The 72089-nt window shown below is 35.4% G+C and overlaps 4 protein-coding genes across 4 annotated transcripts in view; 3 read left to right on the top strand and 1 right to left on the bottom strand.

The window, feature by feature from the left end:
• The window catches only part of OR2B7D (olfactory receptor family 2 subfamily B member 7D), a 1002-nt gene extending 7 nt beyond the window's left edge, over positions 1 to 995 (bottom strand). The window contains exon 1 of the mRNA XM_014734562.1: positions 1 to 995. This exon is cut by the window's left edge and continues 7 nt beyond it. Coding sequence (XP_014590048.1) covers positions 1 to 995 — 995 coding nt within the window.
• A 28853-nt stretch (positions 996 to 29848) lies between these two features.
• Positions 29849 to 30799, top strand: OR2B8D (olfactory receptor family 2 subfamily B member 8D). Its single transcript, XM_001494013.4, has one exon. The coding sequence runs from the start codon at positions 29849 to 29851 to the stop codon at positions 30797 to 30799; it is 951 nt and encodes a 316-aa protein (XP_001494063.4).
• A 15014-nt stretch (positions 30800 to 45813) lies between these two features.
• OR2B8G (olfactory receptor family 2 subfamily B member 8G) lies at positions 45814 to 46752 on the top strand. The gene is given in 1 exon segment (NM_001391161.1): positions 45814 to 46752. A coding segment is annotated over 1 exon segment (939 nt).
• Positions 46753 to 65710: 18958 nt separating this feature from the next.
• Positions 65711 to 66664, top strand: LOC100062587 (putative olfactory receptor 2B8). Its single transcript, XM_067053845.2, is given in 1 exon segment — positions 65711 to 66664. A coding segment is annotated over 1 exon segment (954 nt).
• Positions 66665 to 72089: the final 5425 nt, after the last annotated feature.

Below are 72089 nucleotides of genomic sequence, written 5' to 3'. Positions count from 1 at the left end.
CTAGTCACTGAGAAGTTTGGTGCACAAGCGCTTTGGCCTGCAAGCCCTGCATTAGCTCTTTCTCGATCTATGGTTGTCCTCACTAGTCTCCTTAGCGCCCCTTTGACATCCTTGTTCCTGAGAGAGTAAATCAGGGGATTCAGCAGGGGAGTCACCAGAGTATAGAAGAGGGCAATGCTTTTGTTCATATCCTTCAAATAACTGGAGGGAGGCTGGAGGTACATGGAGATGAGTGTGCCAAAGAAAATGATCACTACCATTAGGTGAGAGCCACAGGTTCCAAAAGCCTTCCGCCTCCCCTGGACTGACTTCATCTTCAGGACTGCACTGGTGATGTGACCATAGGATATTAAGATGAATGACAGGGGCACCACCAAGAAGAAGACACTGACGGTAAACATTTCAGTCTCGTGGATGGAGGTGTCGGTGCAGGCCAGTTTCAGCATCACTGGAACTTCACAGAAGAAATGATCTACTTGGTTTTTACCACAGAGGGGGAGAGTCATGGTCAATGCCGTCTGTACTACAGAACTACCAAATCCTGTAAACCAAGCAGTTACAGTAAGCTGCAAGCAAAGTTGGGGATGCATGATCACCATGTAGTGGAGTGGGCGGCATACAGCTGCATAGCGGTCATAGGCCATGACAGACAGGAGGACACATTCTGTTCCCCCGAGTCCCAAGGAAATGAAAAGTTGGGTCACACAGCCACCATAGGTGATGATCTTGTCTTTCCCCTTAAAGTTGGCCAGTGTCTGAGGGACAGTGCAAGTAGTCAAACAAAGATCCATGAAAGAGAGGTTGGAGAGGAAGAAATACATAGGGGTATGGAGGCGAGGATCCAAAACTGACAAAAGGATAACTGTGCCATTACCTAGAAAGCTCAAAAAGTAGATGATCAAGATGACCACAAAGAGAGTAGTTTCTAGCTGAGGCCTGCCGGAGAAGCCCAGGAGAATGAATCCAGAGAAGGTGCTGTCATTAGTTTTTTCCATTTTACTCTGTCAATTGGAATTAAGAGGACTCGATACTGTTATCTTGCTTGTTCAATCCACCTCTTTTTTCCTAGAGTGGGTAAATAGAGTTCGGTTGGTAGCTTGAAGCGTTTTCACAGTCACTTCCTTGTTGGTGAGAAAGGGAGCAATAAATAGGTACTATATATGAGTATCTTCTATGTTTCAGGCACTGGTCTAAAATTTCTATGCATTTTCTCACAACTCTATGAGCTGGTGTTATCGTGATCTCTGCTGACCTGTAACTGAGGGTTACAGATGTTCAGTAATTTTCCCGGGTGACTCACCAAATAAATGGCAGAAGCAGGATTCAAAACTGACTCCCTGACATGAGTTCTCTACTGCTAGGGGACACTGTCATTTTATGATTGCATGACCTCTAAAGATAATCCAAGTTTCTCCAAAAATTAAACCTAATCTAATTGTCTTGAATTAGTTGCAAATGTGTACTCCCCTAATCCCTCTCTCTTTGTTTTCCGTGAAGAACTGAAATATTTCAGACTGGCTTTCTTATTTCTGTTTTGTGGAGAAAAAGTATATTTCCTGAAGAAGCATAAATAATAGCATTTACCATTACCAATTTTATTCAAAGGGAACAATACATTTTAATACATACACCAATGGAACATTTGAGTATGGAGCCTGAAATCATGTTTAAAGACTGGAAATAATTTAAGAATTCATTGTATCCAAACCTCATATTTCAGAGGATGGATCTTCAGTCATCATCAATGATACCACTTTCAGGAAAAACTCAGGAAACCACCAAGACAATGTTTACTCTTTTCTTTTCTTTCACTTCATACTTCTCTTTTTAAATTCTTCAATGTAATAGAGTAATTAATTTCTACTTGTCACTCAGCTCTTCCTATAAATACCAACCTCATCTGAAACATTTTCCATTAAAATCATAGAGGTTATTCTCGGAAATAAACTACTCTGTCTCTGTCACACCCACGAACACACATACACACCCTCCACGAGGCAAGTTTAACAATAAAAAATACCTAAACAACAGTAATATTTCGTAATATCACCACAGCCTAGAAAAGAGTCTGGCTTGTGGTAGATTCACAAAAAATATCTGTTGAATAATTGAAAATATGGAAGAAGTTTAAAATCTGTAATAAGTTACATAAAGTGAATTTGGGGGTTATGGACATTTATGTGTACAGGGGCAAAACAAAAGAAATCTTGAACAACAGTTAATAAACGGTCTTGACCATTCAAATTTTAGATTTTTTTTAAATGCTGTGTTGCCCCTTGCAGGACTCTGTTAATCTTTTGTAAACGTCACTTTTCTATTAGCAAAATCCATGACCAGGCAAGAGGATATCCTGCCACCTCTCTATTATGCCTTTCCTGTTGGATTCTTGGTACCCCTAATTCTTTTATTCCTAAATCCTTTCAGTGATTGTTTTGGTAGCTGCTGTTACTGTGTTTCCAAAGGGTGAAATTAATTTGGAATAATAAGTTCTAAAATGCAATAAAATGGGAATCAAGATACATGGATTCTAAGTACAAATCTACCACTAATTAGCTAAAGGCTGCTCCCCCTCCCCTACTTCCTGACCTTCTCTCCTTCCAAATGAAAGAGATAATATATGTAGCTTTTAACAAATAAAAGACATAATGTTTGCAGTTCTTTACTGAATCCTGGTAGGTTTATGTTCCAATAGATCTACTGTCGTATTTTGAATATACTCTCCTCACTCCCTGCACATCCTTTAGTGACAGCATGGTTCTTAATTTCTATAGTTTCCAGATTATCAGGCCTTGCTTCAAAATATTCAGAATCATAAAACTGTCATTAGTGGCCAGAATTTGCTTTATCACATGTTGGTGCTTACCTCTGCTTCTTCTCTCTATCCTTGTGCTTTAAGAGTCAGAGAAAAGGAGCTTCTCCAGTCCACCACGGTGCCAGTTGAAGGCTCTTAAAATGCTCTCAAATAGGCTGTCATTTCTCAGAGATCACTGAAATATCTCATGACTCAGTCTGGAATATGATGTCAAAGTGATCTGAATCAAGAAAGCATATATTCTGATAAGAAAACATGTAAAATTCATTGTAACTACAAAAGTCAAATTAAATTGACATGGATATTTTAATATAAATTTCATTACGTTGTATTATTTCCTAGTGTCCCATAAGACAGTACTAGAAACTAGGTGGTTTAAGACACCAGAAATTTATTGTCTCTCAGTTGTTGAGGTTAGAAGTCCCACACAAAGGTGTTTGCAGGCCCTCTGAAACGTGTAGGGGAAAGACAATCCTTGCAACCTGGCTTCTGGTGGTTTAATGGCAATTTTGGGGCTTCCTGGGGTTGCAGTTGCAGCACTTCAATTACTGTCTCAGTTGTCCACAGCATTCTCCCTTGCCTGTCTGTCTTTCTCTTTTTCTTTTGAGAATACCAGTCATATTGGGTTAGGACCCATCATAACTGAGAATAACCTCATCTTAACTTGGTTACATCTTTGAAGACCCTGTTTTCAAATAAGGTCGCATTAATAGGAACCAGGGGTTAGGATTTCAACATATTTTTGGGGGGCAACACAATTCTACCAATTTCAGTAGTATAATGTAACCTTGCCTGTCAAATTCTAACAGTTCTTTATTAGAAATGCCTGCTATGCAACAGTAAGCCTAAGATGCAGGTATTAGTTCTATTTTATTCCAAGTTCATAAATAAGGTACATTGTGAGCATGATAATTGCTAAGATTTTTATTGATAATGTTGCTATTTCTCATGCTCCGATTGGTATGTAGATAGCAGAAGTCCACAGTAAGAGGAAAAACTGATTTCCCTTACTTGGTATGAATATCCAATGAAGGCTTCTCTCCTATACAAGTATACCTTTGTTACCCCTTACATCTAAAACATAAATACAGATGGTGTGCATCTAAGACCTAGCACCGAAGACTTGGTTTGAATTGGAGGAGATAATACTTACGTCCTTCTGCTTCTCCACTGAATTGATATTTAGCTAATCTGGAGTTCAGATTCCTCTTCGAGTCTAGAACTTACTCTAAGTGAAGAGCTCACCAATGCATAGATGCCAATTCTGCAGGTAGCACCACCACCTTTTTGGGTCTAAAGAATCAGGAGAAAGGAACAACCTTAGCTGGACTTAGAAACATTTGAATGGGTGTTGGGCTAAGAATATGGCATCATCTTCCATCGAAGAATAAGAAAGATTACAGATATACAGCCTATACAGATATACAGCAACCTTCTAAAAGAAGCAAGATGGTCTTTGAAGGACCGCTATAGTTTTATGAAACTAGAAGATTGACATATTGATGGGAAAGTTAATATGTGGCAGATGGAACCACCTGACTGCTGGTCTCCCATGAATGCTTGTATGTTCAGCGATTACTAAGTCGTACGTGGTTGTGGAACTAGAGAAACATGTTAGAGGATGAAATAGATAGAACAGAATCCTTAGAATAAATACAGATCCATGTATTTAAAAAGTGCTTTAAATTATGCCAATCTTGGGCAGGATAATCTGTAAGATTGGTTAATCATCAAAGGCAAGGAAAGTGCAAATTGCTATGCCATCAGGCTGTTAAAGGCATTACCAATTCTTTTTATAATTAGTGTTAGCATAACTGTGTCATCGCCAGGGTTTTCCCAGGAAGATTGTTCACTCATTTTATAAAGTGTTGCACTGCATAAGAGGGAGTATAAATTAGAGTGGACAACTGAATCTATAGCTAAACAGAAGTTTGAATCTATGAATTCTATGGAATCTGTCCATGAATAAAAGGGCTAATACTACATCTGAGGGTTATATTAATAAGTCCCCAAAGTCAAAGTATATGCTTTAGGGACTGAGACATTTGAAGATGTGTTTTTTCTAGTGGCTCTAAGAGTGCCCTGTCCCATGTAACTCATTAGCCTCAGTTCAGGTATCCAGAGTTTGGCTGCCTCTGGGGAGCAGCCAAACAGGAGGGCTCTGGAGAGGTGACATCAACAGATGGTCAATCCTATCCTGCCAAGTTGACTAGGAGTGAACCTATTGTCTCTGCTTAACTTCCATCTCCCAAATTTAATAGTATTGATTGCATTTTCAGCTAGTCTTTAAATTATTCTTTTAATTGAGATATTATTGACATATAACATTACATTAGTTTCAGGTGTACTACATATGATTCAATATTTGTATATATTGTGAAGTGATCACCACGATAAGTCTAGTTAACATCCCTCACCACACATAGTCACAAACTTTTTTCTTGTGATGAGAACTTTAAGACCTACTCTCTAGCAACTTTTAAATATACAATATGGAATTATTAACTATAGTCTCCCCAATGTACATTACATCCTCATGACTAGTCTTTAAATTCTTCATCCTTGTCTTCAGAAATATTTTTTCTTACTTAAAAGGGAAAAAAGTATCCACTAAGCATACGTTTCTGAGCCTGTTTTTTCCCATATTTGTTATATCCCACCGCTATTACTGATGCGATAAAAAAAAAATGCTTCCCAATGGTACTACTAACTCTATTACCTTCCACTTTTTGGAGACTTGGTTACTCAGTTATAATCTATCCCATCTTCAGCTTCTTGTATCCCATTATCTATTTATCCATAGCCTAAAGGTATGTTCGTGTATCCTATCTGAAAAATAAAATTAGAATTTAGCCCCTCCGCCCACACCAGACACTCTTCTAGCTCTCTCCTTCATTCACTTAGAATCTTTTTGATGGTACACAAAATAGCCACGTGTGTTCTCCTCGCATCAACACTTCGAAGTGCTCTTATTTGTATTCTTCCCCTACTACTCTTATGAAGCTACTTTCTGTGAAATCTTCAATACACAAAATCTTTCCCATCATACAAGGTAGATGAGCCGTTATCTTACTTGACGTAACTTGGTATCGATCATGTTCCTCTCCTTCAAGAAATTATGCTGTTTACTGACTTCTATTTGTTTTTCTACTATTTCTTGGCTCCCTGATTCTCACTTTTCTTTCTCATTGGCATCAACTTCAATGTGTAGATTTCCCAAATTCTATCCTTGACTCTCTTTTGTCTCTTCACACTGTTCCTGAGAGACTTTGCCATTTCCGTGGCTCGAACTACCACCTATCTGTATGATAAATCTTTATTCCATATCTACAATTTAGACCCCCTCTTGAGTTGCATATTAAAACAAATGAAATCTTGGCTACATACACATGGATTATTTGTGAACTTTAAAGTTTCAATTACTTTACAATGTAATCTATCCTCTTCTGAAAATAGCTCGTGCCTTTGCATATCAAATTTCCATAATCTCACTTCCAAACCCTCAGTAATCCCAGTGAGAACTCCCTGAATTATCCTTGGTTCTTCTCTTTGTTTTGGTCCCAATACTGAATCAAAGCTTTGATGATTCTCTTTCTGACATGTTTTTTGAATGCATTCACTTTCCAGCATACATTTTCCATTTATTATCAACGTATTAATCTTTTTAATCTTGTGTGAACCATTTAATTCCTCTAGGAGATCTTCCAACGAAATCAACTCCCAGTTTCTCTAGTGTTATCTGAATTATTTTTCCTAAACTACATAACCACATCACTTCTTTGCTTAAAAATAGTTTTGGTTACTATGTCTACAATAGTATATAAAAAGCACACCTCTAACATATGAAACTGCATTTATTCTATGGACCCCATAGTTGTGGGAAGATGTCCACAATTTGCTATTCACTGTGTACACATTCCAGTTTGGGGCCATTCTATTATGTATTCTAATATGCTGTTTCATCTGAAAGGTAAATCTTGTCCTATTTTTCCGTATAGTACGGCCCATTCTAATTAAATACTTTTCTCAAGGATCATATTCTTTATGAAGGCCATAAAATCCCCACTTGCTCTCTTCTTTGAGGTCTTGTAACACTTCCTACCTAATTATTAATATTACTAATCAGTGGCCGTGGTAATTAATTCTTGGCTGCGTATGTTCCATACTAGAATGTGAACTCCTTCAGGATGGACCTATTTCTTCTTCATCTTTTAATTCCCATGGTAATTCTATGTCTTATGCATTCTATGTTGTCAAAACTTTATGCTTAACAAATATTAAACAAATGAGCTGGAATTCTGAAAATCTGAAAGTAGTTTCAGTGTAAACTCTAACTGTTGTTGATTGAAAGAAATATGTGAATTATCTTATTCTCTCTCTATATGTTGAATGCGTGTGTACATCCTCCACAACTGGATGTTGATTTAAGTGGTGAGACTATGAAAGTGGATTTGAGGAATCTTCTTAATATGTAAAAATGATAATTTACTTTTCTGCTTAAACTTCTTTGACAGTGCACCATTGTCTTCAGAATAAAGTGTAAACTCTTAAACATGGTTGTCAAGGTCCTTCTTGATTTAGTGTTTCCCTGTTTTTCTAGTTTCACAGATCAGATTTTCCCTGTGACGCTCCTTTCACTTTGAATGTTTTTATGTAGTGGATGTCTTTTCAGTAGTCATAGTTAAGTTTCTTACTCTATGAAGCATGCTTTCTTCTTCCATCAGGGAAGACAATGCTCTGTTTTGTGCCCCCAGAAGTCAAACCATTTTTATTAAACAAAGAATTAAAATAAGTCATATAAGCACCCATTTTAAGATAGCATTAAAAGGAACTGAGAAATAATAATGCAACCTGAAATTACACAATGTTGTAAACCATTATAATCTCAACAAAATAATTGAAAAAAAAAGAGAAAGGAACCCGAAGAAATAAAAGAGAAAGTGTTAATAAAGAAAAATATCAGTATCAATTAGTTAAAAGGAATTGGGATTGATTCTTGTTCAGGAAATGGGTCTGGTATGGTTTTTAACGCCAAGATACTAATAAGCAATGAGTATTCTCTAGAGTTACAGTTATTTGTTATATAAATGAGGCTTTTAAGTCCATTCCTTTAACTTAGATTTTTACTTCTTTAAATCTAGAACATCTCTCTAAATAATTTTATAATTTCACTTTCTTGGTCAATATTATATACCTACTAGCTTGTCATTTTTATATATACTGTGATCTGTTAGAATTATGGAAAACTTACTGCTGCTTTATCAATGCTTCATTTTAATTAACAGAGACACATAGAGAGTTCCCCTCTCAAGAAATGAGAAATCAAATCTAAGCAATTAACGTTCTTCTTTAGAACAATTTGTTTAATTTAGCACCATGGAACTGTTACAACTCAATTCTATTGAGTCACTTGATGTGCCTGTTTGGGTTAGTCAGCTGTTAAACCTCTTCTCTGTTTTTTCCCCATTGGAGATTATCAATCAGCACTTCCTGTTTTTGATATAGTTACTACTTATTCTCGGGTTAGTTGTCTAATTAAAATGATTGCCTGCTTCCTTAAATAGAAAAAAATGGGCATATGTTATAAATAAGCACATACATATTGTTTCCTTATATAGGAACATTCTCTTGCTTATAAAATCAATTTAAAAAGTAAACACATTAGTCTTACCAGAACCAAACCCATAAATGTTAGGAACAGGAAATGTTGCTACTCTCTGTGTTAATTAACCTTGTTCTGGTAGTGTTGGCCAATAAAATTAGAGAGGAATAAAAAAAGCTATAAATATTGAAAAAGAAGGAACAAAATACTAAATATTGCACCAAATATGATTGTACAATCAAAACACCAGAGCTATAAAAATTTTCCGCAGCAATTTGGTTAACAAGCTTATGGAATACCAAATTATGGTTCAAAATCAATAATTTTAACACATCCAAAGGATAATCTGTTGGAGAATATAGTGTGATAGAAGATCTTAGATATAACAGCAGCAAACAATATAGCACCTGACATACATAGGAATTGTATAAGATGGCAATCTGCAGCCTTTTGCTGTCTATGAAATTTATTATTTTATTTAGTACAAACGTCAGCATTCTTTTCTCAGTGATAAAGTGTAGCTGTAATGCATGTAAGAGAATAGAGTTTTTTCCTTCTGGAGCTTCAGCTCACCAAAGAACAGGAAATTCCATCACTCTTGTAATTCCTGATGGCGTCAAATGGTAACATGTGGACAAGTGTTTAGGGCAGAAATTGTAGCTCAGAAGGGCTTTAAAAGAAAGTAGCAGCTCTGTGATATTAGAAAAAGAAATATTGGAAATGTCAGCAACTTAATAAATCTGAAATGATTCAACGTTTTGGAAAAATGTGTCTTCATTTTGTACTTAACGTTTCTGTAGGTTGCATGTGTAAAGTGACTAGGGGAGAGAAAATAGCATATGGTATTCATAACAAAAAATTGGATTGGTGATACATACAAATATACACACATACATTCATACATATGTACACAGTATTCGGTAAGTATTGGCAATATAATTGCAAAATATATTCTTTGACTGGAGAATGATATAAATTGTTCTTGTTATGGTGGATTAGGGGACAAGGTGAGTAAAACACAAAAGAACAAACATTGAAAGGAAATGGGAGGAAACAAAGAAGGGAGATAGAGAAATTGAAGAAGGGAAAGAAGTTTGAGGAGGAATCTTGAACTCAAACACCTACACAGGATAGGTTATTGACAAAATAAATCGGGCCAGGTATAAGAAATACCAACTACCAAAACTTAAATATAATGTAATTAAAGCATTTTACAATTCAAATTGGTGAACAGAAATTTTTATTTATAGTTTTTTGTTGTCCATTCCTGCTTTTAAAAAAATTTGGAACCAGAAAGGATGTGTTTTCTTCTCCAAAATTATTTCAATGTGAGGTACAATATTTGTTTTTAACTTTTTCCTCTAGATTTATTGAAATATAATTGACACATAACATTGCGTAAGTTTAAGGTGTACCATGTGATGATTTGATACCCTGGGCCTCTGAAATGATTACCAATAGTCTTAGTTAACACCCTATCACCTCACATAATTATTTTTTTAAAATTTTGTGGTGAGAACATTTAAGATCTACTTTCTTAACAACTTTCAAGGATATTGTACTGTCGTTAACTATACTCACCATGCTGCACAGCAGATCCCCAGAAATTATTCAACTTATAACTGGTACTTTGTACCCTTTTACCAACATCTCCCCATTTCCCCTACCTCCCAGGCACTGGCAACTGCCATTCTATTCTCTGTTTCTGTGAGTCTGGCTTTTTTAGATTACACATATAAGTGATATCATAGAGTATCAGTCTTTCTCTGTCTGACTTATCTCACTCAGCCTAATGCCCACAATGTCCATCCATGCTGTCTCAAATGGCAGGATTTCCTTCTTTCTTGTGGCTGAATAATATTCCATACCACATAGATACATGGAATATACCACATCTTCTTTATTCACATATCTGTAGATGGACATTCAAGTTGTTTTCATATCTTGGCTATTGTGAACAATGCTGCAATGAACATGGGAGTGTGGACATTTAAGATCCTGATTTTATTTCCTTTGAATATATAAATGGAAGTGGGTTTGCTGGATCATATGGCAGTTCTATTCTTAATTATTTGAGGAACCTCCATACTATTTTCCATAGTGGCTGTACCAATTCACATTCACACCAGCAATGTACAAAACTTCCCTTTCCTCCACATCCTCCCTAACACTTATTATCTCTTGTCTTTTTGATAATAACCCTTCTAACCGGTGTGAGGTAATATCTCAGTTGCCAATCTTCCTCTTTTTGCTTGAGGGAGGTTGTCCCTGAGCTAACATCTCTGCCAATCTTCCTCTACTTTGTATGTGGGATGCCTCTGCAGGATGGCTTATGAGCGGTACAGAGGTTGGCACCTGGGATCTGAACCCATGAACCCTGGGCCACCGAATCAGTGTGCACAAACTTAACCACTATGCCACTGGGCCAGCCCCTCATCCATTTTTTCATCAGATTTTTTTTTTGCCATTGACTATCATGAATTCCTTATATATTTTGAATATTAATCTCTTATTAGATAGGTAGTTTGCAAATATTTTCTTCCAATCCATAAGTTCGTTTTCGTTTTGTTCATTATTTGTTTTGCTGTGCAGAAGACTTTTAGTTTGATGAAGTTGCACTTATTAACTTTTGCATTTGTTTTGTTGTGCTGTTGATGTCATATCCAAAAACCATTGCCAAGAGCAATATCAAGAAGCTTTTCCCCCATGTTGTCTTCTAGGAATTTCACAGTTTCAGGTCTTATGTTGAAGCCTTAATTGATTTCGAGTTAATTTTTGTGATTGGTGTAGGGATCCAATTTCATCCTTCTGCATGTGTTTATGCAGTTTTCCCAACACTATTTATTGAAGAGACTATCTTTCCCTATTGTGTATTCTTGGCTCTCTTGTCAAATATTAGTTGACTGTATATACAGGGGTTTTTTCCTGGGCTGTCAATTTTGTTCCATTCGTCTATGTGTCTATTTTTATGCCAGTACCCTACTGTTGTGATGAATATAGTTTTGTAATAAAGTTGAAATCAGGAAGTGTGATGTCTGCAGCTTTGATTTTCTTTCTCAGGATTGCTTTAGCTATTCGAGGTCTTTTGTGGCTATATACAAATTTTAGAATTACTTTTCTATTTCTGTGAAAAATGTCATTGGAATTTTGATAGAGATTGCACTAGATCTCTAAATGACTTTGGGTAGTATGGACATTTTAACGATATTAATTCTTCCAATCTATGAATGTGGAATATCTTTACTTATATTTGTTTCTTCAATTTCTTTCATCAATGTCTAGCAGTTTTCAGTGTAGAGATCTTTTGCCTTCTTGGTTAAATTAGAAATCTTTTATTGTTTTTGATGCTATTGTGAAGGATACTGTTTTCTTTATTTTTCAGTTATCTCACTATTAGAGAATAGAAAAGCAACTGATTTCTGTATGTTGATTTTATATTCTGTGACTTTACTTAATTTTCTTATTAGTTCTAGCAGCTTTAATTTTACAAACAGCACCTCAGATTTCAGCCTGAGAGTAACAGTTTTGTGCCGATTCAAGGTATTAAATAGAAATACATTCCTCAAGTTGAAGAACTGAGTTTCCAGATGAAATAATTTACTTTTTGTGAGACACACTTAATGAAAAAAGTAATAAACCATTTTATATGTAGATAAGAAAAGGACATTTATGGAAAAGTAAAAGGAAATGCAGGAAATGTTCCGTGTAAGAGAATAATTTTGGAGGAAAACGCTAAATTACAGGGATTTAGATACCCATAAATCTTTGTAGTGATTGCACACATAGTTATAATGATTTATCTGAATATAGCATTTATGAGTAGGAGTTATTTAAGTTGAATATTAGATATTAGAAAGGCACTTTAATTTGTCGAAATAGATAGATATGCATTCCTAGATGGGGGAAATGATAGATAAATGGATGCATAAATAGATTTAGGTAAATAGTCATGAGGTTCATGTCAGAAAAAGATGAGAGAGAATTATTTATCAGTGTTCTGAAGTTACTCCTTAAATTGGAACAGTGTTTGAAGGACAGAAGCAGTCCTCTTATCTTTCCTGATCAAAAACAACAATTGGTCCAGTCTTCCTCAGCAAAAGGAGGAAGATTGGTGGCAAATGTTAGCTCAGGGTTAATCTTCCTCAAAGAAAAAAACAAAGAAAAAAGAAAAAAAGAGAAAAAGGACACATTACTAATGTCATGAACGAAGGAGAGCGTTATAAGAAAACAAAGTTCAGAATCAAATCTTCCATGAATATAGATGCCAAAATCTTGACAGAATATTAGCAGAAAAATTGAACAAGATATAAAAAGCATAATACATCATGACGTAGTGATTTTTATCCCAGAATGTAAGGTTGTTTATTTAACATTCAAAAATCAATTAATGGAATTCACCACATTGATAGAACAAAAGATAAATACATAATCATCTCAATAGGCTCAGAAAAATAACTTGGTAAAATTAAAAACTATTCATGATAAAAACCAGAAACAGAAGGAAACTTCTTTAATCTGTTAAAGGGCATCTATGAAAAACCTAGAATTAAAATCATACTTAACAGTGAAGTGATAAATGAATTCCAAGTTTGAGAATAAAGCAAATAAGTCTATTTTCATCCTTTTATCAACATTATATATTCTAATCAACGAAATCAGTTGGAAAAAGAAAACAAAACAAATTTGAAAGCGAGTATTTGGAAACAAAGTGCTTTTGTGTAGAAAAACCTAAAGAATTCCCAAAACATTAAAATTTAAAGTGAATTTATCAAGATTGTAGGATACAAGGTCAATTTATTAAAATAGATTCTCTTTCTACAGATTCACAACAAACAACTGGGAAATGAAATACAATCTAGTCTACAGTAGTGTCAAAAACAAAATGATTAAAATAAATTTATTGCAATATATTCAAGACTTCTATCCTGAAAATACTAAAACATTGCTAAGTGAAATTAAAGACCTAAATAAAGAGATATACTGTGCTCATGGGTTGGAAGGCTAAATGCTGTTATGATGGGAATCTTCCCAAATTGATCTGTAGATCCAACGTGGTTACAATCAACATCTCAGCTAGCTTTGTTTTTATTATTTAGAAATTGGCAAACAGATTGTAAAGTTTATGTAAAAATGCAAAGGATACAGACAGAGGTGGATGACTTGAACTAGCTACTTCAAGACATACTGTACAGCTATATAATCAAACAGTATGGAATTGTCCTAAGGACAGACAAATAAATGTACTATCAAAATAGAGAGTCCAGAAAGAGTCCCACAGCTGTGTCAATTGAATTTGATAAAATCATGAAGAAAATTCAATGAAGAAAATAACTTTTTACCAGATGGCACTAGAACATCATATTTATACATATCTGAATACACATATTTAAAAAATGAACCGGGACATATCTCATACCAGACCCCGAAATTAATTAGAGATGGATCAAAATCTTAGACAGAAGAGGTACAGCTATGGAGCATACGGGAAAAAATATAAGAGAATATCCCTCCTTTCTGGCAAAGAGATATTTCTTAGGACATTAGAGGCATTAACCATAAAAAAATTACAAATTGGACTTTATCAAAATTAAAAATTTATGCTCCTCAAAAGACAACACTTAGAAAATTGATGGACCAGCTACAATTTGGAAGAAGATATATGCAATACATATGTCTGAAAAAACACAAATTTCTAAACAGAAGATCGTTTTATGTATACCTTGATGTTAATTTCTAATGTGTTTTGGCAAGAGATCATGGACTGGATGACAACTCTCTTTAAAATATGTTTGAGGCTTTCTTTGTGTAATATTCCTTCCATGCCTGGGAAAAAAGGGTCTTTTCTATTTTGGATACAGAAACTATAGTTTCCTTTAGATGAATTTTGTTATAAGATCTTTTATATCTTTGTTTATTTTTATTTTGTCTTTTTATGAAATGTCTAAAGTAGTGTGTTGAAATCTTATACTCTGATGGTGGATTTAACTCTTTCTTCTTGAATTTCTATCTATATATTTCAGGGCTATTTTAATAGGGGCATTTATGTTTTAAATTCATAATGAATTGAACTTATTTTCTTTTTTTAAAAACTTGGCGCCTGAGCTAACATCTACTGCCAATCTTCTTCTTCTTTTTTTCTTTTTTCTCCCCAAAGCCCTCCAGTACATAGCTGTACATTCTAGTTGTAGGTCCTTCTGACTCAGCTCTGTGGGACACCACGTCAGCATGGCTTGATGAGTGATTCCATGACCACACTCAGGATCCAAACCAGCGAAACTCTGGGCCACAGGAGCAGTGTGCGTGATCTGAACCACTCAGCCACAGGGCCGGCCCCTTGAACTTTTACACTTTTATCTTTGGTTAGTAAAATCTCCATATCTAATATTGCTCTTTGTCTTAAAATGTATTAAAGTCTGTTTATTAGATATTAAAATCATAACACCAGCCTGGAATATTTTCTTATTTTTATCTTTTTTATAACCCTATGTTTTGGTGTTTCTCTTTAAACAGTATAAACTTGAAGATTTTTCCCCCATTAGTCTTTGTTTTTTAAATGTGGGGTTGGGAGAGGGACTGCTTAGTTCATTTAGAGCTCTTTTAACTATTGAGATGTGATTCAATCATAACATTATTTTAGTTTGTTCCTTTTTAACGTAGGCATTTGCTTGTCTGATTTCTGAGGCTTTATATATTTGAGACGTTTTTATCATGCTTCTCTATTTAAATGGCCATTTTACTGGATAAAACATCTGGGTTGAAGTTTTTCCCCTTAATTTAAAAGAAATAATCCTCCATTGTCCTTTCTCATTCAGTGTTGCTTTGAAAGTATTTGATAGTGCATCTAAGTAGATCAACAAATAAATGCAAATCATATGTGTAGAACCACAGCTATATGTCACCTTCCCACAGGTAAAGTTTCAATGGAATGAGCAATTCACAGTCAAAAATCATATCAACACACAAGGAAATAAGATATCATGAGTAAGCACAAGGGATAAACAAAGGAGCAGAATCAGATTCATAAAGACTTTGGATTTTTGAATTTTTAGACATGGAATATGCAATAAATATGACTAATATCTTTCAATACTTAGAATTCTCAAAATATAAGCAAGAGATAAAGGACAAAAGGAACAAAAAAACAGAGTCTGGTCCTAAACAAGAAGCTGAATTATGATGAACACTGACTCTCTCCTCCAAGATAAATCCCAGAAAAATTAGAGAAGATAAATAGAGAAACTGTAAGAAATCCTGAGGTATTGGTGTATACATGTATGATGGTAGTATGGGCTGAAGAAGAGGACTTCCCAGCACAATTATAGTCGTTAAAACTGGAAAGAAAGTGTGAGGATTCTGATCTAGCTTCTCCACTGCTTTGTCTTGAGGGACACAGTGTTTACCCTACAACTTCAGCAAGACGTAATTTTCCTCCAAGTGTCCTCAGCAATAAAATCAGAGCATCATAGAACCCCTGTGTTTGTAAGGGGCTGAGAAAAAAGGTAAAGGGTTATGACTAACAACCTCAGGCAGTTATTTCCCCAACTCTCCCATTCCACTGCAGGATTCATACCATCCTCACCTCAAGAGCTTGCTCTGGGTGACACAAAATGGGGTCTGGTCTTCTGCAATACACAACGTCTCAGAGAGGATTTAATACTCAGAGGGGAAAATGAGCACACAGGCCCCAAATCACAAGGCACTTAAAGAAAGTAGCCATTTCAATAAAAAGAAAAAAATGCTAGATTAAAAAATTTAACAAAAATGGAGAAATATAAAATGAGCCTAGTAAACGGCTTCAAAGAAATAAGAGAAAGTATTACCAGCATGAATCAAATAAAACAATAAATAAAAATAGAACCAAGGTGAAATGACATAAAATATATATTTGTTTTAATAAATACCACAGTAGGTAACAAGTACAATGGTACATCTGTACAGGAATTAGTGAACTGGAAGAACAGAATGAGGAAATCTCATATACGAAAGAAGGAAAAGAAAACAAAAGAGACCAGCAAAATTGGAGAGAGATGATGGACAGAAGTAAAATTATTAAAATTCAGATAATAGGACTTAAAGAATGAGAAAAATAAATATGGAGATGATGAAATGCCTGAAGAGATATTGGAGATAAATTTTTTGAAATTCAAACCATAAATAGAAATTTCTGTTTAAAAGGGCAAATAGAATTCCAAAGAGGAGAGATAAGGAAAAACCCACATTGAAACACACTAAATTTAGGAATCTCAAAGACAGATGAGGTTGTGGTTCAAGATCATGAAGTAGAAGTCCCACAAGGCGAGAGTGAACTAAGAGACTGTTCATAAAGCCATTATGCAACCTTACCGAGTTTTACCCCCAGGACCCGGTACAGAAGCAACAGAATGAAAAGCGCCCATTGTTTCTGTGAAAGAAGTCTATTTGCTTGTCTTAATAGCTATGGAGTGAGGGGTAAACTTCTAATTGAACACACATGTAGGGATTGAGTTCAATTTTCTCCAGAGATGAGGGATGCCAGTGTGCATCACCTTTATACTCAACCTCTGCTTCACCCAAGGTTGCCAGTGTCTCTGTGAAAGGAGCTTGTGAACACATCTGGTGCCCGGGCTTTTGTGGCTGTCATGGAGAATACTCATCCCTTGATAACCTGGCCCTGGTAGACATCAGACCTTGTATTCTTAGGTTCAATGGGATGGTAGCAAGCACAGAAATAGTTCTTAGCTGGCTATACTCCTAATGGTCAGTGCAGACAAAAACACCAATCTCCTAGTCTTCTCTTGAAAGACGCATGTTTATGTGCTCTAAAAGCTGCTGCCTGAAGGTATGGCTTCCAATGAGCCTTGATCTAGGTGCTGACTGAGATCCTTTCCTTTGGGAAACTGACAGATTTTGTTATACCCTCAACTACTGGGAGTCACTAAGTACAAAGAAAGCTGCTTGGACAATCACAAAGTATAGAAAGACATCTAAGAGCTAGGGCAGAGTTGAATGATAACAATCATCTGCTACATGAGACTATTAATTCAAAACTAGGACGGCGAGGTGTCTTTTATTTACTGTGCAGAATACAACAAAGAGGGTGAAGGAAAATGAAGAAACAAAAGAACACATACCAAAGGAAAGAATAAGATAAAGACTCAGAAAGACTTTAAGGAGATGGAGGTAAGTGACTTATCTGATAAAGAGTTCAATAAAAGTGTCATAAAGATGCTCACCAAAGCCATGGGAACAAAGCATGAACAAAGTGACAATTTCAGTAAAGAGATAAAAATATAAGAAAGAATCCAAAAAATTTTCAGACATGAAGAATACAATAACTGAATTGAAAAATTTAATAGAAGGGTTCAACATCAGACCAGATAGTGTGCCAGAAAGCATTAGTGAACTCAAGACAGGGTAGTGGAATCCATCCAATCAAAAGGACGGAAAGGAAAAAGAATGAAAAAGAGTGAAGATAGCTTAAAGGACTTATGAGACAACATCAGGCAGACTAATATGTATGCTACAGGAGTGCCAGAAAGAGAAGAGTGAGAGAATGAGGCAGAAAAAATAACTAATGAAATAACTGCTGAAAACTTCTGTAACCTGGGGAAGTAAACAAACATCCAGATCCAGGGTGTCCAGGCAGATCCAAAAAAGATGAATACAAAGAGATCCACGCCAAGATACGTTATAATTAAATTGTTGAAAGTTAAAGAAAAGCAGAGAATCCTAAAACCAGCAAGAGGAAAACAACTTGCTAGTTACAAGGGAACTCCATAAAACCATCAGCAGATTTTTCAGCAGGAACTTTTCAGCCCAGAGGTGAGTGCCACAATATATTCAAAGTACTGAAAGAAAAAACCTACAAACTGAGAAGACTCTATGCAGCAAAACTGTCCTTCAGAATTGAAGGAGAGATGAGGAGTTTTCTGGAGAAGCCAAAGCTAATAAAGGAGTTCATCACCACTAGACTAGTCTTGCAAGAAATGTTAAAAGGACTTCTTTAAGCTGAAACAAAAGGGTGCTAATTGTAGCAGGAAAACATATAAAAGTATAAATATCATAGGTAAAGGTAAATATGTAGCTAAATTCAGAATAACCTAATGTTGTAATGGTGATGAGTTAATCACTTATAAATGCAGTTAGAAGCTTAAAAGATAAAAGAAGTAAATATAACTATAAATACAGTAATTTGTTAATAGTTACAAAAAATAAAAAGATGTATAATGTAACATCAACACATAAAATGTGCGAGAGGGAACAAAAATGTTGAACTTTAGAATGCATTTGAACTTAAATTCTTATCAATTGAAAATTCACTGTTATAAAAAATATATTTTATGCGAGCCTCCTGGTAACTGCAAAACAAACACCTATATTAGATATTCTAAAATAAAGAGAAAGGAATCAAAGCATATCAATTCAGAAAAATCAACAAATCACAAAAGAGGAAATCAGACAAGAAGGTAGAAAAAAATTACAAAATAGCCAGAAATTAATGAACAAAATGTTAATAAGTCCATACCAGTCATAAATTACTTTAAATGTAAACAGATTAAATGCTCTAATCAAAAGACATAGAGTGGCTGAATGGATAAAACAAAAAGACCCAACTATATGTTGCTGGAAGAGACTTACTTCACCCTTATGAATGTACAGAACTGAAAACACAGGAACTAAAAACATAGTCCACGCAATGGATAAGAAAGCTGGGGTAGCTATTCTTAAGTCAGACAAAATAGACTTTAAGACAAAGATTGTAATAAGAGACTAAAAAGTCATTTTATGAAGATAAGGAGTCAATCCACCAACAGGATATTACTTTTAAGAATGTTGATACAATCAACATCAGAGCACTTAAATATGTGAAGAAAATTTTATCAGACAAAAAGGGAAAAATGGACAGCAATGCAATAATACTTCATTAGCAGGGGAATTCAATTCTCCACTTTCATCAAAGGATAGATGTTTAAACAGAAAATCAATAAAGAAACATTGCAGTTAAATGACTAGTTAGATCAAATGGTCTTAAGATATATTTACAGAACATTCCATCCAAAACAGCAGAATACACTTTGCTCCAAGTATGCACAGAACGTTCTCCAGGACAGCTCACATGTGAGGCCACAAAACAAGTCTTAATAAATGTAAGAAGATTGAAATCCTATCATGCGTCACTTCTGATCACAATGATATTAATGGTATGAAACTAGAAATCAATTACAGAAAGAAAACTGGAGAATTCACAAACATGTGGAGAGTGTGCTCTTGAACAACACAAGGGTCAAAGAAGAAATAAAGAGAGAATTCAAAGATACCTTGAGACAATTGAAAATGGAAGTACAATGTACCAAAATGTATAGGAGGTAGCAAAAACAGTTTCTAAGAGGAAAGTTCATAGCAATAAATGCCTATATTAATACACTAGAAAGATCTCAAATAAATAACCTAACTTTACACCTCAAAGACATAGAAAAAGAAAAAGAAATGAATCCAAAACTCAGGAGAAGGAAGGAAATAACCAAGATCAAAATGGAAATAAATGAAATAAAGACTTAAAAGACAATAGAAAAGATCAATGTAATTAGGTATTGGATTTTTGGGAAGATAAACAAAAAAGAGAAATATTTATCGTCTCACCAAGAAAAAGAGAGAACTCAAACAAATAAGATAATAAACAAAAGAGGTGACATTAAAACTGATACCACAAAAACACAAAGGATCATAAGAGACTACTTAAATAGTTATATAGCAACAAATTGGACAACCTAGAAGAAATGGATAAATTCCTAGAAACATACAACCTACCAAGATAGAATCAGGAAGAAATGGGAAACTGAATAGACTGATTACTAGTAAGAAGATTGAATCAGTAATCAAAAACCTCCCAACAAACAAAAGTCCAGGAGCAGATGGCTTCACTGGTGAATTCTACCGAACATTTGAAGAGTGAAGCTTTCCAAACTTTTTCAAAAAACAGAAGAGGAAGTAATACTTCCAACCTCATTTTATGAGGCCAGCATTATCCTGACACTAAACCCAGATGAGAATGTTATAAGAAAAGAAAATTATGTGCCAATACCCCTGATGAAAATAGATGCAAAAATTCTCAATAAAATATTAGCCAACCAAATTCAACAAATGCTAGAAAAACAATTTGTAACAGTGTGTGGTGATAGATGTTAACTCGATTTACTGCGGTGATCACTCTGCAGTATGTACATGTATTGAATCGGTATGCTGTACACCGGAAACCAATACAACTTTACATGTCATTTTATCTCAATTAAAATAAAAAAGGATTCCAGTCTTGAAGACTGAGAGATTGGTTGATTCTTTTGTTAAAAATGGAGAGGCTAAGATGACAACCTGCTGTTATGGTTTGAATTGTGTCTCCAAAAAATATATAAGTCATAACCCCTGGTACTTAAGAATATTATCTTATTTGAAAATAGATTCTTTGCATATGTAATCAAGTTAAGATAATGCCATACTTGATTACGTGGGCTCTAATCCGATATGGATGGTGTCCTTCTAGGAAGGGAAAACAGAGACAAGACACAGACAGGGAGAACACCATATGATGATGGAGGCGAAGATTGGAACAAAGATAAATGTACAAGCCAAGGAATGAGAAGGATTGTTGGCAACAACAGAGGCTAAAAGAAAGGCATTGAACACATTTTCCTTTAGAACCTTCAGAGAGCGTGTTCCTGATGACAGCTTGATTTTGGACTTCTGGTTTCCAGAAGCGTGAGAGAAAAAATTTCTGTTGTTTTAAGTACCCCAGTTGGTGGTACTTCATTATGGCAGCCACAGGAAACTAAAACAGCTACTTTTGGTTGGGGAGAGGGAAACAGTGGATTTATTGAACCAGAGTGCATGTAAATTTTCAAGTAGATGTGTCAGGAATGGCAATGGAAATGTAGAATTCTGCTTGGAGAGAGGGTTCAGAGCTTGATATACTTTTGGCAATTGTTTGGTGGTTCACCAAAGTACCGTCATTTTGAAGAGGAAATGGGTAAAAAGAGATTAAGGAAAAGGACTTTTGGTTTCAGAAAAAGCAGAAAAGTAATGGCCATTGACACGTGAGAACATCAGGGTTGAACAGTTTATAAAAGCTAATGAAGACCGCTTCAAAGAGGAATTGGCCAACAGCATGGCATGACTGAAGGTGATCTGAGGAAATGGACTGAAGAAAAAGCATGATTTTGGCTAGAAATGCTAATAATTCTTTGCATTTACACAATGATTTACAATTTGTAATGCATTTTCATATTTTTTATCTTATTTGTTTACTACAACACCTTAAGGGACAATATCATCCTTATTTTACAGCTGAGCTCACTCTGGAACAGGAGGTTAAATCCTTGCTTGAAGTGACACAGCTTCTAAATAACAAGATCAAGATGTGAACCTAGATTTTCAGAGTTCAAAGTTATGCTCTTTCCAAGGAATAATGGAATATCTTTTTTAATTCCTTTTAATAAGCCTTTACTCTCACTAGGTAGAGGCTAATGATTACTAAGAAATGACAATCAACCTTGCTTAATGTTTTCATTAGCATGCTGTACATTCAAAGATTTCCTCAGTGTGACTATAAGTTTTGTGTTTATAATTTTCAATTTTAAGATGTCAATAATTTTCATAATTTAATTACATAAGAATTATAAGGATAGTCCTATAATGACTAAAGTTAATAGAATTTTAATATGTTAAGATAGAAATGGGCTCAAATTGTTATAAGATTTCCTATGTATTCAGCATCCTGAACACAGATTCACTCATTGGTCAAATGATCAAAGAAGACATAGTAAACTAAATTTTGGAAGCTTTCTAATGCAAATGTCTTGTGTGTGTGAAAATGTAAGTGCTTGTTTTGGGAGTGGGAGGGAATGGATGGTGGAAATGTAGCATGTGATCCGGGGGTTTTTCCACATGTCTTGGGTTATAGTGCTCATAATCATTTCCCCACTAGCCTAATTACATGTAATTTTCTCTGGATTCCAGAAAATTCCTTCCAAGATGAAATAGTTTGGGAGGATCCTTCAAGAACTTCATAGAAGCAATGGGACGGTCTAGCTCCAGTCTATGAAAACTCTGCTTACTTGAGAATCTCCAGAGTCACATCCTGCAGAGGAGAGGGGGGAGGGACTGGATGTGCTCAATAGAAAGTATTCAGATTTCGTTACCCTTGACTTTTGGTGGAAACATAGATGTCTATATTCAATATGTCCCATCTTTGGTGTTAGGTGACCATGTACGTGAAGGGCCTTTCAAGAAGTGAAATATTTTCCGCTATAGAGTAATTAAACAACCTGCCAGCTGTACAGTCTGGCACTATATTTTACTTTACTTGTAATTGCTTCAATGCATTTTGAGCTTTTGAGAATCCCTGTTCCCATCATTTTATTGTTTTCCCTATTATTTTCATTCTGTTTTCACATTTACTGTATGTATCTGTACTTTTTAACTGAAATCTCTGTATATATCTACTGTCTCTCTCAGTTCTTGTTTGTCATTCTGTATTTGTCTTCTCTATCTTTCGTTTTGTTTCTGCCCTTCTCCCTTTCCTTTTCCGCACTTGGGCTCTTTATCCATTTATCTAGTGATAAATACAGAAATCCAAAAGCGGAGCAGCAGTGCAGGGTGGTATAGCATTTCACTTAGGAAGTGTGGACCCTCCCTTCCGCTTATCTCAGACAGACGACAAGCAGTGAGGAAGAGAATCTGAGAGTTCGGGATAATTTAGAGCCTAGAAATAGCTCGTTCAATACTTTACTGAGGTGGTGGCAATTTAGATATTTCAGAAGAAAGGCTATCTTCACTGTGTCTACTCTACAGAGAGAATGGTGTCCTGGAACCGGGTGGAGAAGCATTCCTGTTCTTTCCTTTACATTAGTGTTGCTTTTCCTTAGATCAGTATTGTTTTTAGATTTATATTCCTTTTAGTCCACCAATTTGATTCCTTACAAATCCCTAACCATTTTTCCTTTGTTCAGAACTTAGCTTTTCCAAATATGATTTTTATCAGCCTTATTCATTTAAAAATACTCTTAATCATTTTTGATACTTTTATATAGCCTCTTTGTTTCCTACTTTCTTATTGTCATAGGTATAGTATTGAGTATAACATGAGTATAACGCAGTCCTATGTGTTATTTCTTATTTCCTCTGGCCATCTCTCTCTCTCTCTGTCTCTGTGTGTCTCTCTGTCTCTACACCTGTATAAAAATATTCACTTTAAAGAATAATTAGTAAGTGAATAGTCATGATATTACCGTCTTCGTAAACTAGAACCTGGACAGTACCTCGGATAGCCTCTACCCAATTGCATCCCTTTCTCTCTTCATTGATCTTGACTTTGTTATAATCAGCCTTTCGATATTCTTTTTAGTTTTGACTATAATATTTGATTATAACTATAGTTTTACCACCTATGTTTGCATTCATAAACAACAGTTTATTTTGCCTGTTTTTGAACTTTATGTAGACAGATTGATTCCTTTGTGACTGGCATGTTTTGTTCAGTATTTTTGTGTGAAGGACAATGTTTCAGTTTGTTTTGCTGTAGTTTATTCCTTTTTTTTGTAAAGTACTGTGTTGTATGAATAGCTCACAGTTTTCCCATTTTACTGTTGATGAGCATTTGAATTATTTTACAGGTTTGGGTTAATACAAACAACACTGCTTTGAGCATTCTTATTCATGTGTTTGGGGAACATGACCAAGAACTACTTCAGAGAATATTAAACTGAGGAAGGTAACTGCAGGTCAGCATTCCTAGATAAGGTCAAACTATTATCCAAAGTGATTTTGCCAATTAATACTTATAACTGCTAGCGTGAACTGGGAAGAAAAGCATTAATAGTAGCTCTGTAATTCCCTCCCTCCTCTGACACCCTAAGCGGTATTAGTCTTTACTAGACCTCCTTTAAATATTATGATGGGATTTTAACCAGTAGGGTTATAACAGAGAAAATTCTAACCTAAGACTGCTTTTAGGAGGAGAAGGATAGTTTATCTCACTAGCTGAATCTTGCAAATAAAAGTAGAATTTGTCGATATATGGGAAACAATTGGCTATAGAATGGAAATTAATCACAGACGCTCTCTATATCTGTGTCACTAATGACGTATAAAAACCAAGATGCTTCAAGCCTAAATGGTTTTGTCTGAGCTAGCTTATACTGCTATTTAGCAGTTGTCTATTACTCTGAAAGAAAAGGTGTTCCAGTGTGGATAAAGGGATTTTATTTTTTTTGAAGTTTCATTTGACATTTAGGGCCCAAGCTTGCCAAAGTCAGATGTTGTTATTTATACCTGTTGTTGCCTGTAGAGTCAAGTAAAGATGTTTTTAAATAAATCGATTGATCTTCAAACTTGACTTCAACACATGAAACCTCCATCCACTTTCCTCCATTTTTCTTTAGCGAATATTTGTAACTATCCTGGTGAACTAAAAATCATTTGGAATTTAAATGCAAAGACTAGTGAAATTCAAGATAACCAACCATGTAAATGTCATTAAAGAACTTTTTTTTTTAATTACTTGAGTAAATCATTAAAACCTTTGGATATAAACTGAAGACTGTTATAGAGGATATGAGACATTATTCCTTAGCCACATTAGAAGTTTGTTAATAAATGTGATGGTTGCCCTCCATTATATTTCCCTTAAAGATTAAGGTGTGCCTAATTATTAGTTTTGTGATCCCTTATAAGTTGGTTATGAATGAATTTCAATGAAAAATTTGTCTACATGTATACTTTTACAATTAAAAAACCAAATGATTGATTTATTATCTATACATAAAAATTTTTTGTAATTGTGAGAAAAAAAATCTAAGGGTTTTGTAAAACATCTAAGTCATTGAAAGTTGAGAACTAAGGTAACTAGAGAGGTAGAGGGTGTTATCTGTCCTCTGTCAAATATATGAAATTAAAGAAGAGACATTCTCCTTGTTGCCCATTTTCCCTGAGGATTGTCATCTCTGGACAGCTTGGTGACATCAGCTAATCAACAGTATAGAACATACATTCCCTTGAGACTTCAGCCAGGTAAACAAGTTTGAGTCTCAATCTGTGCCAGCCCAGTCACAGCGTAGTGCCATCTCACCCTCTCATGTTGCTCATAGGGTCTCTCTGTCATAAAGCCAAGTCATTGCATTTGAGGAAATAGTACTGAGAGTTCGAAATTGCTTTTCTTCATCTTCCTACTACCTGGAGGCAAAAGCAGGTCTAGTACCATGTGAAAACATGTGAACTCATCATGAGAAGGTGTCCTCTTGCTTAAGAAAAATTTCTGGATAATCCAATGCTGATATAATCAACCTTTGCACTCACTCCACACAACCTGATTCCTGATTCTACATATCAGAGTTCCAACCCCAGTACTCTGTTAAAGGCAGTAAGTTGGAGATGAGGTAGGAAAATAGCTTAGGATCCACAGATAAGACGAATAAAGGTGAGTGGAATGGAACTTGATCTCTGCGTTGCTTTTGAATTGCCAAGTTAATTTTCAGTTGCAATTGTTGTTGCCACAAAAAGCTCAGTCGGTTTGAATATATGTCCATTGGCAAAAGGAACAGACTACAGAATTCACCAAATATTAGAACTAAATTAGTTGTTCATTTTAGAAGCTAATGATTTATTCCTAGACGTTCCATCCGATTGTAGTACATTCATTGTACCTCAGTATGTACACATGGAAAATAATTTAAATATAACATATTTAGGTGTAATAAAATATGCCCTTCAGTAACAGAAAAATAATGTATGTGTGTATGTGAAAGTATTAGGCAATATGCTTTCGTTCTTTCTTTTGGCGGCTTATTCTCTGTGAAACACAATATTTATTCTCTATGTTTAAAATGTATCATCAGTATTCATAGTTTTAAACTTTATTTCCTTTCTTAAAGAAGCACAAAAATGTCTAAAATATGTATACAGTGCTCATCTTGTGAGATGTTGTTTCCCTGTATATTCTTTTATTGATAGTAATTTTTATATAGAATGCCATCTTTGTTTTGTAGATATGTTTTATTTTACCTATTTAAATTTTTTCCTTCATATATAATCTTCACTTAAAAAATTATTTATTTTTTTGTACCCAAAGTAATAATTTATGTGTAATTTTTATAACAGAACTTTCCTATATCACGTCATATTGTGATGGCTACTAAGGATACCATCCTTTGTTCCTGTACCTAAGGAATAATATTTCCAGTCGCTATTATTTATATAGTTTGTCTAATGAATCAATCTTTCTTGCTGCATTGAGTCAAATGATGCTTGTCTAAACAGAGATGATGATTCCCAGTCAAATTACACAATGCTTCAAATGTGGTAGGAAGGAAATGAAGTAAAATTTCTCATTTGACCTTAGCCAAAAAGAATTCTTTCTCTTGGAAGATTGCCTTTGTGGTGGTGCAAGCAGCTTTAGAAAGGTTGGATTCCAAGTAAGAAAAGAAGAACAGAACAAAGTAACCTAGATCAGCCAAGCATACTCTTGAGAATCAATGGGATAATGCATTTTGCAATTAGATCTTTCCCATGTCCAGTCTTACTAAAGATAATAATTTTTCAGAATTGCAATGAGAAAAAAATTCAAAGTCAGAAGATAGAATATGACATTAGTATCCTAATACCTCCCAGTATGCGCTCCTGCATGACATTGGAAGCAATGATCACACACTGAGGCAATCACATTCTTTTCTGTTTTAGTGGGCATCTCCTGTGCCTGATATTTTATTTTTCAACCTGAAATCATTCATTTTTATATCTGTCAGATAGGTAGCCTTTCAGCATTCTTTTTTATTCATATATGTATTATCATGCAAAGCAACAAATATTTTGTACAACGTGATCTCACTGGGGTTTTATCTTTCATCAATTGCCATCTTGGTCCTTATTTAGATGATAAAATGGAAATCATATAAATTAATTTTAATGGTGCATTATTATTTTGGTGTTTTCCTTGGATGAGTTAGCATTTTATGTTTGCTCTCCACTTTCAGGAATGCTTTCTTTATTAGATACAATTTAAAAATTAGCCAGCAGTTCATTTCAATGAGTGCCTCTATATTTGTGTGTGCATGCATGAGACTGACCATGGTTTGTTTTTGTTTGCTCTTCTGAACAGGTGTGAGTCAGAGGATGTATCCTTTCGTTTCTCATTTAGACTGTCTCTCATACTTTTATAATTATTTCTATTATGAATTTCTTTGTGCATAGATTTTTGTGTGGATATCACTGATCACATTCTTATAAGAAATCAAAGAAATTATGAAATATTGTGAAATGCTACATCTTCTATGTCACACGTGACGATTCCTTTGAATTTTATTAAATCCATTTGATTGACGATAAAGTAATGTGGTTGAAAGTATGAACTTTGATATCAAAGGGACCTGGCTTTATGTTAAAACCTTTAGGAGTTTAAGGATCTTGGGTAGCTATTTAACCACTTTAATCAATTTCTTCATATGTTTAAAGGGGACGGTAATAAATTTCAAAAAGTTTTTAAAAGATTAGCTGAGATTACGCATGTTAATATTTTAGAGCATATCAAGCCCTCAGTAATACCAGCCAGCATTAACATTATTAATGTAAGTAGCATATCAGTTTAACCTTCAACCTTTGGATACATTAATTTTTCAAACTTTAAATGTGAAAACATTTTGTACAAATTAAATATTGTATTTGATAGACATGTGAAATAGTACTCTAACATACTGTTGTTTTCTGATTGAGCATAAATTTAATTTAGTTTAACTAATCCTTCTCATGTATGATGTATTACATTTCTGCTGGGAATGCTTTTATTTTTCAAAACATCGATCTTTTGGTTGTTTGCTTTCCTTGGAAGTAAATTATGGGACAAGGAGGGCATTTATGTCTGTGATAGAGGATATTTCCCAGTGGCCTCTCTACCACTAACTCTTGTTTCCCTTGATCTTTACTTTTCCCTTATTCAGATTTTGTTAATATTTATTTTCTACCACTTTGTACCAATTTATTTTGCACATCAGTGTATCTATACACTAACTTGATTCAGATTTTAAAAGTTTTAGAAAGATTAAAAATTTACTGTGATTATCCATTTGAATATGCTAGAACTGAAATATTCATTTCCTGATGCCACTTAAGTTGGGGTATGATCATGCTATGCAATACTAAATAACTGGATGAAAACGACAGTCAACCATCCTTAGAGCTGGCAACCTGTTTGGTCCAGTGTAACTCACTCTTCAAGATAGCTTCCAGAAAGCTGTGTATATAAAATTAACTGAATGTAGATGGATGTTCTTAGATTTTTATAATACCAAAATCTCGTTTTTTATGCCTTTCCTTGTATTTCTTTTTGTTTTACAATATATGTCTTTGACCTATCGTTGCTGTGATGATGTGTCTGTCTTTATCTCTATGTATTTATCTTTTTTACTTTATCACAGGGAGTGATGTAAAGCATTACACTTTGTACATAGGTTACACAATTGGATCGCTTTTAAAAATGTTTACCCTGATTAGAACGTTCATAGAAAATAATCCCACCTCTTTCTGGAATCCACACACTCTAGTTGTTGGTAATATTTGAAAATGAAATCAGCAAAAGGAAAAGGAAACTGTTGGCCACTGGATTTTAGAGTTCTGATTCCAACTGACTCTGCATAGCCAGTGAATTTTCAGAGGACTTGTAAAGTTGGTCTGGTAATTTCAAGCATCTTGAGGGCAAGAGTTCAACACTGTAACAGAATAATGGTGATTGAACGGTGTCTGACTGAGTATTTAATTGTTTGACTACCATAAAAAGCACCAGAGTAGTCTTCACAAATATAATGGATTAGGTAGAGTACAGAGCAAAACTTCCAAAATATGTAGAGTCAGCGCTGTAAGTGATATTTTTAATATAATTTAATCCTCTGTGTAAGTACATTCTAGATCACGAATTCCAATATCTGAATGTATTTTAGAGATTATCTTGCTTTATATTCTATTGCATGTGAGGTATGTACAATTGTGTAGAATTTTGAGATATATATTTCAAATAATCTCTCTGCCTCTGTCTGCTTCTCTTTCTTATTCTTTCTGATCGTGCTCCAGTATTTCCCTCATTCTCATTTTCTCTAATGTACATGTATTCTTATAGTACTTTAAATCTTATGAAACTCAATCTGAAACAGACCTTTCATACCCATGAATGATGGGAACACAAGGTCTATTATTTGATTTTTCTTACATTAAATATCAATGATATAACTTTTTGTGATAATGTGGAACTACATTGGTATAAGATATGTCCATCTGAATGAGTACATCATTTCTGAAAACAATTGCATATAAAAATCCCATGACCGTGTCTTTTAACATGATAGATTCACCTCTTCCTCTCTCCTTTTCTTTTAAAGACACCTTCTAAAAATTTCTAAATGCTTGGTCTTGATAGGAACCATATGCTAGCAAGGCTGGAAGAGAAAAATGCAAGCTCCCTCACTGGGTTTATCCTACTGGCTTTCTCTGACAGGCCTCAACTGGAGCTGGTCCTCTTTGTGGTTCTTTTGATCTTCTATATCTTCACTTTGCTGGGCAACACAACCATCATCGCATTGTCCCACCTGGACCCACATCTTCACACCCCTATGTACTTTTTCCTCTCCAACCTCAGCTTTCTGGACCTGTGTTACACTACCAGCATTGTTCCCCAGCTCCTGGTCAATCTCAGGGGAATAGACAAATCTATCTCCTTTGGTGGTTGTGTAGTTCAGCTGTACATCTCTCTAGGATTGGGATGCACCGAATGCATTCTCTTAGGAGTTATGGCATTTGACCGTTATGTAGCTGTTTGCAGGCCCCTTCATTACACAGTAATCATGCCTCCCCATCTCTGTGCCCTGATGGCTTCTGCTTCATGGTTCATTGGTTTTGCCAACTCCTTATTGCAAACGGTACTCATCTTCCTTTTACCACTTTGTGGGAGAAATAAATTAGACCACTTTTTCTGTGAAGTACCTGCATTGCTCAAGCTTGCCTGTGTTGACACCACTATGAATGAGTCTGAGATCTTTTTTGTAGGTGTCTTCATACTTCTCATACCGGTTGCATTTATCATGTTCTCCTATGGTGGGATTGTCAGGGCCATCTTAAGGATAAAGTCTGCAGCAGGGCAGAGAAAAGCATTTGGGACATGTGGATCCCACCTCACAGTGGTCACTCTGTTCTATGGCACAGCCATCTATGCTTATCTCCAGCGCAACAACAAGTACTCTCAGGATCAGGGCAAGTTCATAGCTCTCTTCTACACTATCGTTACTCCCATGATCAACCCCCTCATATATACTCTGCGGAACAAGGATGTGAAGGGAGCAATGAAGAATATTCTTTGGAAAGGTTATGACTCCAGATAACTGGGCGAGGAAAACAGTTTAATGGAAGGACTTTGAATACCAGAGCCCTTAAGATGTTTGTGTCTTCCATGTGTCAGCTAAAATTTTCCCTAACAACTCTCAGGGGAATTTTCTTACCTCATTGTCCTATGAAAACGTGTGTTCAAAATCAACATTCATAGATTCATTACAGCTTCCAGAGATGGTGATTTAGTGTTTCTAGAACGTCTATGTTATATTTATTATTTTTAAAAGCTCTATGAAGTTTTCTTATTTGCAACCCCATTTGGAAACATTTTTCTGCTTCTCTTGCAAAAAGACATTTAAGTACATACTGTAAAGACACAGCCAAATAAGAGCATAAAACCACTGAAACACTGTAAGAAATATTAACTTGTCAGCATTTTCTAGCAATTGCTGGAGGGATATCACTTAGTCTGGCACTTTGATCATGGCTCTCCTAAAAAGTCCGTAGGTTGACTCCATCAGAGGTTTTTCACAGCAGTAGGTGGGGGAAGCTGTAAGAAAAACAAACTTTAAGTTCAAAGAAAGAGTTGCTAACATCAATCCTGATAGTGTCATTCTGAAGTTAGTCCATATAGTGAACTCACCGCCGTGGCAGCCATATTTTGCAGCATTCATTTCATAGAAGGCTGTACACAGGATCACTGGGTGAGGGAGTGATACGATGCTGCCGGTGACAATGGTAGCCATTAGCTGGTAGTGCTTACCTATAATTTGGTACATAGCCATAAAAAACATGGATGTGAGGTACGGATGTTGATTATTTTAAATTTGTGAGCCCCATTTTCTTTTTTAAATCTGACTTGGAAGGATATTATCATATATGAATAGCACATGACCCAAGTTCTATTTCATATTATACATATTTTACCTACAGTAATGCAGCCAAAGTTCCGAAGGGTAAAATACATTTAAATTTCTCTTCTCTTACCATTTTATAAAATCTTTGATTCAGGCATCTATTGGTCAGGGCATTTGTATCTCACATCTGGCAAAACACCACGTAATTTGAATTGGTGACATATTATACAGTTGTAAGTAGTGGCCTCTTATTCCCAGGAAACCTCGTGTTTCGTGGAAGCTTACTCAGATTCATCTTGAGGAAATTGAAAGAACAATGTGCATATTAATTTTTAAAAATCTCTATATACCTAAACTTTATAAACAGCCATCTCGTGAAATAATCATCATTCAATTCTGAATTATGTAATAGGTATAAACATTCCAGAAAAATTGAATCTGACATTCTAGCCCTCAGATCCCCTTCAAAGCTCAGTTTGCAGTGTAAATTTGTTTTGGGGTACGAATCCTGGTGTTTCTATATATTTAATGTCATGAACAGTGTATTTTTCTGTGGAGGTTATAACTTTGACAATGGTATCATCACAGAAATGTTTATGATTTTTAGTAGATTTTTCCAATATGTAGCACAGTGCAGATAAATACATGTGTGTCTCTGGGTGGAGACATATGCAAAAAGTTATCATATAGTCTCTTGTCCTGACAGCTAACCTACATCCTCCCTGGCCTTGAACCCCCTCAGTTGGTCGTGCTCATGAGAACTGATCTTGCATGAGACACAGGTTGGTGAGGTGGAAATGACAGCTAGGAGAAATTATACACATGGTCAAGATTCTATCTGTATCCTTAATAGCATTCCAGTATTCACACTTGAAGTCAACACTTGGGAAACCATATATTTTGACACCATAGTAATGCTTAATGTATACCAGTATAAAAACAGTTTTGGAATACTGTTTACCCCCAGTGGGGACAAATTTCCCACTCTCAGTTATTGCTCAACAGCACCTTGATAAGCAGACCCAAATGGTCACTTTCAAATCCTTTAAATGAACTTTATTTGGTGCAGAAAATCTTAAGGTCTCCTGAAGCCACTGATATAAGAAAATTTTTATACATTAGAGTATATGGGGAAGCCATTCAGGTTTGAACTTATCTGACCTGAATTTTATTTGAATCAAAGAAGCCTGACTCTCGGCCTGTCAAATGTGTATTGTACATCTGCTTTAATCATTACCTAAAAGTAAAAAATTGTACTCTTTTGAAGATAAGAATTAAGGCCTCCCTTCTAATGATGCCAGCACTCTTTGAAGATAAGTATCTCTTCCCATGATGCCAGGGTCATGCTGACCTGCTGTGTATGTGCTAATCTGTAAGAAACATCTCCTTGAACCCTTGCAGCAATGAACCCTTGTCATGTTTGATGTATGCATCTTTGTTTTGAAAAGGTATATATCTGTGCTAAAAATCACTCTTCTCCAGACCCTGTTCTTCCCCTGTGAAGGCTGAGACTCCCAGGATATAGTCCTCGGTTTGTTTCAAATCAAACTCTTTTCTTTTGCATTGAAATAATTATTGGTTATTTGCGTCGACACTACAGGGGCTATTGTTCTGACTGAGCCACTAGCTTTCTGCTCTTCAGGACACACAAAACGCTGCCACCAAACAGATTTATTTCCTTTAAGTAAACACGTGAATGGGACTTGAAATAGTTACATTCCTTGGAAATAAATTACAGATAATAAAGATCTCTGAGCCCCATGACAAAATTAAAAAAAAAGTTGCTCAAGAGTCCAATCCCAAGTTCATTATTGTGCTGTAACATTTTTCAAATGGGATTTAAGAACTCCACCTTCTCAAGCTCTCCATGCTTTGTCTATAACAGACTACAGGGTTGTGTCAGTGGCGTCCAAAATTATTTGTACTGTTTCCTTTTGAATTCTCACCAACAACTGTGGCAAGGCAGTAGTGATCGTACCCAGGGCTTGGCTAAATTCTTTTGTCCCATCTGTGTTGAGCATCTGGAGTTCCCGACTATCATTATGCCCTAGAGCAATTCATGGATTTTTCCAGGCCTTGTGTCCTCTGAGCAGCAGGACACACCACTGGCTCAAGTGATCAGTGATCTCAGAGCCCCCAAATGTGAGTCAAACTCACAAGAAACACATTTTCTTTTGAGTGTCATCACTTAAAGTGAATTCTGTTTAAAAAATTTTTTTATTGAGACAAGATTACTTTATAACAGTATATAAATTTCAGATGTACTTCATATTTTGATTTCTTATAGATTATATCATGTTCACCACCCAAATACTAATTACCATCCATCACCATACACATGTGCCTAATCACCCTTTTCACTCTCCTCCTTCCCCACTTCCCCTTTGGGAACCACCAATCCAATCTCTGTCTCTATGTATTTGTTTTTTGTTGTTTTTATCTTCTACTTATAAGTGAGGTCATGAGTATTTGACTTTCTCCCTATGACTTATTTGGCTTAGCATAATACCCTCACGGTCCATCCGTGTTGTCACAAATGGCAAGATTTCATCTTTTTTACGGCTGAATAGGATTCCGCTGTGTATATATACCACATCTTCTTTATCTTTATCCCTTGATGAGCACGTAGGTTTCTTCCAAATCTTGGCTATTGTGAATAATGCTGCAATGAACATAGGGGTGCACGTATCTTTACGCATTCATGTTTCCACGTTTTTGGATAAACGCCCAGCAGTGGAATAGCTGGATCTTATGGTAGTTCTATTCTCAAGCTTTTGAGGCATCTCCATACTGTTTTCCATAGTGGCTGCACCAGTTTGCACTCCCACCAGCAGTGTATGAGAGTTCCCTTCTCTCCACATCCTCTCCAACACACGTTATTTCTTGTTTTGTTAATTATAGTCATTCTGATGGGCATGAGATTATATCTCATTGTAGTTTTGATTTTCACTTCCCTTATAATTTAAATTAGTGATGTTGGACATCTTTTCATGTGCCTGTTGGCCATCTGTATATCTTTGGAAAAATGTCTGTTCAGATCTTTTGCCCAGTTTTTCATTGGGGTCTTAGTTTTCTTGTTGTAGAAATGTATGTGTTTTTTAAAATAAATTTTGGATATTAACCCCTTATCATACACATGATTTGCAAATATCTTCTCCCAATTGTGAGGTTATCTTTTCATTTTTTTGATGGTTTCCTTTGCTGTGCAGAAGCTTTTCAGTTTGATGTAGTCCCATGTATTTCTTTTTTCTATTCCTTAATCCACTTTGAGTTGATTTTTGTGTATGGTGTGAGATAATGGTCTACTTTCATTCTTTTGCACGTGACCATCCAGTTTTCCCAACACTATTTACTGAAGGTGCTTTCCTTTCTCCATTGCATGTTCTTGGCTCCCTTGGTGAAAATTAGCTATGCATAGGTGTGTGTGTTTATTTCTGGGCTCTCAATTCTGTTCCATTGATCTGTGTGTCTGTTTTTGTGCGAGTACCATGCTGTTTTGATTCCTATAGCTTTGTAGTATATTTTGAAATCAGGGAGTGTGATACCTATAGATTTGTTCTTTTTTCTCAGGATTCCTTTCGCTATTTGGGGTCTTTTCTTATTCCATACAAGTTTTAAGATTGTTTGTTGTATTTCTGTGAAAAATATCATTGGAACTCTGATAGGGATTATATTGAATCTGTAGATTGCTTTAGGAAGTATAGACATTTTAACTATGTTAATTCTTCCAATGCAAGAGCACGGAATATCTTTCCATTTCTTTGTGTCTTCTTCAATTTCTACCAACAATGTTTTATAGTTTTCAGTGTACAGATCTTTCATTTCTTTGGTTAAATTAATTCCTAGATATATTATTCTTTTTGTTGTACTTGCAAATGGGATTGTATTCTTAATTTCTCTTTCTGCTAATTTGTTGTTAGTATATGGAAATGCAAATGATTTTTGCATGTTGATTTTGTATCCTGTAACTTTACCATATTCATTTATTATTTCTGAAAGTTTTCTTTAATGGATTCTTTTGGGTTGTCTACATATAAAATCATGGCATCTGCAAATAGTGACAATTTTATTTCTTCCTTTCCAATTTGGATCCCTTTTACTTCTTTTTCTTGCCTAATTCTTCTTTCTAGGAGTTCCAATACTACTACTTTTGGTGGGGGAGAGGGAAACATTGAATTTATTCAACCATAGTATATATACACATACAAGCAGATGTGTCAGGAATGGCAATGGAAATGTAGAATTATACTTGGAGAGAGGATTCAGAGCTTGATATACTTTGGCAATTATCTTTTTGGATGTTCAGTTGAAGTACTACCATTTTAAAGAAGAAATGTGTAATATAGAATTAAAGGTAAAAGACTTTAGGTTTCAGGAAAATCAGAAAAGTAATGGTCATTGATATGTGAGAACATTAGGGGTGAACAATTTATAAAAGCTACTTGAAGCCGATTTCAAGGAGGAGGTGGCAATAGCATGGCATGAATGAAGGTGATCTGAGGAAACGGACTGAAGAAAGTGTGATTTTAGCTAGAAATGCTAGTAGTTCTCTGCTTTTACACAATGCTTTACAATTTCGAATGCATTTTCACATTCTTGATCTTATTTATTTACTATAACACTGAGGGACAATATCATCCTTATTTTATAGCTGAGCACACTCTGGAACAGGGAGGTTAAATTCTTACTTGAAATGACAGCTTCTAAATGATGAGGCCAAGATGAGAAATTAGATATTCAGAGTCCAAAGTTATGCTCTTTCAATGGAATAATAGAGTATATTTTTTTATTCCTTTTAATAAACCCTCACCTCACCAAGAAGAGACTAATGATTACCAAAAGGTGGCAACCAATTTTTCTTTCTGGTTTAATCAGCATGTTGTACATTCAAAGATTTCTTCAGTGTATTGTAAGCTTTGTGTTTATAATTTCCAATTAAGACATCACTAACTTTCATAATTTAATTACTTAAGAATTATAAAGTTGGTCCCAAATGGCTAAAGTTAAAAGAGTTTTAATATGGCAAAATGAAAATGTGTTCAAATTAATTTTAGGTTTCTTGTATATTCAGCAACCTGAATGCAGATTCATTCATTGGTCAAGTAATCAAATAAGACATAGTAAGCTAAATTTTGGAAGCTTTCTAATGCAAATGTTTTGTGCATATGAATATGTAAGTGAGTGTTTTGGGAGTGGGAGGGCGTAGATGATGGAAATGTAGCATGTGATTTAGGGGTTTTTCTACATGTTTTGGGGTTATATTGCTCAGAGTAATCTCTCCATGAGACTAAATACATCTAATTTTCTTTAGATTCCAGAAAATTCCTTCCAAGATGAAATAGTTTGGGAGGATCCTTCGAGAACTTCATAGAAGCGATGGGAGTGTCCAGCTCCAGTCTGTGAAAACTCTGCTTACTTCAGAATCTCCAGAGTCATATCCTGCGCAGGAGTGGGGTGAGGGACTGGATGTACTCAATAGAAAGTAATCAGATTTCGTTACCATTAACTTTTAGTGGAAGCATAGATGTCTATATTCAATATGTCCCACCTTCTGTGTTAGCTGACCATGTACGTGAAAGTTCTTTTGAGAAGTGAAATATTTTCAATATGGAATAATTAAGCAACATGCTTCCTTTACAGTATGGTACTATATTTTACTTTACTTATAATTACTTGAATCAATTTTGAGCTTTTTGAGATTTTAAGAATCCCTGTGCCCATCATTTTATTGTTTTTCCTATAATTTTCCTTCTGTTTTCACATTTAGCATATTTATCTGTACTCTATTTAACTGAAATCTCTGTGTATATCTACTGTCTCTCTCAGGTGCCATTGTTTGTCCTTCTAGATTTGTCTTTTCTATCTCTCCCCTTTGTTTCTGACCCTTTCCCTTTTCCTTTTCCCTATGTGGGCTCTTTAGTGATAACCACAGAAGTCAAAGGCTGGGCATCAGTAAGGGGTGGCAGCATTTCACTTAGGAAATCCTTTCCTCCTACATATCTCAGATAGAGGGCCAGCAGTGAGAAAGAGAATCTGAGACTTCAGGATATTTCAGAGACCAGAAATAGCCTGTTCAATAATTTAGTGAGGTGGTGACAATTTAGGTATTTCAAATGAAAGGCTATGCTATCTTCATCATGTCTAGTCTACAGAGAAGATGGTGTCCTGGAACCTGGTAATCATTCCTTTTCTTTCCTTTTACATTGATGTTACTTTTCCTTAGGTCAGTATTGATTGTTTTTCAACTTGTATTCCTTTTAGTCCACCTGTCTGATTCCTTACAAATCCCTAATAATTTTTCCTTTTTTCAGAACTTAGCTTTTCTAAATGTGATTTTATTTTTTTGAGGAAGATTATCCCTGAGCTAACATCTGCCACCAATCCTCCTCTTTTTGCTGAGGAAGACTGGCCCTGAACTAACATCCATGCCCATCTTCCTCTACTTTATATGTGGGATGCCTGCCATGGCATGGCTTGACCAGTGGTGCACAGGTCCCTACCTGAGATCTGAACCAGCGAACCCTGGACTGCTGAAGTGGAAGGTACAACTTAACTAGTGCACCACTGGGCTGGCCCCTCCAAATGTGATTTTTATCAGCAATATTCATTTAAACAATATTCTTGATCATTTATGTCATTTTATATAGCCTCTTTGTTCTGCTTTCTTATTTCTATAGAAATCTATAGATTTCTTATTTCTTATTTCTATACATGAGTATAACATTGTCCCATGTGTTGTTTCTTATTTCCTCTGGCCATCTCTCTCTCCCTGTCTCTGTGTTTCTCTCTGTCTGTCTACTGTCTTTCTCTCTCTGTGTATTTATACCTGTGTAAAAAATATGTTCATTTTAAAGAATAATTACCAAGTGAATAGTCATGATATTTCCACCTTTGTAAACTAGAACCTGGACGGTACCTTGGACAGCCTCTGCCCAAATGCATCCCTTCTCTCTTCATTGATCTTGACTTTGTTATAATCAGCCTTTTGATATTCTTTTTAATATTGACTATAATATTTGATTATAACTATAGTTTTAACACCTATGTTTGCCTTTGTAAGCAAGTTTGCTTTACCTGTTTTTGGACTTTATGTAGAGGGATTGGTTCCTTTGTGACTGGCATCTTTTGCACAGCAATTTTGTGTGAAGAACAAGGTTTCAATTTGTTTTGCTGCAGTTTATTCATATTCCTTGTACAGTGCTCTGTTGTATGAATAGGTCACAATTTTCCTATTTTACTGTTGATGAGCATCTGGATTATGTCCAGGTTTTGGTTAATACAAATAATACTGCCGTGATCATTCTCATACATGTGTCTTGAGGCACATGACCAAGAACTACTTTAGAGAATATTAAACCGAGGAATGTAATTGCAGGTCGACATTCCTAGATAATGTCAAATGGTTATAGAAAGTGATTTTGCCAATTAATACTCGTAGCAGCGAGAGTGAACTGGGAAGAAAAGCGTTAACAGCAGATCCGCAATTCCCTCCCTCCTCTGGACACCCTAAACAGTACTGGTCTTACCAGACATCCTTTAAATATTATGATGAGATTTTAACTAGCAGGGCGATAGGTGAGAAAGTTCTAACCTAAGAATGTTTTTAGGAGGAGTTAGATAGTTCATCTCTCTACGCTGAATCTCATAAATAAAACTGGAATTTCTGGTTATATGGGAGACAATTGGCTACAGAATGAAAATTAGTCACAGAAGCTCTCTATACATGTGTGACTAATGGCATATAAAAACCAAGATACTTCAAACCTAAGTCACTTTCTCTGAGCTAGCTTATACTGCTAATTAGCAGTTGTCTATTACTCTGAAACAAAATGTGTTCCAGTCTGGACAAAGGGATTTCATTATTTTTGAAGTTGTATGTGATGTTTAGGGCTCAAGCTTGCTAAAATGAGATGTTATTATTTATACTTGCCTTTTGCCTGCATAGTCAAGTAAAGTTGTTTTGAAATTAATTGATCTTTAAACTTGACTTCAACAGATGAAACACCCATCTACTTTCTTCTATTTTCCTCTAACAATTATTTGTAACTATCCAGGTAAACTCCAAGTCATTTGGAATATATATCCAAAGACTAGTTAAATTCAAGGGAACCATGTAAATTTCATTGAAAAATAGTAATTTTGTTCTTATTATTTGAGTAAATCCTTAAAATTCTTGGAATATAAATTGAAGAATGTTATAGAGGATATGAGATTGTATTCCTTAGCCACATTAGAAGTTTGGTAATAAATTTGTGATTGCCTTCCATTATATTCATCTTAAAGATTAAAATGTGCCTAATTATTAGTTTTGTGATCTCTTGTAAGTTGCTTATGAATGAAATTAAATGAAAAATTTATTTACATATTTACATTTAAAATCAAGTAACTGAGCGATTTATTTATATGCAAGGTATTTTTTAGAATTGTGAGAAAAAACTAAGATTTTTATGAAACATCTGTCATTAAAAGATGAGAACTAAGGTAACTAGGGAGGTTTAGGGTGTTATCTGTCCTCTGTCAAATATACGAAATTAGAGAAGAGACAGATTAGGTGTCCTCTGGCATTCTCCTTGATGTTCATTCTCCCTGGGCATTGCCATCTCTGGACAGCTTGGTGACATGAGCTAATCAACAGTATAAGACCTACATTCCACAGAGACTTCAGCCAGGTAAACAGGTTTAGGTCTTCATCTGTGCCAGTCCAGTCACAGCATAGTGTCATCTTACACTCTCACATTGCTCATGGAGTCTCTCTGTCATAAAGCCAGGTCACTGTATTGCAGAAATAATACTAAGAGTTCGAAGTTGCTTTTCTTCAGCTTTCTACTAGCTAGAGGCACAATGCAGATCTCCAGTACCAGGTGAAGATACATGAAGTCATCATGAGAAAGTGTCTTCTTGCTTAAGAAAAATTTCTGGACAATCCAATGCTGGTATAATCAACTGTTGTATTCACTCCACACAACCTAATTCCTGATTCTACACATCCAAGTTTTAACCCCAGTACTTTATTAAAGGCAATAAGTTGGAGATGAGGTAGGAAAGTAGCTTAGGACCTGCAGATAAGGTGAATAAAGGTGAGTGGAATGGAACTCAGTCTCTGTGTTGCTTTTGCAAGTGGAAAGTTATTTTATTTCCAGTTGCAATTATTGTTGAAAGAAAAAGCTAAATTGGTTTGCATGTATGTCCATTGACAAAACGAACAGACTAAAGAATTCACCAAATATTAGAACTAAATTTAATTGTTCATTTTATAAGCTAACAATTTCTTCCTAGAAGTTTAATCCTATTGAAGTACCATTTTATTCTTTTAAAATTTATTTTATATATATTTTATATACTTTATTTATTATACCTTAGTATGTACATATGGAAAATAGTTTAAATAGAGCATATTTAGGTGTAGTAAAATACGCCCTTCAGTTAGAAAAATAGTGTATGCGTGTATGTAAAATTATTAGACCATATGCTTTCATTCTTTCCCTTTGTCTTCTTATTTTCCGTGAAATTACACAATATTTGTTCTCTATGGTTAAAATGTATTCTCAGTATTTGTAGTTTTAAAATGTTTATTTTTCTCCCTTAAAGAGGCACAAAAATATCTAAAATATGTATAGTCTTCAAAATGCTAGGTTGCAAGTTACAACAAGAAGGTTCCGTTTTGTAATATTGTATCAATGCATCTTTATGTTGACTTTATTGTTAATGAGAAATGATGATTCGTCAGTTGGTTACAAATATCAATTTAAAGAGGAAAAGTTAGCAACATAGAAGTGACCTGAATGTTTAATTAATTGATGAGCTAGGAAGCAAGTTTTTTTTTCTATTGAGGTCACATTGGTTGATAACATTACATAAATTTCAGGTATACATTATTATATTTCAACTTCCATATAGACTGCATCGTGTTCACCACCGAAAGTCTAGTTTTTTATGGGATTACATTGAGGTGATGTGTAAAGTGCACTAGTGACCGTCCTTCCATCCTTGCACCTGCTCATGAATGACTCTTGTATGAACATTGTTGGTGCCCAGCTCAGATGTTCTTTACTGGCTGGAGCCCTCATCCATACCTTACTTGTTATGGATGAGTTCAGTCTAACATGAGGCTATGGAAATTTTATCAGCACTTTTTCAGGATTCATTCAGGAACTGGAGAGGGCAGAGTTTGTATGTTAAATATATCAGTGAATGTTGTATAATTAGAAATATCTTAAATACAGACATAATCTTGGATCTTTTATCTTTAAAATGCGTAGTTTGCATACTGAGTATCTGATTTTATTGAAATAAGTATTCTTCCACTAAAATTCTTGGAGTTACATTATATTTCAATATTGTGCAATTTTTGTAATTGTAAACTACTACCTCTACCACGTGATATGTGTCAGTACTAAGCATTTAACCTGTTTCATTTGATGCCTGTTCTCTTGATTTTTATTGTAAAGTTGTGTTTTTGTGAGATGTCATTCCCGATTATATTCTTTTTTTGATGGTAAGTTTTACATAGGATGCCATCTTTGCTTTGTAAGAATCTATTTATTTTACCTATTCAAAATTTTTTTCTATGAGTATAATCTCCATTTTTTAAATTATTTACTTTTTTGTATCCAAAGTAATCATTTGTGTGTAAATTTTATAATAGGACTTTCCTATGTCATGTCATATTGTGATGGTTACTAAGGACATCATTCTTTTCTCCAGTACCTAGGATGCATGTGTCTAATATTTCCAGTCATTATTATTTATATAGTTTATCTAATGTGAATCAATCTTTCTTATCGCATTTTGTCAATTGATACTTATCTAAACAGAGATGACGATGCCCAGTTAAATTACACAATTCTTTAAATGTGGCAGGAAGGGAATCAAGTAAAATTTCTCATTTGACTTTAGTGAAAAAAATATTCCTTCTCTTGGAAGATTGCTTTTGTGGTGGTGCAAACAGCTTTAGGAGGGATGGATTCCAACTAAGAAAAGACGAGCAGAACAAAGTACCCTAGATCAGCAGAACATACTCTTGAGAATTAATGGGATAATGCATCTTACAGCTAGATCTTTCCCATATCTAGTCTTCCAAAAGGATAATGATTTTCCTGAATTGTAATGAGAAAAAATAAAAAGTCAGAAGATAGAATATGACATTAGTATCCTAATTACCTCCCAGTGTGCTCTCCAGAGTGGCATTGGAAGCAATGATCACACTGAGGCAATCACATTCTTTTTTCTGTTTTAGTGGGCATCTCCTTTGCCTGATATTTTATTTTTAACTTGAAATCATATTCATTTTTGTCTCTGTCAGATAGGTAGGTATACAGCATTCTTTTTTTACTAAAATACAAATTATCATGTAAAGCAAAATATGGTTTGTACAACTTCATCTCACCAGGGTTTATCTTTGATGAATTGCCATCTTGGTCTTTATTTATATGATAAAAGAAAATACATCATTATTTTATTATAATGGTGCTTTATTATATTGGTGTTTCCCTTGGATGAGTTAGCATTTTATTTTTGCCCTCCTTCACTCTCATGAATACTTCTTTTATTACGTACAATTTAAATATTAGCCAGCAGTTCATTTCAGATGAGTGTCTCTATCTATATTTGTGTATGTGTGCATGAGACCGAACCACGGCTTGTTTTTATTTGCTTTTCTGAGCAGGTGTGAGTCAGAGGATGTATCTTGTCATTTCCTATTTAGACTGTCTCCCATATTTTCATAATAATTCTATTATGAATTTTTTTGTGCATAGATTTTTGTGTGGATATCACTGATCACATTCTTATAAGAAATCAAAGGAAGTATGAAATATAGTGAAATACTACATTCTCTATGTCACGTGTGATGATTGCTCTGAATTTTAATGCATCTATTTGATTGACGATAAAGTAATCTGGTTAAAAGTATGAACTTTGATGTCGTAGGGATCTGGGTTGATGTTAAAACATTTAGAAGTTTAACGATCTTGGGTAAGCTATTCAACAACTTTAATCGATTTGTTCATATGTTTAAAGGGGACGGCAAATAAGTTTCAAAATTTCTTTAAGACTTTAGTTGAGATTATGCATGTCAATATTTTAGAGCATATCAAACACTCAATAATACCAGCCAGTATTAACATTGGTAATGTAAGTAGCATGTCAGTTCAACTTTTGGATACTTCAATTTTTTAAACTTTAAATGTGAAAACATTTTGTATAGATCAAATATTGGTTTTCTAGATAAGTGAAAAGAACTCTCCCATACTGTTGTTTTGTTACTGAGTATAAATGTAATTTAGTTTAACTAATCCTTCTCATGTGCGATGTATTAAATTTCTATTGAGAATGATTTTATATTCCAAAACATAAATTTTTTTGGTTGTTTGCTTTCTTTTGAACTAAATTCTGAGACAAGAAGGACATTTACGTCTGTGATAGAGGATATTTCCCAGTGGCCTCTCTAGCACTAACGCTTCTTTCCCTTGATCTTTACTTTTCCCTTATTAAGATTTTATTAATATTTATTTTATGCCACTTTGTACCAATTTATTTTGCACATCAAAGTGTCTATGCCCAAATCTGATTCAGATTTTAAGTCTTATAAAAATAAAAAATTTACCAATTGATTATCCATTTGAATTTGCTAGAACTGAAATATTCATTTTCTGATGCCAGTTAGGTCAGTGTATGACCGTCCTTATGCAATGCTAAATAGTTGGATAAAAATGGGAATCAACTAACCTTAGAGCTGGCAAGGTGTTTGGTCCAGTGTAACTCACTCTTCAAGGTAGCTTCCAGAAAGGTGTATATACAAAATTAACCTTATGTAGATGGATGTTCTTAGGTTTTTATAATACCAAAATATCCTTTTATTTATGCCTTTATTTGTATTGCTTTTAGTTTTACAATAGATCTCTTTGACTTGTCATTGCTTTGACAATGTATCTGTCTTTTTCTCTATGTATTTATCTTTTTAATTATTTTATCATGGGGAGTGATGTAAATCATTACACTTTGCACATAGACTACACAATGGGATAACGATTAAAAATTTCTACCCTGATTAGAGTGTTGACAGAAAACAATCCCACCTCTTTCAGGAATTCTACACACTCTAGTTGTTGGTAATATGTGAAAATGAAATCAGCAGAAGGAAAGGAAAGTGTTGGCCACTGGACTTTAGAGTTGTGATTCCAACTGACTACTCATAGCCAATGTATTTTCAGAGGACTTGTAAAATTGGTGTGGTAATTTTAGGCATCTTGAGGGCAAGAGTTAAACACTGAAACTGAATAGTGGTAATTGAGTGGTGTCTGACTATTTGTTTTTCCAATGTAAAATGACCAGGGTAGCCCTCACAAATAGAATGTTTTAGGTAGAGCACAGATGCAAAACTGTCAAAATATGCAGTCAGCATTATTAGTGATATTTTGAATGTAATTTAATCTAGATCATAAAATCCAATATCTGAATGTATTTTAGATGTTATCTTGCATTATATTCTCTTGCATGTGAGGTATGTACAATTCAGTTGTGTAGAATTTTGAGACACATATTTAAAGTAACCTTCTGCCTCTGTCTGCTTCTCTTTCTTATTCTTTCTGATCACGCTGCAGTATTTCCCTCATTCTCATTTTCTCTAACGTACATATATTCTGACGGTACTTTAGATCCTATTAAACTCAATCTGAAACAGCTCTTTCAAACCCATAAATAATGCAACTTAAGGTCTATTATTTGATTTTCCCTGTATTAAATATCAATGAAATTACTTTTAATGCTAACATAGAGCTACAATGGTATAAGATATGTTCATCTCAGTGAGTACACCATTTATGAAAGCAGTTGCGTATGAAAATCCCATGGCTATGTCTTTTAACACAATAGATGCACCCCAACCCCACCATTTACTATTTTTTTTTTAAAGATTGGCACCTGAGCTAATGACCTTTGCCAATCTTCTTTTTTTTTTTCCTGCTTTTTCTCCCCAAATCCTTCTTGTGGGTCCTTCTAGTTGTGTAATGTGGGATGCCGCCTCAGTGTGGCCTCACAGGTTGTGCCATGTCCTTGTCCAGAATCTGAACCAGTGAAACCCTGAGCTGCCGAAGCCGAGTGCGTGAACTTAACCACTGGGCCCAGGGTCCGGCCCCTGCAATTTACTTTTTGAAGACACCTTCTGAAAATGTCTAAATGCTTGGTTTGACAGGAACCAAGTGCTGACAAGGATGGAACAGAAAAATGGAAGTTCTCTCACTGGGTTTGTCCTGCTGGCTTTCTCTGACAGGCCTCAACTGGAGCTGGTCCTCTTTGTGGTTCTTTTGATCTTCTATATCTTCGCTTTGCTGGGAAACACAACCATCATCGCATTGTCCCACCTGGACCCACATCTTCACACTCCCATGTACTTTTTCCTCTCCAACCTCAGCTTTCTGGACCTGTGTTACACTACCAGCATTGTTCCCCAGCTCCTGGTTAATCTCAGGGGAACAGACAAATCTATCTCCTTTGCTGGTTGTGTAGTTCAGCTGTTCATCTCTCTAGGCTTGGGAGGCACTGAATGTGTTCTCTTAGGAGTTATGGCATTTGACCGTTATGTAGCTGTCTGCAGGCCCCTTTACTACACAGTAATCATGCACCCCCGTCTCTGTGCCCTGATGGCTTCTGCTTCATGGTTCATTGGTTTTGCTAACTCTTTATTGCAGACACTGCTCATCTTTCTTTTACCAATTTGTGGGAGAAATAAATTAGATCACTTTTTCTGTGAGGTCCCTGCATTTCTCAAGCTTGCCTGCATTGACACCAGTATGATTCAGTCAGAGATGTTTTTTCTCGGTGTTTTCATTCTTCTCATACCTGTTACATCAATCATGTTCTCCTACTGTCAGATTGTCAGGGCCATCTTAAGGATAAAGTCAGCAGCAGGGCAGAGAAAAGCATTTGGGACATGTGGATCTCACCTCACAGTGGTCACTCTGTTCTATGGCACAGCCATCTATGCTTATCTCCAGCCCAGCAACAACTACTCTCAGGATCAGGGCAAGTTCATAGCTCTTTTCTACACCATCGTTACTCCCATGGTCAACCCCCTCATCTATACGCTGAGAAACAAAGATGTGAAGGGAGCAATGAGGAAGGTGCTTTGGAAGGACTATGACTCCAGATGACGTGACAAGGAAGACACGTTAATAGAAGGACTTTGAATACCAGAGCCCTTAAGATGTTTGTGTCGTCCAGGATTCTTCCAAAATTTCCCTTGACAGCTCTCAAAGGAATTTCCTTACCTCATTCTCTCATGAAAATGGGTGTTGAAAATCTAAGTTCATGGATTCATTCCAACCTCCAGAATTGTGAATTTTATTTTTTAGAGCATCTGCCTTTTGTTTATTGTTATTAAAGCCTCCACAGATGTCTCTTATTTGCAGTCTCACTTGCAAACATTATTCCATTTCTACTTGCAAAAAGATATTTAAGTACATACCATAAAGGCACAGCCAAATAAGAGCATGAAGCCACTGAAACCTTGTAAGAAATATTGACATTGTATCATTTCCTAGCAATTACTGGAGCATACCACTTAGTCTTGCATTTTGGGCATGGATCTGTTACAAAGTCCAAAAGTTGACTATACCGTCTTTTTCATAGAAGTAGGTAGGAAAACTGTGGAAAAAACAAACTAAGCTCAAAGAAAAACTTACTAACATCAATCCTGATAAAGCCATTCTGGAGTTCATCCCAACAGTGACCTCACCAGTGCGGTAGCCATATTATGTGGCATTTATTTCATAGAAGGCTGTACACAGGATCACTGGGTGAAGGGAGTGATGCAATACTGCCAGTGACAATGGTAGCCATTTGCTGGTAGTGCTTATGTATAATTTGGTCTATAGCCATAGAAACATCAATGGTTACTTAAATTTGCAAGTCCCCTTTTACTTTTTTGAAAATCAATTTAGAGGACATTATCATATCTGAATAGTACATGACCCAAGTTCTATTTCATAGTTTACACATTTTGCCTAGTAATGTAGCCAAAGTTTCAAAGGGTAAAATACATTAAATTTCTCTCTTCTTACATTTTATAAAATTGTTTGATTCAGACATCCATTGGTCAGTGCCTTCGTATCTCACATCTTGCAACACCCCATATAATTTGAATTCAGTGACATAATATAACAATATAAGAAGTAGCCTCTTATTCCCAGGAAACCTCATGTTTTCTGGAAGCTTACTCAAATTCATCTGGAGGAAATTTAAAGAATAATGTGCATATTAATTTTTAAAAATCTCTATATGCCTAAACTTTATAAACAGCCATCTCGTGAAATAATCTTCATTCAATTCTGAATTATGTAATAAGTATAAACATTCCAGAAAAATTGAATCTGACATTCTAGCCCTGAGATCCCCATCAAAGCTCAGTTTGCAGTGTATATTTGTCTTGGGATATGAATCCTGGTGTTTGCATATATTTAATGTCATGAACAGTGTATTTTTCCATGGAGGTTAAACTTTTGACAATGTCATCATCACAGAAATGTTTGTGGGTTTTGATAGGTTTTCCCAAAGTGTAGCACAGTGAAGGTAAATACACGTGTGTCTCTGGGTGGAGACATGCAAAATATTATCATACAGTCTCCTGTCCTGACAACCAACCTACATCTTCCTGGGCCTTGAACCTCCTCTGTTGGTCATGCTCATGACAAGTGATCTTGAAAGAGACCCAGGTTGGTGAACTGGCAATGACAGCTAGGAGAGATTATACACATGGTCAAGATTCTATCTGTATCCTTAAGAGCATCCCAGCATTCACACTTGAAATCAACACTTGGAAAAACGTAATTTGACACCATAGAAATGCTTAATTTATACCAGTATAAAAACAGTTTTGGAATACTGCTTACCCCAAGTTGTGACAAATTTCCCACTCTCCATTATTGCTCAACAGCACCTTGAAATTTCTACCCAAGTGGTCAATTTAAAATCCCTTGAATGAACTTTGTTTGGTGCCGAAAACCTCAAGGTCTCCTGAAGCCATTGATATAAGAAAATTTTTATCCATTGAAGTATATGGGGAAGCCATTCTGGTTTGAGTTGATCTGGCCTGAATTTTATTTGAACCCAAGAAGCCTGACATTTGACCTGTCAAATGTGTATTGTACATCTGCTTTAATCATTACCTTAAAGTAAAAAATTGTACTCTTTTGAAGATAAGAATCAATACCTCCCTTCTTACAACACCAGCACTCTTTGAAGATATGTCTCAGTCCCCAGGACGCCAGAGTCATGTTGACCTGCTGTGTACATGCTAATCTGTAAGAAACTTCTCCTTGAACTCTTGCAGGAATGTACCCCTGTCATGCTTGATGTATGCATCTTTGTTTTGAAAAGGTATATATCTGTGCTAAAAATCACTCTTCTCCAGGCCCTTTTCTTCCCCTGTGAAGGCTGAGACTCCCAGGATATAGTCCTCAGTTTGACTCAAATAAAACTCTTTTCTTTTCTTTTGCAATAAAATGATTATCGTTATTTGCATTGACACTACAGAGACTATTGTTCTGACTGAGCCACTGCTTCTCTGCTCTTAAGGACACACAAAACGCTGCCAAACACATTTATTTCCTTTAAGTAAACACGTGAATGGGACTTGAAATAGTTACATTCCTTGGAAATAAATTACAGATAATAAACATCTCTGAGCCCCATGATAAAATTTTAAAAAAATTGCACAAGAGGCCAATCTCAGGTTCAGTATTGTGCTGTAACATTTTTCAAATGGGATCTAAGAACTCTACCTTCTCAAGCTCTCCATGCTTTGTCTATAACAGACTACAGGGGTTGAGTCAATGGCCCCCCAAATTATTTGGATTGTTTCCTTCTGAATTCTCAACAACAACTGTGGAAAAGCTGCAGTGATTTTACCAAAGGTTGGCTAAATTCCTTTGTCCCATCTGTGTTGAGCATGTGGAGTTCAGGACTATCATTATGCCCTAGGACAATTCATGGATTCTTCCAGCTATAGGAGAGGAAGACAATTCCTCTACCCTCTAGGTCCTTCTGGCTTGTCTAAGAATTAAATTGTTATGAGATAGAATAGCAGGGGAAAATAAAAGTTGAATATCATGTATTCATGGGAGAAACCCAGAGAAACTGAGTAACTCAGACAGAATGGCCGAAGCTGCTGCCTTAAATACCATATTCAGCTAAAGACAAAGGAGGATGTTGAGGGTAGTGGTTTGGGGCTTCAAAGGGGAAGAAGGCAATTTAAGTGGAGATAGAAATGCAAATGTTTGTTAAACAAGTATTTGTTGGGCCCTCTATAGACAATGTTATCTTATGATATTCCTGGAATAGGGCTTTTATCTTAAATTATATTTGGCAGTTAGGGGGAGAGCAAAGTCTCTTTCAGGGTCATTTGTTCTGAAAAATAATCAAAGCAAAGAGGTAAATTTTGGGGTGGCCAATTCTCATCCCCCACCCAGTCCTTGTGTCCCCTGAGGAACACAGAGTGTACATCTTTGGCTCAGCTGATGAGTGATCATCAGAGACCCCAAATGTCAGTCAGACTCACATGAAGCATTGCTTAAAGTGGATTCTTTTTTTTTTAAACTTTTTTATTGAGGTAACATTAGTTTATCACATTATATAAATTTCAGATGTACCTCATTATATTTCGATTTCTTTTTAGATTACGTCATGTTCACCACTCAAAGACTAATTACAATCCATCACCATACACAGCGCCTAATCACCCCTTTTACCCTCTTCCCCACTGGTAACCACCAATCCAATCTGTGTCTCTCTATTCTTTTCTTTACCTTCTATTTATGAGTGAGATCATATGGTATTTGACTTTCTCCTTCTGACTTATTTCTCTTAGAATAGTACCCTCAAGGTCCATCCATTCTGTCACAAATGGCAAGATTTCATTTTTTTGTGTGTGTCTGAGTAGTATTCCATAGTGTATATATAGCACATCATCTTTATCCATTCATCCTTTGATGGGCACCAAGGTTGCTTCCAAGTCTTGGATATTGTGAATAATTCCACAAGGAACGTGGAAGAGTATATATCTTTATGCATTCCTGCTTTGATATTCTTTACTTCGTACCTAGCAGTGGAATAGCGGGATCATATAGTAGTTCTATTCTTATTTTTTTTGAGGAACCCCCATACTATTTCCATGGTGGTTGTACCAGTTTTCACTTCCACCAGCAATGTATGAGAGTTCTCTTTTTCCCACATCCTCTCCAACACCTGTTATTTATTGTCTTGTTAATTATAGCCACTCTGATGGATGTGAGGTGATATCTCATTTTAGTTCTGATTTACATTTCCTTAATAATTAGTGACATTGAACATCTTCTCACGTGTCTGTTGGCCATCAGATCATCTCCTTTGGAAAAATGTTCGTATCTTTTGCCCAATTTTTAATTGGGTTGTTAGTATTTTTGTTGTTGAGATGTATGAGTTCTTTATATATTTTGGATATTAATCCCTTATCAGACATCTGGTCTGCAAATATCTTCTCCCAATTGTTAGGTTGTCTTTCTGATTTGTTGATGGTTTCCTGTGCTGTGCAGAAGCTGTTTAGTTTGATGTAGCCCCATTTGTTTATTTGTTCTATTGTTTCCCTTGCCATTCAAAGATGGTGCTTGAAAATATGCTGCTAAGACCAATGTCAAGGAGTGTACTGCCTATATTTTCTTCCAGAAGTTTTATGGTTTCAGGTCTTACACTCAAGTCTTTAATCCATTTTGAATTAATTTTTGTGTATGGTGTGAGATAATGATCTAATTTCATTCTTTTGCATGTGGCTGTACAGTTTTCCCAAAACCGTTTATTGAAGAGACTCTCCTTTCTCCATTGTATGTTCTTGGCTCCCATGTCAAAAATGAGCTGTCCATAGATGTATAGGTTTATTTCTGGGATCTCCCTTCTGTTTCATTGATCTGTGTGTCTGTTTTTGTGCCAGTACCATGCTGTTTTGATTACTATAGCTTTATAGTATGCTGTGAAATCAGGGAGTGAGATACCTCCAGCTTTGTTCATTTTCTCAGGATTCCTTTGGCTATTCAGGGTCTTTTGTTGTTCCATATAAATTTTAGGATTCTTTGTTCTATTTCTGTGAAAAATGTTGTTGGAACTTTGATATGGATTGCATTGAATCTGTGGATTGCTTTAGGAAGTATGGACATTTTAACTATGTTAATGCTTCTAATCCAAGAGCACAAAGTATCTTTCCATTTATTTGTGTCTTCTTCAATTTCTTTCAACAATGTTTTATAGTTTTCAGTGTACAGATCTTCACTTCTTTGGTTAAATTTATTCCTCAGTATTTTATTCTTGTTGATGTAATTGTAAATGGGATTGTATTCTTGATTTCTCTTTCTGCAACTTTGTTGATGTTGTATCAAATGCAACTGATTTCTGTAGGTTGATTTTGTATCCTGCAACTTTACGATACTTACTTAATATTTCTAAAAGTTTTTTGGTGGATTCTTTAGGGTTTTCTATATATAAAATTATGTCATCTGCAAATACTGACAGTTTCGCTTCTTCTTTTCCAATGGATTCATTTTATTTCTTTTTCTTGCCTGTTTACTCTGGCTAGGACTTCCAATACTATGTTAAATAAGAGTGGTAAAACTGGGAATCCTTGTCTGGTTTCTGTTCTTAGAGGGATCACTTTTAGTTTTCCTCTGTTGAGTATGATATTGGTTGTGAGTTTGTTATATATGGGCTTTATTATGTTGAGGTACTTTCCTTTGACACCAATTCTATTCAGAGTTGTTGTCATAAATGGATGTTGTATCTTGTCAAATGCTTTCTCTGCATCTATTGACATGGTCATGTGATTTTTATTCTTCATTTTGTTATTCTGGTCTATCATGTTGATTGATTTGTAGATATGGAGCCATACCTGCATCCCTGGAATAAATCTCACTTAATCGTGGTGTATGATCTTTTTAATGTATTGTTGTATTCATTTTGGTAGTATTTTGTTGAGGATATTTGCATCCACGTTTATCAGTGATATTACCCTGTAATTTTCTTTTTATGTGTTGTCCTTGTCTGGTTTTGCTATCAGGGTAATGTTAGCCTTGTAGAATGAGTTAGGAAGCTTCCCGTCCTCTTCAATTTTTTGGAAGAATTTGAGGGATAGGTATTAAGTCTTCTTTGAATGATTGGTAGAATTGACCAAGGAAATAGCCTAGTCCTGGAGTTCTATTTTTTTGGCATTTTTTTTTTTGATAACTGTTTCAGTTTCCTTACTGGTTATTGGTCTATTCAAACTCTCTATTGCTTCCTGTTTCAGTTTTTGAAGGTTGTATGATTCTAAGAATTTATCCATTTATTCTAGACAATCCAATTTATTGGCATATAGCTTTTCATAGTATTCTCTTATAATCTTTTGTATTTCTGAGGTGTCCTTTGTAATTTCTCCTCTTTCATTTCTGATTTTATTTGTGTTCTGTCTTTTTTCTTTGTAAGTCTAGTTAAAGGTTTGTCAATTATGTTTATGTTCTCAAAGAACCAGGTCTTAGTTTCATTCATTTTCTATTGTTATTGTAGACTCTACTTCACTAATTTCTGCTCTGACTTTTCTTATTTTCCTTCTTTCTACTGACTTTGGGCTTTGTTCTTCTTTTTCCAGTTCTTATTTGTTGAGGTAAGCCTGCATTTCTATAAACTTTCCTCTTAGAACTGTGTTTGCTGTGTCCCATATATTTTGGCATGTTGTATCATTTTTGTTTGTCTCTGGGTATTTTTTTAAATTTCTTCTTTGATTTGTTCATTGACCCAGTTGTTGTTCAGTAGCATTTTGTTTAATCTCCACATATTTGTGGCTTTTCTAATTCTCTTCGTGTAGTTGATTTCTAGTTTCATATCATTGTGGTCAGAAAAGATGCTTGGTATTATTTCAATCTTCTTAAATTTATTGAGACTTGTTTTGTGGCCTAATACGTGATCTATCTTGGAGTTTTAGTAGTTCTTCTGTTTCTTTCCTCTTCGCATGCTTTCTTTCTTTGTGGTTTGATTGCTTTCTTTAGTATTATGTTTGAGTTCTGTTCTCATAATTTTTTGTGTACTTCTTATAGGTTTCTAGTTTGTGATTACCATGAAGGTGATATATAATAACCTATGTATATAGCACTCTATGTTAAGTTGATGATCTCTTAAGCTTGACCTCTTGCTTAAAGCTCTACATTTTTAACCCCTCCTCCCAGGTTTTATGTTTTTGATACCATATCTAACTTTTTTTTGGTATGTGTATCCATTACCCTTTCATGATGGAAACAGATAATTTTGGTACTTTTGCCTTTTGACTTTCATATTAGTTTCATATTTGGTTCATCTGCTACCTTTACTGTGTATTTGCCTTTACCAGTGATTATATTGTATTTTTTTAATAATATTCTTATTTATATTTGTAGTCTTTTATTTTCCCGCTTGATTAACTTCCTTTAGCATTTCTTGTAGGGCTTGATAAACTTCTTTAGGTTTTTTCTAGTCTGGAAAAGCCTTTAGCTCTCCTTCCATTCTGAATGATATTCTTGCCAGGTAGAGTATTCTTGGCTGTAGGTTTTTTCCTTTCAGCACTTTAAATATATCATGCCACTCCCTTCTTGCCTGTAATGTTTCTGCTGAGAAGTCAGCTGATAGGCTTAGGGATTTCCTTTGTAGGTAACTTGTTGTCTTTCTCTTGCAGCTTTTAGAATTCTCTCTTTATCTTTAATCCTTGAACATTTTAATTGTAACGTGTCTTAGTGTGGGCCTCTTTGGGTTCATCTTGTTTGGTTCTCTCTGTTTCCTGCACCTGGATGTCTGTTTCCTTTGTTCGGTTAGTAAAGTTTTCAGTTACTATTTCTTCAAATTGATTCTCTGCCTCTTTGTTTCTCTATTCTCATTCTGAGACACCTATAATACAGATGTTAGTGCACTTAGTGCTGTCCAAGAGGTCTCTTAGACTGTCCTTGTTCTTTTAACTTTTCTTCCTTTTATCTGTTCATCTTCAGTGATTTCCTCTAGTCTTTCATCCGGCTAACTGATCTGCTCTTCTGATCTTCTAGTCTGCCATCGAGCCCCTCCATGAATTTTTCATTTCCATTATTATATTCTTCAGTTTTTATTGGTTCTTTTTTATATTTTCTAATTCTTTGTTGAACTTCTCACTGAGTTCATCCATTCTTCTCCCATGATCAGTGAGCAGCCTTATGACTATTAGTTTTTACTCTTTATCAGGTAGATTGTTTATTTCTTTTTTGTTTAGTTCTTTTTCTGAGGATTTGTCTTTTCCTTTATTTGGAAAGTGTTTCTTTCTCTCTGCTCATATCTATGTATGAGGTATATCAGCTGCATCTCCAAGTCTTTCAGAGAGGCTCTTATTTAAGTGATACCTTATCAGGTCCAGCAGTGTGCTTCACTCTCCTCACGAGTTCCAAATGTTGCAGAAGTGTCCCCTGTGTTGGCAGCATGTGTCCTTCCATTGTGTCAGGGTTGCTCTTCTTGCAGGTGCCCAGAAGGCTAGGCCGTCTTTCTGGTCAACTGGTTGTCATACTCAGCTGCCTGTGACTGCTATGGTCCCTTCTGTCACTTTATTGGGTGTGGCAAGCCCCTGCACAGTTGGCTACAAGGTCTTATAGCACATTCCTGTTGCAGTTTTTCTGTTAAAGGATTAGGCCCCAGCATGGCTGGTTGCTAGCCTCAGGGGCTTACAGTTGCTGTAGGCCTCTAGCCTACAAGGTTGGGCAAAATGTCCACTCTAGCCTCTTTTATTCAACACAGTACTGAAAGTCCTACTCAGAGAAATTAGGGGGAAAAAAGCACCAAAATAAGAAAGAAAGAAGTAAAAATCTCACTATTTGCATATGATGTGATATAGTATATAGAAAACCCTAAAGACTCAACCAAAAAACTGTTAGAATAAACAAAGTCAGTAAAGTTGCAGGATACAAAATCCCTAGGAATCTAATATAGGTAACTAATACAGCTACTTTCCTGAGGGAGAGGGAAACAGTGAGTTTATTGAGCCATAGTATTTGCAAATACCCAAGTAGATGTGTCAGGAGTGGCAATGGACATATAGGATGATACTCGGAGGGAGGGATTAGAGCTTATTATACATTGATAATGATCTCTTTGGTGGTTCTGTTGAAGTACCATCATTTTTAAAGATGAAATGTGTAAAACAGAATTAAAGGTAAAGGACTTGGGTTTCAGAAGAAATCAGAAAAGTAATGGTCACTGACATGTGAGAACATCATGGCTGAGCAATTTTATAACAGCTCCCTGAAGACCATGTCAAGGAGGAAGTAGCCAATAGAATGGCACAATTAAAGGTCATCTGTGAAGTACACTGAAGAAAATGTATGATGTTAGCTATTTTGGACCAACTCTGTCATTTTAAGTAATTAAATTATGAAAATTAATGATATAAAATGAAAATTATAAACAGAAATATTACAATCACATGAAATGTTAGTAGATTTTCACATTTACATAATGCTTTAAAATTTATAACGGACTTACATTTTTTATCTTACTTATTTACCACAACACTGAGGGACAATATCATCCTCCTTTTATAGCTGAGCACACTCTGTAAGAGGAGGGTTAAATTCTTACTTGAAGTGACACAGCTTCTAAATGATGAAGCTAAGATGTGAACCTAGATATTCAGAGTCCAAAGTCATGCTCTTCTATGGAATAGTAGGAATATCTTTTTAATTCCTTTTAATAAGCCCTTACTCTCATTAGGAAAAGACTAATGATTACCAAAAGATGGCAATCCACTTTTATTAATGTTTTAATCAGCATGTTGTGCATTCACAGATACCCTTAGTGTGATTGTAAGCTTTGCCATTGTAATTTTCAATTTTAAGATGTCATTAATTTTCATATTTAATTACTTACAATTATAGAGTTGGTCCCAAAATGGCTAAAGTTAAAAAAAACGTTAATTTATTAAAATACAAATTCGTTCAAATTGTTTTAAGTTTCTTGTATATTGAGCAACATAAGCACAGATTCATTCATTGAGCAAAGAATCAAATAAGATGCAGTAAACAAAACTTTGGAAGCTTTGTAATGCAAATGTTTTGGCCTATGTATGTGCGTGTGCATGTTTTGAGGGTGGGAGGGAGCAGATGTAGGACATGTAGCATGTGATCTATGTTTTGAGTTAGAGTACTCAAAGTCAATTCCCCAGAAGCCTAACTATACCTAATTTTATTTAGGTTCTAGAAAATTCCCTCCAAGATGAAATAGTTTGGGAGGATCCTTCAAGAACATCATGGGAACAATGAGGTGTCCAGCTCCAGTGTATATAAACTCTGTTTACATGAGAATCTCCAGAACACACCTTGTACAGGAGAGGGGTGAGGGACTGGATGTTGTACCAAACAGGAAGCGATTAAATTCTGTTACCATCAACTTTTGGTGGAAATATAGATGTCTAGATTCAATACGTCCTACCTTTTGTATAAGATGGTCATGTATTTAAATGTCCCTTCAAGAAGTGAATTATTTTTTGATATAGAATAATTAAAGAGCATGCTTGCTTTGTAGTCTTTTACTACATATTAATTGAAATTACTTCAATGCATTTTGAGCTCTTTGAGCTTTTGAGAATTGTTTTGACCATTATTTTATTGTTTTCCCTATTATTTTCCTTTTGTTTTCAGTGTTAGTGTATAGCTCTGTTCTATTTAACTCAAATCGCTGCTATATCTACTGTCTCCCTCAGCTCCTTTTTTCGGTCATTCTAGATTTGTCTTCTCTACCTTTCCGTTTGTTTCTGAGCCTTTCCCTTTTCCCTTTCCCCCGGGGGCTACTAAAACAGAACTCACAATTTTGACCACTACGTCACCCAGTTGGCCCCCATTTATGTTATTTTTATATAGCCTCTTGTTCCTGCTTTCTTATTGTCACAGGTATAACATTTGGTATAACATTGTCCTATGAGCTGTTCTTATGTACTCTGGCTATCTCTCTGTCTCTGTCTCTCAGTCAATGTGTATCTCTCTCTCAGTCAACGTGTATCTCTCTATTCTCTGGCTTCTATGTATATATGTTTAAAAATTTGTTCTGTTTAAAAAATAATTAAAAGTGAACAGTCATGATGCCACCACTCCTATTAAAAACTAGATCCTTGATAGTACCTCAGACAGCCTCTACCCAACTGCATCCCTTTCTCTCTCCATTGATCCTGACTTTGTTATAAACAGCTTTTGATACTCGTTTCAGTTTTTACTATAATTTTTGACTATAACTGTCGTTTTACTAAACATATTATTATTTATAAATAACAGTTTGTTTTACCTGTGTTTAAATTTTATGTAGAAGGATAAATTACCTTGTCAGTTGCATCTTTTGCTCAGCATTTTTGTGTGAAGGACGTCATTTCAATTTGTTTAGGTTTAGTTTATTCATGTTTGTTTTTGTCTATTTCTCTGTTGTATCAATAGGCTACAATTTACCAGTTTTACTGTTTATGAGCATTTGGATTGTTTCCACATCTTGGTAAATACAAATAATGCTGCTATGAGCATTCTTATACATGTTTCTTGGGGCACATGACCAAGAACTACTTCAGAGATAAGTAAACCTAGTGATGTAAGTTACAGGTCTTCATTCCTAGATAAAGGAAAACTATTATCCAAAATGATTTTACTAATTAACACTTGCAGCAGCAAGAATTAACTGAAGAAAAGCATTAATAGCCAGTCTGTATTTCCCTCCCTCCTCTGGACACCCTAAGCAGTATTAGTTTTTACTAGTCCTCCTTACAAATATTATGGAGAGATTTGACTAGTAGGCAGATAACTGAGAAAATTCTAATGTAAGAATGTTTTTAGTAGGAGATAGGTACTTTACTTTCCTAGGCTGAATATGATAAATAAAATGGGAATTTCTGGATATATGGGAAAGAGTTGGCCATAGGTTGGAAATTAATCACAGAAGCTCTCTATACTTGTGTGACTAATGGCATACAAAACCCAAGATGCTTCAAACCTAAATGCCTTTCTCTGGGCTAGCTTATCCTGCTTCTTAGCAGTCATCCATTACTCTGAAACAAAATATGTTCCACTCTGGATAGACGGATTTTATTTTATTTTTCCAGCTGCATTTGCTGTTCTGGGCCCAAGCTTGCCAAGGTCACATATTGTTGTTTATGCCTGCCTTTTGCCTGTATAGTCAAGTGAAGATAAGTTGTTTTGAAAGAAATTAACTGATCTTCAAACTTGACTTCAACAGACAAAACACCCATCAATTTCCTTCCATTTTCCTTTGGCTATTATTGATAACAATCCTGGTCAAATCAAAATCCAGTGGACCTCAAAAGCAAAGACTGGTAGAATTTAAAGAAATCATGAAAGTTTCATTAAAAATAAAAAATGTTCCTTTTTGTTGTTGGAGTAAATCATTAAAACCTTTACATCTAAACTGCACAGTGCTACAGTGGTTTGAGATTTTTTTCTTATCCACATTAGAAGTTTGGGAATAAGCATGAGGGTTGCTTTCTATTATATTCACCTTAAAATTTAGTGGGTGCCTAATTATTAGCTTTGTGATCCCTTATAAATTGATTATGAATTCTATTAATAAATAATTTGCATATTTACATTTAAAATTAAGTAACTATGAATTCTTGTTTATTTGTATATTTATGTACAAATGTTTTGCGGTTGTGAGAAAAATGTCTCAAGTTTTCTATAAGATCTTTAAGTCATTTAGAGATGAGAGCTAAGGTAACAAGGAGGTCTAGGGTGAGTTATCTATTCTCTGTCAAATATATGAAATTATAGAAGAGATACACTAGGTATCCTCTGGCATCCTCTTTGATATTCATTTTCCCAGAGGATTGTCCTCTTTGGATAGCTCAGTGACATGAGTTAATTAACAGTATAGGACATACACTCTCCAGAGACTTCAGCCAGGTAAACAGGTTAGTTTCTCCATCTGTGTGGGCCTAGCCACAGCCCAGTTTCACATCACATTCTCATGTTGTTCTTAAGGGTCTCTGTCATAAAACTAGGTCACTGTATCGTGGAAATAACACTGAGAGTTCAAAATTACTTTCCTTCATCTTCCCACCACCTAGAGGCAGAATGCAGTTCTCTAGTACCGTGTGAAGATATGTGAAGTCATCATGAGAAAGTGTCTCTGGCTTAAGAAAAATTTCTGGATAATCCAATGCTGGTATAATCAATCTCTGCACTCACTTCACACAACCTGTTTCCTGATTCTACATATTCAAATTCCAATCTCAGTATTATATTAAAAGCGGTAAGTGGGAAAAGAGGTAGAGAAATAGCTTAGGACACACAGATAAGGTGAATAAAGTTAAGTGGAATAGAACTCAGTCTCTGTTTTGCTTTAGGAATTGGCAAGTTGGTTCATTTTCATCTGCAATTGTTCTCGAAACAAAAAGCTGAATTGGTTTTCATAGATGTCCATTGGCTTAAGGGACAGACTACAGAATTCACCAAATATTAGAACTAAATTTAATTGTTCATTTTAGAGTCCAACAATTCCTTCCTAGATGTTTCATTATATTGTATACATTCATTATACTCCAGCCTGTACATATGAAAAATAATTTGAAAAGAGCAAATTAGGTGTAATAAAATATGCCCTTCAGTAATCGAATAATAGTGTATGTGTGTATGTAATGTATTATATTATATGCTTTCACTCTTTCCCTTTATCTATTTATTCTCTGTGAAATTACACAATATTTGTTCGCCATGCTTAAAATTTATGATACAATCTGTAGTTTTTAAATGTTCATTTCCTCCCTTAAAGAGGTACAAAAATATCTTAAACATGTATGCAATCTTCAAAATGCTAGGTTGCAAGTTAGGAGAAAGTTTCATTTGTGAATATTGTGTCAACGCATTTTTGTTTTGAATTTATTGTTAATGAGAAATGATGAGTCTTCAATTGAGTACAAATACTAATTTGAAGAGGAAAAAGGAAGAGAAAGGATTGCCTGATTGCTTGATTGTTTAAATAATTGGTGAACAATTTTTTATGGGATTACATTGAACTGATGTATAAAGTACACTAATGACCACCCTTCCATCCTTGCACATGCTCATGAATGGATTGTTTTGTATGAATGCTGTTGGAGCCCTGCACACATCCTCTTTACTGGCTGGAGTATCCATCCAAACCACGCTTGTTATGAGTATTGGCTGCGAGGTTCACAGGCATTCCTTTCTGCAGACAATTGCCCTCAGCTGAAAGACAGTCTCATTTCCAGGAGGCCTCTGGAAACTGATGGGGGCAGCCAACAACCAATGACAAACTCATGGGCTATAGGAAAGGCTGCTTTTGCCTCAAGATGGAACTAAATCTGCTGCAATTCATGTTCCAAAGTTATGCTGCCTAGTACAGTAGTAACTAGCCACATGTAAATTTAAATTTAAATTTAAAATTCAGTTCTACCACATTTCAAATGCTCATGTAGCAACGTGTGGACAGTGGCTCCTGTATCAGTGAATACAGAATATTTCTACCATCACAGTTAGTTCTATTGCAGAGTCCTGCTCCAGCTTCTTAGGGGATCAGGCTCATGCTATATTCCACCTGAGATCACATCCTTGCTTAGCAACATTCTCTGCTCTATTTGCTTCCCTCACTCCCTTTATCCTGAGAACATTCCCTCAATAAACAACATGTGATGGAATTCCTACTTCAGCCTCTTCTCCCACAGAATCTGAACTAAAACACTGTAATGTTCAGTAGACCTGTCGTTTTCAGCACAGTGATAGATCCACTGCCCCCTCCTTTATATATCCTCCATTGCCATCAGTGTCCAGTCCTAATAAGTCTGAGTTCAGCTCAGGCCTATGAGACAGAAGCGTTATTAAAGAAATAGCAATTCAGTCATAGCCTCGGGGCTGTGGTAATTTTATGAGCACTTTTTCAGAATTCATTTAGGAACTGGATATGGCAGAGTTTGACATGAAATATATCAATGAATGTTGCATAATTTGAAATACGTTAAATACAGACATTATCTTTCAGATCTTTTGTCTTTATAATGTGTAGTTTGCATACTGGGTATCCATTTTTCTTGAAATATGCATTCTTCCACCAAAATTTTTAGTTATACTGTAAGCAATATTGCGCAATTACTGTCATTGTAAGCTACTACCTTTACCACCTGATATGTGTGAGTACTAAACATTTAACCTATTTCATTTAAGCCTGTTCTCTTGATTTTTATTGTAAAATTGTGATCTTGTGAGTTGTCATTTCCCATTATATTCTTTTGTTGATGATAGTTGTTACATAGATTGCCATCTTTATTTGTTTTGTAGATCTATTTGCTTTTATTTTAACTATTTCAAACTTTTTGCTACGCATGTCTTTGCTTTTTCAATTATTTATTTTTTTGTATCCAAAGTAATAATTTATGTGTACTTTTTACAGTAAAACTTTCTTATATCATGCAATATCATTTATAGCATCAAAGGACACTATTCCTTGTTCCTGTACCTCGGATGAATGTTTCTAACATTTCCAGTCGTTATTTATATAATTTGTCTAATATGAATCAATCCTTCTTACTGCATTAAGTCAACTGATGCTTGTCTAGACATAGATGATGATTCCCAGTCAAATTACTCAATTCTTTAAAAGTGGTAGGAAGGAAATGAAATGAAATTTCTCATTTAACCATAGTCAAAAATATTCCTTCCTTCGAAAGATTGCTTTTGTGGTGGTGCGAACAGCTTTAGGAGGTATGGATGCTGAGTAAGAAAGGATGAAGGGATCAAAGTGACTCAGATCAGCAGAACGTCCTCTTGAGAATCAATGGGATAATACATCTTGCAGCTTCATCTTTCCCATATCCAGTCTTCCTAAAGGAGAGCAATTTTCCTGAATTGTAATGAGGAAAAAAAATAAAAGTAAGAAGGTAGAATATGACATTAGTATCCTAATTACCTCCCAATGTGTTCTCCAGTGTGGCACTGAAAGCTATTGCTACACACGGAGACAATCATATTCTTCTTTCTGTTTTAGTGGGCATCTTCTTTGCCTGATATTTTATTCTTCAACCTAAAATCATATTCATTTTTTTTTAAAAGATTTTATTTTCCCTTTTTCTCCCAAAGACCCCCTGCTACATAGTTGTGTATTTTTAGTTGTGGATCCTTCTACTTGTGGCAAGTGGGATGCCGCCTCAGCATGGCTTGACCAGTGGTGCCATGTCCGTGCCCAGGATTCGAACTGGTGAAACCCTGGGCCACCGAAGGAGAGCACACGAACTTAACCACTTGGCCATTGGGCCGGCCCCAATCATATTCATTTTTATACCTCTCAGACAGGTAGCCATTCAGCATTCTTTTTTTATTAATATATGTATTTTATCATGTAAAGCATCAAATGGTTTGTAAAACTTCCTCTCCCAGGGTTTTCTCTTTTATCAACCGCTGTATTGGTCCTCATTGATATGATAATATAAAATACGTCATTATTTTATTATAGTGGTGCATTATTTTATTGGTGTTTTCCTTGGATGAGTTAGCAATTCATTTTTTCCCTCCTTGGCTTTCGTGTATGCTTCCTTTATTAGATACAATTTAAAAATTAGCCAGCAGTTCATTTCAGATGAGTGGCTCTATATTTGGGCATGTGTGCATGAAACTGAACCATGGTTTGTTTTTCTTTGCTGTTTTGAGCAGGTATCAGCGGATGTATCCTGTCCTTGCACAACTTAAACAGTCTCTCACTTTTACAACTATGTCTTGTGAAATTTTTTGTGCATAGATTTTTTGTTGATAGCACTGATCACATCCTTTTAAGAAATGAAGGGAAGTATGAAATATTGTGAAATCCTATATCCTTGTCATGTGAGATGATTCCTCTGAATTTTAATACATTCATTTGATTGACAATAAAGTAATGTGGTGGTTCAGAGTACGAACTTTGATATCAAAGGAACCTGGGTTTGTGTCAAAACATTTAGGAGTTTACTGTTCTAGAGTAAGGTATTTAACCACTTTAATCATCTTCCTTATATGTATAAAGGAAACGGTAATACATTTCAAAAAATTTTTGAAAGGTTAGTTGAGATTATGCATGTAAATATTTTGGAATATGTCAAATACTCAATAATACCAGCTAGTATTAGTATTAATATTATTAAGTGTAATTAGCGTGTCAGTTCAGCCTCCAACCTTTGGATACTTTAACTTTTCAAACTTTAAATGCAAAAGAATTTTTATTAATTAAATATTGTCATTTTTTCAAGGTATGTGAACTAGTACTCTTCCATATTGTTGTTTTGGAATTGAGCGTGGACTTAGGTTAGTTTAACTTATCTTTCACTTATGTTTTTATTATGTGTGCTTTAATATTTCAAAACATATGATTTTTTTGGTGTTTATTTTCCTTGCAACTAAATTATGGGACAAGGAAGACATTTGTGTCAGTGATAGAGGATACTTCCCACCTTCCTCTCTACCACTGCCTTCTTCTGTTTGATCTTTATTTGTCTTTTATTCAGATTTTATCAATATTTGTCTTATGCCAGTTTTGTACCAATTTGTTTTACACATCAGTGGGTCTATATGCTAATCTGATTTAGATTTTTCTTTTCTGGTGAGGAAGATTGGCCCTGAGCTAACATCTGTGCCAGTCTTCCTCCATCTTCTATGTGGGTCACTGCCACAGCATGGCTTGATGAGTGGCGTAGCTCCGTGATTTAGATTTTAAAAGTCTTCGAAGAATAAAAAATTTACAGTATGCCTAACATTTGAAAATGATAGATCTGAATTATTCATTTTCTGGTTCCATTTTGGTCAGTGTATGATCCTGCTTATACAATACTAAATAGCTGGATGAAAATGGCAATCGACTAAATGTAGAGCTGGCAACGTATTTGATTCAGTGGAACTAACTCTTCAGATAGATACTAGAATGATGTATATATAAAATTAACCTAATACAGATGGATGTCCTTACATTTTTGCAAAACCAAAATATCATTTCCTTTATGTCTTTGCTTCTATTACTTTTAGTTTCACAAAATATCTTTCGACCTATCATTGCTTTGGGAATGGGTCTTTCTTTATCTCTATCTGTTTATCTATTTAATTATCTCGTCATAGGGAGTGATGTAAAGCATTACAATTTGTGAATAGATTAAACAGTTGAATAACTTTTTAAAATGTTTCTTCTGATTAGAATGTTGATAGGGAATAATCCTATCTCTTTCAGCAAATTGACACTCTCTGGTTGTTGGTAATATATGAAAACAAAATCACTAGAAGGAAAAGGAAAGTGTTGGGCACTGGCTTTTAGAGTTCTGATTCCAGCTGAGAATGCATGGCCAATGAATTTTCAGAGTTCTTGCTAAATTAGTATATTAATTTTAGGCATCTTGAGGGCAAGAGTTAAGCACCATAATTGAATGGTGGCATTTTCACAGTGGATTTGAATATTTAATTGTTTTACTACCAAACAAAAAGATGAGGGTAGGTCTCACAAGTATAATATATTAGGTAGAGAAGAAAGGCAAAACTCCCAAAATTGTATATGTGTAGCACTATTAGTGATTTTTTTAATGTAATTTAATCCTTTGTACAAATACATTCTAGGTCATAAATTCCTTTATCTGAACACATTATAGTGATTATCTTTTATTATATTCTATTCCATGTGAGGTACTTGCAAATCCAATTGTGCAGAAGTATAACATATGTATTTGGAATAACCTCTCTCCCTCTGTTCACATTTCTTTCTTATTCTTTCTGATCACTGTCCCAGTTTTCCCTTATTCCCATTCTCTAAATTGTACAGAAATTCTTACTGAACTTTAAATCCTATTAAACTCAATCTGAAACAGACCTTTTATACTTATGACTGATGCAAACACAAGATCCATCATTTGATTTTTCTTATATTAAATATCAGATTATATATTTTGCAATATGTGAAATTAAATTAGTATAAAATACGTCAATCAATGAGTACATTATTTATTCAAACAGTTGCATTTAAAATCCTTTGGTCATGTCTTTTAGCATAATAGATTCTGCCCCCTTTCCATTTTTGGGGAGCTATCTTTTAAAAATTGCTAAATGCTTGGTCTTGACAGGAACCATGCGCTAACAAAGGATGGAACAGAAAAATGGAAGTTCTTTCACTGGATTTATCCTACTAGGTTTCTCTGACAGGCCTCAACTGGAGCTAGTCCTCTTTGTGGTTCTTTTGATCTTCTATATCTTCACTTTGCTGGGAAACACAACCATCATTGCATTGTCCCACCTGGACCCACATCTTCACACCCCTATGTACTTTTTCCTCTCCAACCTCAGCTTTCTGGACCTGTGTTACACTACCAGCATTGTTCCCCAGCTCCTGGTTAATCTCAGAGGAACAGACAAATCTATCTCCTTTGCTGGTTGTGTAGTTCAGCTGTTCATCTCTCTAGGCTTGGGATGCACTGAATGCATTCTCTTAGGAGTTATGGCATTTGACCGTTATGTGGCTGTATGCAGGCCCCTTCACTACACAGTAATCGTGCACCCACGTCTCTGTGTCCTCATGGCTTCTGCTTCATGGCTCTTTGGCGTTACCAACTCTTTATTGCAGACAGTGCTCATCTTCCGTTTACCACTTTGTGGGAGAAATAAATTAGACCACTTCCTTTGTGAGATTCCTGCATTGCTCAAGCTTGCCTGTACTGACATCACTATGATTCAGTCTGAGATCTTCTTTGTCGGTGCCTTGGATCTTCTATCACCTGTTGCATTTATCATGTTCTCTTATGGTCGGATTATCAGGGCCATCTTAAGAATAAAGTCAGCAGCAGGGCAGAGAAAAGCATTTGGGATGTGTGGATCCCACCTCACAGTGGTCACCCTGTTCTATGGCACAGCCATCTATGCTTATCTCCAGCCCAGCAACAACTACTCTCAGGATCAGGGCAAGTTCATATCTCTTTTCTACACCATCGTTACTCCCATGATCAATCCCCTCATCTATACACTGAGGAACAAGGATGTGAAGGGAGCAATGAGGAAGGTGCTTTGGAAGGACTATGACTCCAAATGACGAGACAAGGAAGACACTTTAATGGAAGGACTTTGAATACCAGAGCCCTTAAGATGTTTGTGTCGTCCAGGATTCATCCAAAATTTCCCTTGACAGCTCTCAAAGGAATTTCCTTACCTCATCCTCTTATGAAAATACATATTCAAAGTCAAAGTTCATGGATTCATTCCAACCTCCAGATATACTGTTTCTATTTTATAGAACATCTGCCTTTTATTGATTGTTTTTAAAAGCTCACAGATTTTTCTTATTTTCAGTCTCATTTGGGAACATTATTCCATTTCTACTTGCAAAAAAAACCATTTAAGTACATATCACAAAGGCACAGCCCAACAAGAGCATGAAGCCACTGAAACACTGTAAGAAATACTAACATTTTAGCATTTCATAGCAATTACTGGGGCCATAACACTTATTCTTGCATTTTGGGCATGGCTCTGTTACAAAGTCCAAAGTTTGACTGTATCATTTTTTCATAGAAGTAGGTGGAGAAACTGGAAAAAACAAACTTTAAGCTCAAAGAAAAACTTACTAGCCTCAATCCTGATGAAGCCATTCGGAAATTAGGCTAAACTGTGACCTCACCAGGGTGGCAGCCGTTATGTAACATTCATTTCACAGAAGGCTGTACATAGGATCCCTGGGTGAAGAATGCGATGGAGTGCTGCTAATGACAATGGTAGTCATTGACTGATAATAATACCAGGTAATGCTTCTGTATAATTTTGAACAAAGTCAGAGAAACAAAAATATGAAGTATGGGAGTTGGTTTTAATTTTGTGAGCCACTTTCATTTTTAAAAATAACTTTTGTGGACAAGATCTTATCTGAGTAGTACATGACACAAGTCCTATTTCAGATTCTACATGTTTCACCTACAGTAATGCAGCAAAGGTTTCAAAGGGTAAACTGTGTTTAGATTTTTCTCTTCTTTCCATTTTACAAATTCTTTGATTCAGGATTCAGTTGATCGGAACTTTGGATCTCACATCTGGCAAAGGCCCAATACAATTTGAATTCAGTGATATATTATGAAACTATGGTAAATGGCCTTAATCCCAGGTATTCCATGATGTGTTGTAACTTACTCAGAATCACTATGAAAAATTTAAGGATAAATAAAGTGTGTATTAATTCTTAAAAATCTCCATTTGCCTTAGCTTTACAGACAGTCATCTCATTCGTAAAAAACTGTCACAGGGCAGGCCGACAGCACCATGGTTAAGTTCAGTGCACTCCACTTCAGCAGCATGGGCTCACAGGTTCGGGTCCCAGGCAGAGACATGCACCACTCATCAAGTCATGCTGTGGTGGTGACTCACATGCAAAATAGAGGAAGAGCTGCACAGTTGTTAGCTCAAGGCCAGTCTTCCTCAAGCGAAAAAAAGAGGAAGATTGGCAACAGATGCTAGCCCAGGGCCTTTCTCACAAAAAAAAAAGCCATCATAAAATTCAGAATTATGAGTAATAAATATAAACATTCCAGAAAAATTTGAGCCTGACATGCTGGTCCTTGATCCTCACTCAAGCTCTGTTTGCAGTATTAATTTGTTTTGGTGGTTTGGATCCTGGTTTTTGTATATATTTACTACCATGAACAATGTATATTTACAAGGAAGTTAGAGCTTTGACAATGTCATCATCACAAAAATATTTAGATTTTTGGTAGGTTTTCCCAACATATAGTACAGTGCAGGTAAATATCTGTGTGTCTCTGGGTGCAGACATAAGCATAACAATTATCATAGAGTTCCATATCCTGACAGCTAACTTACACCCTCATCCTTGAACCCCTACAGTTGATCATGCTCGTGACGGGTGATCTTGCAACAAAGACAGCATTTGGCAAGCTGGAAATGGCAGCAAGGGCAAATTACACACATGGGTAAGATTCATCTGTATCCCTGACACATCAGAATATTCACACTTGAAATCAACGCTTGGGAAACCATATATTTTGCCGCCATAGTAATGCTAATGTATACCAGTATGAAAATTGATTTTGGAATACTGTTTACCTACAATAGTGACAAATTTCCTACTCTCCATTATTGTTCAACAGCACTCTGATACTTATATCCAAATTATTTTAAAATCCCTCAAATGAACTTTCTTTGGTGCAGAAAACCTCAAGGTCTCTGAAGGCACAGAGCCTCTTGTTGTGGCTGAGCAACTACTTCTCTTAAGGACACAAACCGCTGCCGCCAACAGATTTATCTCCTTTAAGTAAAGGTTTGAAGGGCATTTGAATAGTTACATTTATTGGGAATAAATTACAGATAATAAGCTGTCTGGGCCCCATGATTAAATTTTTAAAAAATCACTTAGGAGATCAAACACAACAAATTCACTATCGTGCTGTAACATTTTTGAAATGGGATCTAAGAACTCTACCTTCTCTAGCTCTCCATGCTTTGTCTGTAACAGACTACAGGACTGTGTCCACTGTCACCAAAATTATTTGGACTCTTTCCTTATGAATCCTCCCACCAACAACTGTGGAAAGGCTGCAGTGATTGTACCCAGAGCTTGGCCAAATTCTTTTATCCCGTCTGTGTTGAGCATCTGGAGTTCAGGACTGTCATTATGCCCTACAGCGGTTCAAGCATTCTTTCAGCCTTTTCACCCTTTATCTGAGGAATACAGGGTGCACACCCTTGACTCAGGTAATGAGTGATGACAGAGACCCAAAATGTCTGTCAGACTCACATGAAAAACAATTCTTAATCAGAACAAAATTTACTCACAATAGCAAAGGATACAAAACAGGAGTGACACACATGCAATATCTATGAGGCTGATCCAGTCAGACACAACATCTCGAGCCCCGCTTTCTACAGTGGAATGCATTTTGTTTGGAACGTGGGGCACTAACTTGCCTGGTCCAAGTCAGCACTGAGAAGACTTGGGAGTTTCTCAGTTTATATGTGTCCCCACCACCATAGCCATGTCCAGACGTTTAACATTACTAGACCAGCAATCAGTATGTAGCAACCCTGTATGACCCTCATGCACCCCTAGTCAGGACATTTCAGCAGTTACTGTTTGCCAGAGTTCTTCTGAGACCAGACTCACTTAGAGGGAGGAACAGATTACAGATCTCAGACAACTCTTTCCTTTGCCGGCGATTTCTGATCTGATCCTCATGTGTAGTGCAGATGAGAGCTTTCTTCTAACTTTTTAGTATTGTAGCGTATTTCAAACCTGATTTGCAAACTCTGGACACCACTGCATATGGAAATGTCTTTGGAATGTGGTTTTCTGGGAAGGCAGGCTCAGGATAAATGCAGAAATGAGAAGATGAATGTCTCCTGAATCAGAGAGATCAGGGCATGGCATCCCAGAGATAGCTGTAGGAATGGGACATTCTTGCGCCTTTAAAAAAAAAAATCAATTCTATTGATTTACATTGTTTGGTGGGATTTAGTATAACCATTCTAAACTGAATAAAATCTACTGCAAGTTCTTCTAATTAGGCAACCATTTCTGAGGACAGTTTAAGCCTTTTTTGAGAGTGTAGCTGATCAGTTGTCGTACCCGTAGCTGTAGTCTCAATGAAGCATCCTGGACATTTCTAATGGTTGGGTCATTTGGGATAGTCACGATCAACGCAATGTCATGGTCAGTTGTCAAAGCCTTTCTCAGGAGCCCACTCCTGATTCTACGGTAGCAGGCCAAAAATAGGGCCTACTGAGTATTTTAAAGGCCCTATTTCAGGTATTTGAAAATTGTTTGTTAAATAGTCTTGCAAGATTCTTTTTAGAAAGTTCCTTTATTAAATTATCTACAGGACTGAGAACTCTGTTGTTAAATGTATTTAAAAGAACATCTTGGCCAACAATGTGTCATTTTTAGCATGAAATCTACCTCTCTCTGGGTTTACTCCCTTCCGGGAAAAAGAATCTCATATTCCCGAAGAATATTTCTCCTCATATTCCACCACAACATGTTACATTTTTGGCTTGCATTTGAATTGAAGTAACACTTATATTATATTTTAATTAATATATTATATGCTAATATGTTATTACACACACATAGACACATATACTAAACATGTACTCCACTTGTAATCTCTTGTAGATTAATCTCTTATCTCTTTCCTGAAGATGAATAGTAGAAGGAAACATGTTTCCTTTAGCTCAAACTACTTAGAAGGTACAGGCTTGTCAATAATGTAATTCCAATGTTTTCCGAAATAAGTACAAAAATACACAAGTTAATATCGTACTATACTTTATTCCTTCAAGTGCACTGTAAAGAAAAACAGTTTACCAGTAGATGGTGGGAGTATCTGCCATGACAGAATCTTGCTCTCCTCAAGAGCTCCATGGAATAAATCATGGCCTTTTTGCTGTTATAATAAATACACATAAGTTAAAAAATTTGGAAGGGCCATTCTTTCAGGCCCTCGATTAAGATTTGGATCACAGAGAGTGGGCTGTTTTTGTAGATAGAATAATGCTAGAACACTCTCATTTACTAACTGTGTAGTGAGATTTTTTTATTAAACAGTAGTAAAATCTAACCTTAGGAGAAGCAGAATAAGTGAGATGAAAGAAATGAATAAAATCTCTTGTTTTTATGTATTTATTTTTTTCCAGTTGCATTGAGATACGATTGAGATGTGACATTAAGTTTAAGCTGTCTAGTGTGATTTGATATGTGTGTATATTGAGAAATGGTTACCAGCATAGCGTTAGCTAACACCTCCATCATGTCAGGTAATTATCATTTCTTTTTTTATGGTGAGAACATTTAACATCTACTCTCTTAGAAACTTTCATGTACATAATACCGTAGCGTTAACTATAGTAACCATGCTGCACATTAGACCCCTAGAACTTATTCACCTTATAACTGGAAATTTGTACCCTTTGACTAATATCTTCCCATTTCTCTCACCCCTAACCCCTGATAACCACCATTCTACTCTTTGTTTCTATGAGTTCAGTTTCTCTGGATTTTACATATATGTAACATTGTACAGTATTTGTCTTTTATTGTCTGATTTATTTCACTAACAATAATGCCTCAGGGTCCATCCATGTGTAGCAATGGAGAGATTTCCTTCCTTCTTGTGACTGAATAATATTCCATTGTACATATATATATATATATGTATATCTCACATCCTCTTTATCCGTTTATCTGTTGATGGATGCTTATATTGTTTCCATATCTTGGCTATTGTGAATAATTCAGCAATAAACCTGGGAGTTCACATATCTCTTCAGTATCCTGTTTTCATTTCCTTTGGATATAAACACAGAAGTGGAATGGCTGGGCTATATGTGAGTTCTATTTTTAATTTTTTGAGGATTCCCTTTACTGTTTTCTTAGCAGCTGTATCAATTTACACTCCTACCAGCAGAGCACTAACGTTCCCTCATCTCCACATCCTCACCAATGCTTCTTATCTCTT

Source organism: Equus caballus, chromosome 20, assembly GCF_041296265.1.
Source record: "Equus caballus isolate H_3958 breed thoroughbred chromosome 20, TB-T2T, whole genome shotgun sequence".
Taxonomy (NCBI): Eukaryota; Metazoa; Chordata; class Mammalia; order Perissodactyla; family Equidae; genus Equus; species Equus caballus.
This window is presented reverse-complemented; position numbering and strand designations above follow the sequence as displayed.

What these genes read in the sequence shown, in the direction of transcription:
- OR2B8D (XM_001494013.4), top strand. Translation starts at nt 29,849, where the DNA reads ATGCTAGCAAGGCTGGAAGAGAAAAATGCAAGCTCCCTCACTGGGTTT.